Source organism: Pinus tabuliformis, chromosome 5_2 (genome assembly GCF_031772625.1).
Source record: "Pinus tabuliformis cultivar Carrire ecotype Pingquan chromosome 5_2, CPIR1, whole genome shotgun sequence".
NCBI lineage: Eukaryota > Viridiplantae > Streptophyta > Pinopsida > Pinales > Pinaceae > Pinus > Pinus tabuliformis.
The window spans coordinates 46,219,156-46,291,244 of NC_142306.1; positions in this window are offsets into that span (position 1 = coordinate 46,219,156).

Here is a 72,089-nt window from a genome sequence, read left to right on the forward strand (position 1 = left end):
TAGCCTCCTAAGAGAGATTAGAAATGGTGCAAAAGCTGGATTCATCTTTATTGATCAAAAGAAATGTTACATTCCAAAAATTGTCCACAAGGAAAATCTTGAAAATGTGCTGAAATGCAGAGCTAATCTACTGCCTAAAAAATGACTAAAAGAATGACTAAAATTGAACTAAAAACTAGCTAAATTCTACCTACAAAGTGACTAACTGAAATGAGGCCCCTTAACCTTCTTATTTATACAAATTGAGGACCCCAACAGTCCTCCTAAACTTTAGGAACTCGGCTGCCAAAACTTGTAGTTAACAACACTTTTACTAGCCCTTGCTCGACTGCCCTTGTGATAATTGACTTGGTGGCCCTTGAACTCCGAGATGATGGTGGAGAATTCGAGGTAAGGGCCCATAAATGAAGGGGACACCTTCCTACAAATCCTCTCCACGAATTTGGCTGCCAAGTGCTCATTTAAACCTTTGATTTTGTCTCCAAATTGACCAAAAAGACTGCATAAAGCACACATTAGACTTGTTGGCATAATGACTAACCCAATTCACTCTATTAGCATAAATATAATAAAAAACATGCAATAAACTAATGAGAATGGTGGATTAAGTCGAATTAGGAGGCTGAATGAGCCCATATAATTATCCATTTTTGGGGCTCATCAATGCTTATCTCTATATAGAGAATCTGGACATATGTAGTCACTCAAAAATATATTGCTCTAGGTTTGTTGGAAGATTAAATAAGGAGGATTGACAAAACTCAATCAAATATATCTATTATCTCGAGAGTTATTCTAAATTCTTTCAGTTTCATCAAATATGAGTTGGTTTGGAAGGTTGAAAGTGGTACCAGAGTGAGGATAGGACTTGATCCACACCTAATAGTGCCCAAAACCATGTTCTACCCCAACCACTCATTGAATCTTTGTGTGATAGGGTTTTTTCTAAACTTGCACACATTGTCAATCCAACCAAAACCACTATTTAAAGACAAGGATGGATTATTGCTGAGGAATTCGAATTAGAAGCAATTTTTCATGAACCTTGGAATGTTCATATAAATGCTCTAAATGCAGGTCATATCACACTATCTAACAGAGATGATGAACGTATATGGAGCTTATTCCATTTTGGTGTATATGCCCTCAAGCTTGGATACATTACATTGATTATAGATCATATACCGACTAAGTTAAAGTGGCGGTGGAAAACACTTTGGAAATATAAGTTGTCGACAAAGGATAAACTTCTTATGTGGTGCTTAATAGAGAGAAATATCCCAACTTTGGATGTGCTTCAAAGAAGGTATGTTATTGGGCCAAGATGCTACCCTTTTTTCAAAAACAGTGAGGAAACGATCCTTCACATATTCTAGGAATTCCCTTTCATGAAACCAATCTAGCCAATATTTTAAGCAACTGTTGGATAGCTTGAACAATGGGTATGAATCATTATGGAAGATTCTTGGAGGAGGTGAGTTTCAAATCCTTGCTCACATTCTTATAAAGCTCTCTCTTTGATCATTTGTTGGGGGGTATGGCTAGCACAAACAAGTTATTTTCTAGGGAATCCCTTCATATCCAGATCATGTAGTGGCATAGGCCCTTACCATCCATATTAATTTTCTTTAGGAGAAAGGTTCATCTCCTACAAGAATTATTGGAGAAGAATCTCCTTATCATTCCCGACCATGGAATTATTTTGATAGAGTTTCATGCGATTTGGGTCAAAGGAGTGGATGTGGTTTCATTCTTTTCTTATATGATTTTCATTCTTTCCATGTCAAAATTGGGTTTGGTGTGAGGACGAACAACCAAGTGAAACTTCTTGCATGCAAATGCTTATTGCTCTTTTCTATGGGAAAAGGATGTTCTTAATAATAGTTTTATAGGGATTCTATGTTGATTATAAATTGGATTAATAGAACTCAAGTGTTCACAAATCTAATTCTCTCTTCTCTCGTTGATGACACATTAAGAATTAAAGACAACTTCACTTACACCTCATTTTATCACATATACATGGAACACAACCAGACTATGGACCACTTATCAAAAGAAGGTATAAATTTTGAAAAATATTTGTGGCAGGCTCCTAGCAGTGAGAGGGAAGAAATTATGAGTATTTTCATAGGCCTTTCAAGGACCTTGTGGAAAGGAAGAATTGATTTATGTAGCTTTTGACACTATTTTTTTGTCATCATCATAGGCATTATTTATATCTAGATCCATCTTATGATATCATGTCTTGAATGGTTCCTCTGACAGGCAATGTTTTTTTGAAATTTCAAATAAGTATTTTTTATTAGAATCTTTAAAGCTTACAGGTTAGATGCTCAAACCAACAAGAATACACCTTGTGTGTATCTACAAAATGTAATTTTGGATCATTTTCTTAATGAATGAATTTTACGGTTTTTTTCATGACGAAAAAAATGTATTCTTACACTACTAACCCTTATTTGGTTCACCCCATAATTACAAACCATTTCATTCTTTTAGTCCCCTACCTAATTTCTTTACTCTCCATTCTAGTAAAACACGCCTCATGTCAATGGGGAGAGATGAAAACAATGTGATGAAGTAGTAAAGGTTCAAAAGGTTTTCCAATGGATATAAGGTTAATATTTATTTACTACACTCCCCCACAAGGATTCCACTTCAAACTATATTATTTAGTGTGTGTTTTGTTCATTTTAGCCATTTTTCTTACATTCATGTTGATTGTGCAATACAATGTGTTATATTTGGCACATTTGTGGTGGTTATAATGAAATGGATGGGCATAGTAAAATATTGGGTCTAGTAATCTTGCAAAGAATCTTGAGTACTTATAAGTAATCTACTCGAGGTAAGTAATTCTTTACCATCATGCTTGAGTGCTTGAGCCACATTTTGTCTTCATAATTTTGATGTAGTCATATAAGGTATATACAAAGTTATTGCATATTCTACCTTATCTCAAAGCTATCATACAAGGTAAATACACAACTATTTTATATTCTATCTTGCTATTATGGCACTGTTTCTCATGACACACATTGTAGTGACCTCCTCTTGGCACTATTTTAGAGGTGCTTGATATTTTAAAAAGTTTGTTTCTTGGATCAAGTGATAGAAAAATTGTTAATGTTAATAATGTAAACATGGTAAAGTAGGATGGAAGTTCGATATGGAATTTATAAACATTACATGTATCCAATTCTATTCATGTAAATTTCATTTGCAATTACTTTATTGTCACAACCTAATAAAGAGTGAATAATACAATCCATGAATGGGTGTTTGATATTCATGCATGATGGAAGGTTTTAGTTACTTTCGAAAAGTCTCGTGGTTGTTATTTGACTCACATTCATAGAATGAGAAATAATATGGAAGCCTTTTTCATCTATTTTTTTCCTTTTTATACGCATGAAATAATAGAAGAGAAGATGAAAAATATTTTAAACATAGATATTTAGTTAAATTGGTTTATTTAAAAAATTACATATTAAATGTATTTATTCAATTATATATATTAGATTGCATATTCCATTGTCTTTTTTATGTGCATGAAATTGTAGGTGAGAAGATAGACGATATTTTAAGCATGGTCATTTAGTTAAATTTGTTTTCACTTAAAAAGTGTACATATTAAATCTATTTATTTAATTATATATACTAGATTGCATAATCCAAGTATAGTAAGGGTTCTTTTACCATAAATCAATTGTAATAAGGGTTTCAAAAACTAGTCAATCCATCTATATAATTATTTTAAGCACAATAAGTATGACCTTCTATCATATGGAAATTTTATATATTTTGAATTCTATAACTCCTATTGAACTCTTTTAAAGAATTAATTGTTGAGAATGGCATTACCATCATTTTAATTATGGGTTTGATTTCCTCAAGTTTCTTGTATACAAATTTGTTGATTTTATGGAATTCTAACTTTAGGATGAAGTTAGAATATGAAATCAAAAAGTATTTATTCAATATCTAATTACTTTTAACTTTTTATCATATAGGTATTACATTAAAAAAGGTCTCAAAGAAAAAAAACCAACCTTTTATCAAATTTTTTTTTTAATGGTCTATTACATCATGTAGAAATTTTGAATAATAAACACTTATTCACAGAGATTATCCCGATTATACACTATTGCGGAATACATGCATAATGCATAACCTCCTCTACGTTGATCATCAATTTAGCAGCATCAAAAACAATGAAACATCAATCACATGCACACATTAACACAGTATGTAACACAGGGAAAGCATACAGCTGAAAACCCCACACTATCTGTATATTATATTGATTGAGAACATGTAACAATACATAGTACAATACTCCTCACAAGTACTCAGTACTATCTCCAACTGTTACACACAAAACTAGCTTAGATCCGAACAAGTCAAAGGTTCAAATATTCTCCACTGCTTTGCATGCCTCCACTGCACAATGCTTTGTAAAAATCATCCACACTGAAAATCACGTGAGCACAGGCTATAATTCCTTGGCATTGGCCCACACTGCGCAATCCTCATTGGCATAACTCAATCCCACTGATTGTGCAAGATCTCATGCACAACTATAGTCACAACTGATAGCAATCTCAACCTCTAACACCTGTCTCCATTGAATTGTACATGCACTGACATGCAACTGAGTTAACTGATGTATTCTTTAGTTGCTTTATGAGTTAATAATTAGTGAATTAATTAATAATTAATTCACACAACTCATCACTAGTCTATTTGCAGTTAGACTAAGTACAACTAGTTTAACCAAGTCAAACTGAACACAACTCCATCAACTCCACATCCAACTCCACCAAACTCAACTGCTTGAGTTCTAACTAAAATCCTGCATGCAATAGCTCAACTGACCCACAAAGAAAGCATATTTCCTTCTGACAGCTGCATGTGCCACATCTGTAGCTCAGACTGAAGTGCTCCAAGAGGATAAGATAATGTTTATAGTCTAAATATTATTATGAGACAATAATATTTGACTTTTCTATTTTTAGCCTGGAAGTCTAAAAATAGACTTTGATCACTCCACTGTGAACCAAAAATAGAAGTCCATCTATTTTTCCCAACATGACCAATCATCCATAAACAGCATCCTGCAACTCATAGATCATGATCCATATGTCTAAAAATAGACTTTGCGCCAAAAATACCCTATGGGCCCACTTAGTGAAGGCGACTCCTTTCCACTAAGCTCCATCATCTTGTTGCATTCTCAACACTCCCTATCAACAAGATATGGATTATCAACAACCCCTATCCTGCCTCGGTGGTATTCAAATTTGCTCTTGGTGAGCGCCTTCGTCAAGATATCAGCATCCTGATCCTCCGTTGGAATGTATGAAAGTAACATGATTCTCCGCTACACAAAATCTCTGATATGATGGTACCTGATGTCAATGTGCTTAGATCTATCATGAAATACAAGATTAGCCAAGAGTTTAATGCAACTCTGCTTATCACAGTGAATCATAGTAGGCTCCAAGTAAGAACCGAACAAACCGACCAGGATATTCCTCATCCATATAGCCTCGCATGCAGCCAAACTTGTTGCCATATACTCGGCCTCTGCTGAACTGAGTGCCACGGATCTCTGCTTCGTGCTGTACCAAGAAACTGCTATCGACCCGATACTGAAGACCCCTCCTGATGTGCTCTTTCTGTCCGTTGGGCTCCCTACCCAATCTGCATCCGTGAAGCCACATAGCTTCACCTCATCCTCCTGTATGTACCACAATCCATATCCCGATGTGCCTCTCAAATAACACAATACATGCTTGCCTGCCTTCCAGAAGAGCTTGGTTAGCTTAACCATAGCTTGTGAAAGCTGGTTAACAGCATAGCATATAACGGGTCGTGTATTGACCAGATACATAAGCGACCCCACCAACTGCCGATAAACAGTGGCATCCACTTCTTCTGCTAAAGTGGCATCCTCCTTCCTCTAACCTCCAGGAAGAGGAGTATCAACAGGCTTGCAACCATGCATGTTGAACTTCTCCAGTATCTCCCGAGCATACTTACCCTGAGAAACAAATAGTCCATCACTGCGTTGCCAAATTTCCAATCCCAGGAAATAATGAAGGAGGCCCAAGTCCTTCATCTCAAAATCCTTAGCAAGATCATCCTTGCATGAAAGTATCAATAGCTCATCACCCGTTAGAATCAAATCATCTACATAAAGTACAATGATAAGCAACTTACCCTCCACCACAATCTGGTATAGGTTAGGATCCGCCTCACTCTTGGAGAATCCAAGTCCGGTGAAATAACTGTCTATCTGTGTGTACCAAGCACGTGGTGCTTGTTTCAACCCATACAATGCTCTCTTGAGCCTGCACACATGTGACTTGCTGCTGAAGATCTCAAAACCTTCAGGCTGCTCAATGTACACCTCCTCCTCAATGACTCCATTGAGGAACGCAGTCATCACATCCATCTGATGAATGTGCCATCCCATCTGCGCTGAGAGAGCAAGAATCGTTCATATGGAAGAATACCTTACGACAGGTGCAAAGGTCTCCTCATAATCGATCCCCTCTATCTGTGAAAAGCCTCAGGCAACAAATATTGCCTTGTACTTCTCCACACTCCCGTCAGCTACCTGCTTAACTTTGTAGATCCATCTCGAACCCACCATTGATTTCACTTCCAGTCTTGGGACAATCTCCCATGCACTGTTTCTGACAATCAAATCATACTCCTCCACCATGGCGTCTACCCATGCGGGATCCTCCACAGCTTCCTCGAAAGAGGATGGCTTAGTCACAACACATTTGCTCACAAGAGCCATGTATCCAATGTACCGATCAGGTGACTGTCTCTGTCTACGTTGGGCTGTAGGTGGTCCTACAACTTTCTCTGCATCTTGAGCCAGTCGCTCAGCTTCTGTCAAGCACTTTCGCCCTCTGATGGTTGGGGCTGCTTGAGTGGTCTCTTCCACTCCATGAACTCCGTCCTGTGGCTGACCCACGTCCTGAAGCTCATCCTTAGGAACTAATAGCTCCTCATCTGTATGCAAGTGTCGCTCCCTCTCAAGCGAACACTTCATGGCTTTCTCCTCCTGAAATTTTATATCCCGTTGCGCAACAGTCTTACCACTGTCTGGCAAATACACACGATAGTTGTGGGGCGTATCAGTGTACCCACAAATATCCCAACCTTTGTGGTCAGCTCCAACTTCTTCCTGGCATTCTTCTTCACATGCATGTAAACGTTAGCACCAAAAATCCTCAAATGAGAAAGATCAGGCTTCTTACCAGAATAAGCCTCCTTGGGTGTACTCATGTCAAGTATCCTGTGAGGACAACGGTTCTGCACATATACTATAGTATTGCATGCTTTCGCCCACAAGTGAAGGGGTAGGCCCTGATCATGCAACATCGCCTGTGCAACACCCATGATCGTTCTGTTCTTCCACTCAGCAACGCCGTTTTGTTGTGGGTTATAGGGAGCTATGAGCTCTCTTCGAATCCCTTCTGCACTGCAAAAGTCCTTGAACTTGCCAGAGATGTATTCACCACCATTATCGCTCCTAAGAGCCTTCACCTTCTTTCCCGACTCCTTCTCGACCAGTGCTTTGAACTCACAGAACTTTGAGTATGTCTCGCTCTTCTTCTGCATGAAGAAGATTCAGCACTTACGAGAGAAATCATCAACAAAAATCACATAATACCTGTGCTTTGTTGTCGAAGCTACTGAGAAAGGTCCACACATGTCTGTGTGAATTCTCTCAAGGATCGTCGTGGCGTGCCTATCCTTCTCGTGAAAGGTGGCTTTCACAAACTTTCCCAAAGTACACCCCTTTCACTGATCTGACTGTGCAAGAGTGCCTTTAGGAAGCCCTGTAGTGATCTGTTGCAGTATCTTCAAGGCTCCATGGTTAAGGTGACCCAATCTCCTGTGCCACAGCTCGCCATCATCCCGGCTCACCAATCCTTCTGCCTTGCATGCAATTGCTGCGCAGCTATATACATGCAACTGATAAAGGTTCCTCACTCGAACCCCTATCTTCCGGGTTTCTCCAGTTGTCTTACTGCGCAGGAAAGCCTTTCCCTCGCTGAAAACAACATCATATCCCTTGTCTTCTAACATCGACACAGAGATAAGATTCTTCTTCAATCCTGGAACATGCATCACTTCCTTCAATACGAAGGGTTTACCAGACTCCCTCTCAAAGAAATGGTACTGATACCGGTCGCACTATATCTACCATCATTGCCCATCTCGATGTGCACTCCAAGATCTTTGTCCTCCAGATCAGAAAACAAATCTTGATCTCCTGTCATGTGAAAAGATGCACCACTGTCCAAGAACCACACCGATCCCATCACACTTGAAACCAAGCATGCGATCAATGAAACATCAAGCTCAAACTGTGAAGCTAGAGCCTCTCCTGCTACAGATCCATCAGCTTGCTTGTTCTTCTTCTTCTGTGGACAATTAGTGGCATAGTGTCCGTGCTGGTGACAGTGAAAGCACTTCACCTTGGACATGTCCTGCTTCTTGCCTTTCGCACTAGAATGAGAAGCTTTCTTGTTCTTCCCCTTCTTTGCTTTGGTAGTCAAAGCACAATTTTCTTCATCAGTTCCCTTTGATGAAGATCCGTCCCTGGTATTCCGCATGATCTCCTCTTGCATAAGATCTGACCAAAGTCTCTCCCATCCTGGCAATTTCTCCCAACCATTGACAGAGTCCTCATAGGAATTCCAACTCTTCGGAAGACCAAGGAGAGCCAAGCTCACCAAGCCCTCATCATCGACAGTCACCCCCACACTTCCCAGCTCATCCCGACACTGAGTGAACTTCATGAGATACTTGGGCATACTGTCTCCCTTCTCACATTTGATGTTTCTGAGTTTATCCTTGAGCACCAGCTTCCTCTGATCGCTCTTGCTTTGGAATAGATCTGTCAACTCTTTCCACATCAAGTATGGAGAAGCCTTTCCATGCAGGCTGGACACAATGTGATCCTACACGCCCTCCAACAGAATCCTTCGACACTTTTTGTCTTCTTTTGCCAAGCATCAACCTGCACAGTATCAGTAGGCTTTGGGACCTCAGCCTCTATGAACTCCTTCAACCCATTATCATCTAACATTGCCTCCATCCTGTCCTTCCATGCAATATAGTTCGAGCTACCCTCAAGAGCATACTCCAGTCGCAATCTGTTGAAAGACATTGCCACGTTGATACCAAGAAAACACTGCTGCAAATTCGAATTCCACTAGCTCCAAACTCAACCGCCTGTGATCTAGAATTCGTGAGAACAAAGTATTTCTCGTACAGAGATTGAATATATGGGCTTTTACCGGATATCTCACCTTCCAAAGGAAGGATGAATCCAGAGGCTACCTGGCCCGATTACAGACTCTGCCTGAAGAAATAAGATGTAAACACTTTCTGAATAATAGATCTGATGATCAACAGCTCTGATACCATGTAGAAATTTTGAATAATAAACACTTATTCACAAAGATTATCCCGATTATACACTATTGCGGAATACATGCATAATACATAACCTCCTCTATGTTGATCATCAATTTAGCAGCATAAAAAACAATGAAACATCAATCGCATGCACACATTAACACAGTATGTAACCCGGGGAAAGCATATAGCTGAAAACCCCACACTATCTGTATATTATAATGATTGAGAACATGTAACAATACATAGTACAATACTCCTCACAAGTACTCAGTACTATCTCCACCTGTTACATAGAAAGCTAGCTCAAATCCGAACAAGTCACAGGTTCAAATCTTCTCCACATTGAAAATCACGTGAGCACAGGCTATAATTCCTTGGTATTGGTCCACACTGTGCAATCCTCATTGGCATAACTCAATCCCACTGATTGTGCAATATCTCATGCACAACTATAGTCATAATTGATAGCAATCTCAACCTCTAACACCTGTCTCCACTGAACTGTACATGCACTGACATGCAACTGAGTTAACTGATGTATTCTTTAGTTGATTTATGAGTTAATAATTAGTGAATTAATTAATAATTAATTCACACAACTCATCACTAGTCTATTTGCAGTTAGACTAAGTACAACTAGTTTAACCAAGTCAAACTGAACACAACTCCATCAACTCCACATCCAACTCCACCAAACTCAACTGCTTGAGTTCTAACTGAAGCCCTGCATGCAATAGCTCAACTGACTCACAAAGAAAGCATATTTCCTTCTGACAGCTGCATGTGCCACATCTGTAGCTCAAACTGAAGTGCTCCAAGAGGATAAGATAATGTTTATAGTCTAAAAATTATTATGAGACAATAATATTTGAATTTTTTATTTTTAGCATGCAGTCTAAAAATAGACACTGATCACTTCGCTGTGAACCAGAAATAGAAGTCCATCTATTTTTCCCAACATGACCAATCATCCATAAAAAACATCCTGCAACTCATAGACCATGATCCATATGTCTAAAAATAGACATAGTCTAAAAATAGACTTTGCGCCAAAAATACCCTGTTGGCCCACTTAGTGAAGGCGACTCCTTTCCACTAAGCTCCATCATCTTGTTGCATCATCAACACATCACAAGTTTCATCACCATATAAAGGGGAACATAATTATGTTTTGAATGAAGACATAGATATATTGAATTACAATGAAGAATGTGTTGGAAATATTGAAAGGGGGTGTGAATCAATATGTGTAATGGCCCTGGTGAAAATTCCATGTAATAAATGTTAATAAAAGAAAAATAATAACCATGGTTGATGGGACACTTATTCCAAGCTGAATGTTGGGCAAAATCCTAGTGATGGGGATCACTTGGGATTGATTAAGGGCTAAGGAAATTGGCAAAGGAAATGGATAAGGCTTTGAAAAAGCAAAATGACATTTTTGGCACATTTATTTATTAAAATAATGGAAATTAGGGGAAAAGGGAGGTGAAAGGTCACAAGTTGTATGCGAGGAGGAAATTGAAGGAAAATAATGGAAGATGAAGAAAATAGACGCCTCATTCATAAAAAGGCTTTTAAGGATCAATTGGTAACCTTTTGTCAGTTCAGTTTTGGAGCTCTCTCATTATTCTTTATCTCTCTCATACTCTTGGAGACTTAGAGTTTATTAGATCACTCTTGGAGGGTGTGGCATACTTGGATTCTTGGAGCAATAAAGTAAAGGAAGAGCAGGAAAGCACAAGAGGACATTGGGATCAACAACTACATCAGATTTTTCTTGAAGGTACTGAGTTGCATGTATGTTTTCCTCACTAGTTTTTGCATGCATGGTATATGCATGTGGTTTGTTGACTGTGATGGAGGATGTTCAGGATTGGTAGTGGATTGCCTAGCCTTGTCATTTCCTGGATATCCAAGGAGATTGTGGGTTTATTTTCATTATTTTGTTTTAATTGGTTCTCATTTTTCCTTAGCTTGGGTTGAGTTATTAGTCCTGGAGCCTTGGTTCACCCTGGAGCCCAATAACAACTTGGGTTGAGTTACTAGTCTCGTAGCCTTGGTTGGAAAAACACTCTGGAGCCCTTGGTGGGTTGAGTTACTATTCCTGGAGCCTTGGTTGGAAAAATGCTCTAGAGCTCGGTAAAAGTTGTGGGTTTATTTACTAGTCCTGGAGCCTTGGTTTGACAAACACTCTAGAGCCCCGGAAGGCTTGGATAGAGACCAATCTCATGATGGTTTTGTGATGTCCAACCATGAGGTCAAATCAGTGTTTGATGAGTTGAGGTGGTTGGCCTTTGGAAGCCCTGGATGGTTTTGGATTGATGTGTTTTATGAGATCCCACATTCATGCTTGGAATATGCCTCAGGGGTGAATGGATGAAGAGAGATTTGGCTGACCCATTCTATGGTCGGGTAGAACATGGAAGTCCCATCCTGGGTTTGGATTTTTCATCATCAATATGAGGTTATTTCTCCTTGTATTTATATGAGTGTTATACTAGATTATATGTGGTTTATATGGTTTTGATTTCATTGGTATTTATGTTTCTATTATGTTGGTTATACATGTGTTTTATGAAAATAGTTATGTATGGCTCTCATCATGTTTTTACTGGTAAATGAATGAACAATGTATCTATTACCTAATGGATGAAATGGTAGTTGATGTGTTGAGGCATCAATGCTACTTAGAGATTCTCAACTAAGTATGAGACCCCTATGCTAATATTTGTTATTTACACCTGTAGATTACATATTCATGATATGTTTGAAGAAATGTTTGTAATGGCTAGTAGGGGTCCAATCAAGGTCTCATTCAAGTGATTACATTTATATTGTCATTTCCTTGTTATTTTACTATTCTAAAGATGTGATTCAATTCTGGGCAGTGACCTGGGCTCTAGGCCTGAAAAAGTGGCTCAAATCTTGGGGACGTTGGCACAACACTGACAAAAAGAGTCCCTGGATGCTAACTTGTAGGCCTGTGAGAGCATACAGAGGTCCCTAGACACTGGCATGCCCATAACATGAGAGCGTCCGAAGGTCAAGTAGTCCAAAAGTTCAGTGGGACCTAAGGGCTAGCTGCCTGAAAGGTTGGATTGGTTCCTGAGGGTTCTAATGCTGATGTTGAATTTTTGTATGGTGTGTTTCGGTCAGTTCCACTTCCTTAACGCGACTTAGGAGGTTGAATCATATCATAGTGGCCTCTCGTCGCATGTTTACCTTGGCTGGACGGTTTCTTGGGTTGATGTGGGAGGAGGGTGTTATAGAGTGGTATCAGAGCCATGGTTCACCCCTCAAACTGGATGGGTTGTGTTGGTCATGCATGCATGCTAGTTGCATGTGTGTATCTTACACTTGTATTCCACGTGCTTGTTGTGTTTGCATAATGTGTATCATGGTTGTAGTGATGTCGTCATGAGGAACTTGATGTTGTTATTGTGGAGTGCATCCTCATGAGTGCATGACTAGTTACATGTTGTTATATGTCACTTACATGTTGCTATATGTCGCTTGGTTACATTCTTGTACACTTGGTTGCATTCTTGTATGTTTGGTTACATGTATCATTCTTGTAGGTTTGGTTACAAGTATTGTTGTTTATACTTGATTACATGTGTTTATGTATGTGTATGGTTGGGTATGCATTGCTTATGCATGTTAACGTTGCATGTGGTCAAGTGTACAATGATGTAGTGGTTGTTGTCATGCATGAGGTCATGGTATGAGTTGTTAAGGTCATGAATTGATGACTAGACCCTAGCTAGAATGATGGTTGCATGGTCATATGCTTATGTGTTATGTTTCTATATGTTGTCATGATTATGTTATACGCTTATCACGTTGATTGGTTGATCTTGTAGACAAGGTATCCTCCCCGAGCTATACTAAGGTATGTTGGTTTATTGTGATTTGGTTTATGTTGACATGATATACCTTTTTTAATAAATTCTTTCGAATTAATCACATCATGAATTTTTGGTCGACGTTTCGAACCTTTGTCCTGATGATGAACCACATTAGATGGTTCGAAACGTCGACCAAAACTCATGATGTGATTAATCTAAAAGAATTTATCAAGATCAGTATGGATCACAAAAGTCTAAAATCAAGCATGATATACCTTGCAGGAAGAAATATCAAATGGCTAGCAAGATGGTAGACTACAAAGACTCTCCCTATGAATCAGAAGAGTAGTATGGTGTTGGGAACTCTTCCGATTTGGTAGATACACTGAGAAGATTAAAGGAAGAAATAAGGAGTTGTAAGGTAGATAATGACAGAATCATACAGGCACAAGAGAAGCTAGCAGAGGTAAATGCAGTGATACTTCAGAGTTTGTCAGATTTGCAGTGACAGGGACCACTTCGGATCAACCATGAGCAGGAGGACAAAACTAATGGGGCATATGGTAGTAGGTCGCATGGTGGTCACAGGTCAGATGGTGGTGACATGGTCAAAGATGACAGATTTTGGGACACTAAGGATAGGAGGAGAGATAGACAAAGGTACCATTACAGTTCTGGTTCTGACAGGAATGATGATTGGTATCATTATCATCCTTACAGGAGTAGTGATAGGGGATACTTTCCAAGTGCGTTTAAGAAAGAAAAGACACCTACTTTTGATGGAGAGATGAAGAAATCATAGGATGCAAAGGCATGATTACTTGGTATGAAGAAGTTCTTCAGGTTGCATGATTATTCGGAGAACATGAAAGCCGGAGTAGCTACATTCAGTATCAAAGGTAACATAGACATTTGGTGGGAAGACGTGAAGAATTTCAGAGGTATACATGAGGAAGATTTGACTTGGAGTGAGTTTGAGCGGCTATTCAAGAAGAGGTATTTTTCAGAGAGACACTTTGATGACAAAGAAAAATAATTCTATGAGCTAAAAAAGGGATCTATGATAGAGGATGAGTACATTGACAAGTTCTTGGAGCTGCTGAGGTATGTGCCTTACCTCAAGGAGGAGAATGCCAAGGTTCAAAGATTCACTAGTGGGTTACCAATGGAATTCAAAGATCAGATTGAGTTCGATGAGCCTAGCTCATTGGAGGAGGCAATCCGAAAACTAAAGCATTGCTATGAACAATCAAAGTGCAAGACTGCACCTAAACTAGATTGGAAAGGTAATGCCAAGAACAAAGGAAAATGGGACAAGAAGTGAGTAAGACCACAAGATTCAGGTAATAAAGAGAATGTTGCACCACCTAAGAGGTTCAATGCATCAGATAGAGGATAGGGACATCAATCTGAGGAGAAGAATAAGGAGCCTGTACGGTGTTGGACTTGTGGAGGAGATCATTGCAGGAGGGATTGTCCACAGTATCAGGGTGGTAGGCCTCAAATATATAGTGCACAGGATGCATAGATTGTTGGAGATGTTGGTTAGATCGTTCCTTGTATTTATGCATGATTGGATAACAAACATGCATACCATCAAGAATCTATCATTGAGGTGGAAGGTAAGCTTTGTGATCAAGTTATTTCTATTTTGATTGACCTTGGATCTAATTATAGCTATGTTAGTCTTGACTTGGTGGATAAGTGTGGTTTGAGTAAGGAATTGCATGCAGAATCTTCGTTACTGCAGTTGGCTACAGGTACAAAGAAGTGAGTGCATCATTGGATAAGAGATTGTGGATTTGATTTGAATGGTGTGCCTATCACAACACATTTGAATGTATTACCGTTGGGATCATATAGTATGTTTTGGGCATGGATTGGTTGTACCTTCATACAACCAAGGTGGATTGCTATGAAAAATCTATTGAGTGCTTGGATGAAAATGGGGAACCAAGAGTCTTGCAAGGAAAGAAGAAAGGCACATCAGTTAGGATGGTGACATTTATGCAAGCAAAATGTCGCCGTAGGAAAGGGTGTAAGTTATTTGCAATGCACATTTCTAGCAATAAAGGTAAGGAAGTTGAGGATGCGGATGTGTTGAGAAAGTACATAGTTTTACAACCATTCAAGGATGTATTTCCTGAGGATATTACAAAGTTTCCACAGCGAGGTATAATTTTCTATTGAGTTAGTGCCGAGGGAAACTCTAGCATCAAAATCACCTTACCGGATGAGCACACCTGAGTTGGTTGAGTTGAAGCTATAGTTGAAGGAAATCTTGGACAAGGGGTACATTAGGCCAAGTGTATCACCCTGGGGCACACCAATATCATTTGTGAAGAAAAGAGATGGTACTCTTAAATTATGAATTGACTACAGGTAGTTGAACAAAGTGACCATCAAGAACATGTATCCGTTACCGAGGATTGATGACATGTTCGATCAGTGGATGGGAGCAGCAGTGTTCTCGAAGATTGATCTCAGATCCGGACATCATTGGGTACGAATTAAAGAGGAGGACATTTACAAGACAAATTTTAGAACCAAGTATGGGTATTATGAGTTTTTTGTAGTTCCTTTTGGCTTAACTAATGCTCTAGCTACATTTATGTGCTTGATGAATAGTGTGTTGTGTCTGTATTTGGGTAAGTTTGTTATTGTGTTGATTGATGACATATTGATATATTCTAAAAATGAGGAAGAGCACATCGAACATTTAGCGGCAATGTTGAGGTTGTTGAGAGAGAATCAATTGTATGTTAAGCTCAGAAAGTGTAGTTTCTTTTACACTAAGGTACACTACTTAGGGCATGTTGTCTCTAAGGAGGGCATTGTAGTAGATCCAGAAAATATAAGGGCCGTCATGGAGTGGGTAGCTCCTAAGAATGTGGATGAGGTGAGATCTGTTATGGGATTGGTTGGTTATTATTGGAGGTTCATTAGGAACTTCTCACAGATTTCTTATCCTATCACATCATTGCAGAGGAAAGGTAAGAAGTTTGAATGGACAGAGGAGTGTGAGGCTAGTTTTGAGTAGCTTAAATAGTTGTTAACACATGCACCAATGTTAAAGATTGTAGATCCAGACAAAGAATTTGTGGTATGCACAAATGCTTGCAAGAAAGGACTCGGTGGAGTCCTTATGTAGGATGGACAGGTGGTATTCTATGAGTCGTAGAAACTGAATGAGCACGAGCAAAAATATCCCACACATGATCTTGAACTAGAAGCGATTATACATCCATTGAATATGTGGAGACACTATCTTCTGGGAAGGAGGTTTACATTGATGAGTGATCACAATGGTTTATGGTATCTATTTGACCAACCGAATCTGAATGGTAGGCAGGCTCGGTGGTTGGCTACGATAAGTGAGTTCGATTTTGAGATAAAATATATCAAAGGTAAAGAGAACAGGGTGGCAGATGCTCTTAGTAGGTGGATACATGTAAATCACTTAGCAACTATGAGCTCCTATGGGACAGACTTATAGGATAGGATCTTGCAGGTAGGTTAGCAAGATGTTAGGTATATGGAGATTGTGCACAGGTTGTAGTGGAGTATTGGTATAGGTACATGTGATAGTACAGGTACATGTACAGGAAATAGTATAGGTACAAGTACATGTAGTCTTACAAGTACATGTACAGGTGCAGGTACACTGGATGTAGACTATTGCCTTACAACAGATGGATTGGTGAGATTCATAGACAGGATATATGTGTCAGACATTAGTGAGCTCAAGAAGGTGATGTATGTTGAGAGATTTTCATGTGAAACCATATTCGTGTCACCTAGGTTACCAGAAGACACTCACAACAGTGAAGATATTTTACTATTGGCCAAATCTGAAGAGTGATGTAGTAGAGTTTATGGTTAGTTGTTTCAACTGTCAGCCTATGAAGGCAGAGTGTAAACATCCAGTTAGACTGCTACAATTAATTGTGATGCCAGAGTGGAAATGGGAGGTCATTTCCATGGAATTCATCACAGGGTTTCCGAGCACAGTGAGACAACATGATTCCATCATGGTTGTTGTGGATAGGCTGACAAAGGTAGCACATTTCATTCTAATGAAGTCTACACTCTCAGCTAGCGATGTAGCATAGGTATTCATCAGAGATATGGTAAGATTTAATGGTGTTCTAAAGAATATTGTGTCAGACAGGGATGCAAAGTTCACTTCCAAGTTTGCAAAGGAGTTATTTGCAAGTTTGGGCACAGATTTGGCCTTCAATACAACTTATCATCCACAGATAGATGGACAAACATAGAGGGTCAACATGATATTGAAGGACATGTTGAGGATGTATGAGATGCATTAGCAGCGAAAGTGGGAAGAGTACCTTCCACTGGTAGAGTTCGCTTACAACAATGGGTATCAATAATCTTTAAAGATGATTCCATTTGAGGCATTGTATTGGCGGAGTTGCAATACTCCCATCAATTAGAGTGATCCAGTTAATAGGGTATTGATTGGACTAGACATGTCGGCGGACATGGAACAAGAGATGCAGGATATAAAGAAGAATATAAAGGAAGCACATGATAGGCAGAACAACTATGAATATCGTAACAGGTTGTTCAAGGAGTTCCAAGTTGGGGAACAAGTGTACTTACACATCAAACCGAAGAAGAGTTCCTTACGGATTGGATCATGTGCCAAGCTGGCACCATGGTTTTGTGGACCCTTCAGCATTATTGAGAGGATTGGGACAGTAGCCTATCGACTTGCGCTACCTCCAATAGTGAAAGTACATGATGTTTTCCATGTGTCATTTCTTAAGAAGTATGTTAGAGATGTTGATCATGTGATTGACTGGTCTGAATTGCAGGTGGAACTAGATGGTGAATTCCAGCTGGAGCCTTAGTGTATATTGTAGAAAAAGGTGCTCATGCTCCGAAACCGAGAAATCAAGCAAGTTCAAGTGCAGTGGACACACTTTGGGCTTGATGAAGCTACATGGGAGATGGAAAATCATATGCGGACTATGTATCCTTCTTTATTTTTCGGTTGAGGCAAAGTAGTTTTGGCATGGTGTTTTGGTATGGTGTTTTGGTATATGTCTTGGTATATGCCTTGGTATATGTTTTGGTGATGTTGGTTTATGTACATATGTATATGGATATAAATACCACCATAGGCTATTTTATAAAGCTCCAATAAGCAGTAAGGGTGCCATGTCATTATGATGTTACGTTTGTTATGTTTCCATGTTGGAACAATGTAAACTTTGATTTGGGAACTGATACGATTACCCGTTTTGTAGAGGTAGCAAAAAAGTGACCCAATTTTGAAAAGTGGTGATGCAGAATACACTTTTCTTTTCGAAGCATATTTTTGACACTTTAAATTTTCTTATGTATAAACTATAAATATTTGTTTTTAAATGTTAGTGATTTTCATGCTCATTTTGAAACGTGTTGACGTAGCATCAACCTTTTTTTAGAGGGTTTATTTTTCATACTTTAAAATTTATTATGTCCAATTTTTTTTGAAATCATGATTATTTAACAAATTTTCAAGTTGTTTTATTTTTCTTTTTTTTTTAAATGTTAATTACTTAAAAAAGGAAAATATAAAATTATATATAAAAAGAAAAAAACACACACACACACACACACACACACACACACACACACATATATATATATATATATATCGTGTAAACCATAAAAGAATTTGGAAAAAAAAAACCAAAATTTAAAAAAAAAAGAAAAAAAAAGAAGAGAAAAAGTAAATAAAAAATAAAAAACAAACTAGATTAAAAAAAAAAAAAAAATTAACCAAAAAAAATTAAAAACTACTAAAATTAAGATTAAAAACATTAAAAAAAAAACTATAATATACTCAAATTAAAAAATAAAAATAAAAAAACAAAAAAAATGAATATATATATATATATATATATATATATATATAACATTTAAATTTTTCATTAAACCCTATATTATTATTTAAAAAAATATGCGCATATTTTTTATTTTTTTATTCTAAATAAACATTGATTTTTTTTAAACATTTGTTTTTAAAACAAGTTTTTTATTTAAAACTATATATATATATATATATATATATATATATATAGTGCATCTACCCTTCACTACCCGGTCGGCCATGGGACGTGGCCCAGAGTGGAGGAGCTTCATGCAACCCCTCCGCCAAGGGTTGCACCCCACGGGCGACCAGGGAACGCAGGGCAGGCACACACACACTATATATATATATATATTAAAAAAAAAAAAATTATATTTAAAAAATAAAATTAAAAGTTTATTTAAAAAGATACTTATAATTTATTTTTTTGTTTTTTAATTTGAGTATATTTTTGTTTTTTTAGGTTTTTATTTTTATTTTTATTTTTTAAATTTCATTTTTATTTTTTTATTTTTGTTAATGTTTTTTTAATTTTCTATTTTTACTTACTCATTTTTATAGTTTTTTTTGTTTTGTTTTGTTTTTGTTTTCCAAATTTTTTTATGGTTTACAAGATAATTTTTTATTTTTTTACATTTTTTTTTGAAAATATGTTTTTCATACATATATATATATATATATATATATATATATATATAGTTTTTAAATTCTTAACTCTTATAGGTTAATTTTGTTTTTTTTAAACAATTTTTTTATGATTGATTATTTTTTTAATATATATTTTTAGTTACGTTTTGTTATTATTATTATTATTCTGTTTTTTTTTTCATTTTGTTTTCTTCTTCTTCTTCTTTTATTATTATTATTATTATTATTGTTTATTCTTTTGAAATTTTAATGTTTTTTGGAGTCATGATAAAATCTTATATGCCATTATTTCAAAATGTTGAAAATTTGCCCTTGAAAAAAAAAAGTGTTATTCCAACATCAACACTTTTCGTTTTGAGGGTGTTTTTTGCATAAAATTTACCCTTGAAAAAAAAGTGTTATTTCAGCATCAACACTTTTTGTTTTGAGAGTGTTGTTTGCACAATTTTTGAACAAAAAATTGTTTTCACCACCATTTTTAAAACATGTTGAAAATTTACCCTAGAAAAAAAAAGTGTTATTCGAGCAACAACACTTCTCGTTTTTAGCATTGTTTTTCATGTTTTTTTGGGGGTTTTTGGCTAGAGTTCCCGTTTTGAGTTTATAGTTCCTGTTTCAAAGTTTACATTGTTTTGGTTTGCTTCTCAGCAAGTTGATCATTGTAAATGATGCATCGAGCTAAGTTATAAAACTCCATCAACAATATATTTTGCTTACAACAGTTTTGTGGTTATAGGTGTTGTTGAACACTGAGTACGGTGTTCCCCACGGGGGAGGGTTTTGTAACAACCCTGGTGAAAATTCCATGTAATAAAAGTTAATAAAGGAAAAATAATAACCACGGTTGATGTGACACTTATTCCAAGCTGAATGTTGGAAAAAATCCTAGTGATGGGGATCACTTGAGATTGATTAATGGCTAAGGAAATTGGCAAAGACAATGACTAAGGCTTTGGAAAGGAAAAATGGCATTTTTCGCACATTTATTTATTAAAATAATGGAAATTAGTAGAAAAGGGAGGTGATAGGTCATAGGTTGCATGTGAGGAGGAAATTGAAGGAAAATAATGGAAAATGAAGAAAATAGAAGCCTCATTCATAAAAAAGTCTTCTGAGGGTCACTAGGTAACCCTTTTTCAGTTCAATTTTGGAGTTCTCTCATTATTCTTTCTCTCTCTTAGACTCTTTGAGACTTCGAGTTTTCTTGGAGCACTCTTGGATGGTGTGGCATACTTGGATTCTTAGAGCGAGAAGAAAAATGAAGAGCAGGAAAGTGCAAGAGGACATTAGGATCAACAACTATGTCAGATTTTTCTTGTAGGTAACGAGTTGCATGTATGTTTTCCTCGCTAGTTTGGGGATGCATGGCATATGCATGTGGTTTGTTGATTATGATCTACCATGGGCATGGAGGATGGCCGAGATTGACAGTGGATTTCCTAGCCTTTCCATTTCTTGGATATCCATGGAGATTGTGGGTTTATTTTCATTGTTTTGTTTTGGTTGGTTCTCATGTTTCCTTAACTTGGGTTGAGTTATTAGTCCTGTAGCTTTGGTTGGACAAACACTTTGGAGCCATGGAAGGCTTGGATAGAGACCAATCTGATGATGGTTTTGTGATGTCTGACCGTAAGGTGGAATCATTGTTTGATGAGTTGAGATGGTTTGAATATGGAAGCCCTAGATAGTTTTGGATTGATGTGTTTTATGAGATCCCACATTCATGCTTGGAATATGGCATGGGGGTGAATGGCTGAAGAGAGATTTGGCTCAACCATTCTACGGTCGGGTGGAACGTGGAAGTCCCACCCAAGGTTTGGATTTTGCATCATCAATATGAGGTTATTTTTCCTTGTATTTCTATGAGTATTATACTAGATTATATGCGGTTTATATGGATGTGATTTCATTAGTATTTTTGTTACTACTAGACTAGTAATACATGTGTTTTATGACAATAGTTATGTATGGATCTTATCATGTTTTTACTAGTAAATGAATAAATAATGTATCTATGACCTAATGGATGAAGTGGTAGTTGATGTGTTAAGGCATCAATGCTACTTAGAAACTCTCAACTAAGTATGAGACCCTTATGCTCAGATCTATTATTTACACCTGTAGATTACATATTCATGATATGTTTGACGAAATTCATGTCATGTCTAGTAGGGTTCCAGTCAAGGTCTCTTTCAAGTGATTGCATTTATACTATCGTTTCCTTGTTATTTTATTATTTTTAAGATGTGATTTAGTTTTGGGCAGTGACCTAGGCTATGGGCCTAAAAAATTGGTTCAAATCCCGGGTAAGCTGGCACAACAATGAAAAAATAGTCCCTAGATGTTGGATTGTAGCCCTGTGAGAGCGTCTCGAGGTACCTGGACACTGGCATTCCCATAGCATGAGAGAGTCTAGAGGTCAAGTAGTCCAAAAGTTTAGTGGGACCCAGGTGATAGTTGCCTGAAAGGTTGGATTGGTTCCTGAGGGTTCTAATGTTGATGTTGAATGTTTGTATGGTGTGTTTTCGTCGGTTCCACTTCCTTAATGTGACTTATGAGGTCGAATCATATTGTAATGGCCTTTCGTCGCATGTTTACCCCAACTCGCCTTTTGCTTAGGTAGATGTGGGAGGAGAGTGTTACAATATTTCACTTTATTACAATTTAGTATCAAAAGCATTAATCAATAACAACAAATCAAAGGAATGAAAGACACACACACATACACATGATTTATTTATATTACAAGGGAAGCTACGACTTTTGGTTTACCAACTACGACTAGAAGGGTTGCAACCCCATATTTACTAGCTCCCACTGGAAGTAAGAGAAAACCTCCTGAAGGAAGCTATAAATTCCTTCCCTAGCACCACCCTCCACCTTATATAATAAAAGATAAAATCAAAACCCTTGGGCTCCCATGCCAGGGAAAATGACCTAATTACAATGACTCACAAACATTGTTGCCTCTGTTATATCCAACTTCAGTTTGCTCCTTGAACATTGATATGTTTGTTATTATAACTCTGACTTGTAATAATCTAACAAAAAGAATCATAAACCATACCTTAAATCAATTGCTTCAAGACTTCTACAAGGGTGACATTTAGGTCTGCTTCAAACTTCTAGCATCAATATCTACTCCAAAAGTGGCTGCCATAGGGTCTTAGGCTATCTCAGACTTGACTTCTTTAGAAATTTGGATCCACCTTAGACTTGTTTACAAACTTAGAGCCCATATCTTCATTTTAGATGAATTTCTACCTTATGAATAGACTTGAATAAATATCTAAAAAGGATCTCTCATTTTACCTTAGATATGCCTCATTAAAAGCCTAAATGTGCCCGAGAAAGGGCCTTCAATTCTGCTTCAAATATCCTTCTAGAAACTCAGATCAGTCTAGCAAATGTGTAAATGCATCAAGTTCATATCTCCCTCATAAATTCTCATATTTAGATGCCTTAAAATCAGTCTCAAAACAACCCGTGATTTAGTCTTAGTGCACCTTGAAATTCAGTATTAAAACTTGGTCAGATTCTCCCATAGGATTGACTGAGAATTTTCCTTCGGAGGGGGAAAAAATATGGCTCAGAAAAGGTCTTTGAACATATTCACACTTGCCCTTTAATAGGTCAAACATTTCCAAGGAGGCCTCATATCATGTGAAATATGCCTAAGGAAGAACTCATATCTACCTTAGAAGAGGTTCTTTGTTTAGCGAGTAACAAACAAGCCCAACACCCTTACAGGAATGCTTTCACAGACCTTAAACATGGATAGAAATTAGTCTTCTGAAAGGGGATTTGTTTTGGAGAATTTTGTATCTATGGATAAATACTAATTCCCTAGATAAGTAGCCATATCTAGAACAACAGTTTAAAGTGTTTTAGTCTTTTCCTATAAGCAATAGATAAGATGAGAAGATGAGAAGACCTACTTGTAGTTCCGCTTTCCTCTCGTCTCCCTATTGCTTATAGGATAATACTAAAATACTTTAAACTATTGTTCTAGATATGGCTACTTATGTAGGGAATTAGTATTTATCCGTAGATAACAAATTCTCCAAAACAAATTGATGACTCCGTTGGGGAGGAGGCATTCAAAGGGGTGACTTTTTTAGGGAATTCAACCTGACCTGAACCGATAGTTGCCATTTGTAGCAACTTTAGAATTACTAGATTTAAATCGGCTCACTAATAATCTAATCTTATATGCACCTTGGTGGCCGGTGATTCCGCATAAGTTACCTTCTGACATTCCGAAATTCAATGGAAATCCCGAAGAAGACCCATAAAATCATGTCATGACCTTTCATTTGTGGTGTTCATCAAACTCCTTAAATGATGATTTAGTTAGATTCCATCTTTTCTAAAGAACACTTACCGGTTCAGCTGCTAAATGGTACATTGAGTTACCAAGAGCTTCTTTCAACAATTTTATGACTTTAGCCACCACATTTCTGACCCACTTCCAGTTACCTATCAGATACGAGAGTGGAACAGAACTCCTAACCAACTTTAAACATACTACTGCTACCCATATATCAAATCATATTCATGAGTGGCGGCATTGTCGTCAAATGGTTAAGACATATGTTCCCGATCAGCTTTTGGCTGAGTGGTTCATAAAATCCTTATTGCCATCAATCACCGAGGATGTGGCAAAAGGTGGAGTTGGCACAAAAGAGAAAGTAATTGCTCGTGCCCAATACTTGGATTTGATTTACACACAATCCGGCATGCTTTATGACAAAATTCCCGCTGCGACCTAACCAGCCTCCTCCACCATCGAGTAAGGACTCTTATGTCGACAATGGTGTGATTGGTTCTTCGAGTGCACAAACGACATGAAGACCATTTGGTCAAACTCTTGCCATTACCAATCAAACTACCAATGCATTAGAGAACACTCTTGCTTCCGAAGTTAATGTCGTGTCATTTGACAAAGGCAAAAATCAAAAGCAAGCAGGAGACAAGAAGAAGGGGAAAAATAAGAAGAAACAAGATAATTCCCCTCAAGAGAAATCATCTAATTCCTCTACTTTAGCAAGGAAACCTTGTTATCCATGTCTAATCTGTAATGAAGAGCATTTTACAAGATATTGTCCTCACCGCTCACAAGTCTCTAAACTTTTAAAGACTTCTAACACATCTGCAGTGTTGACCAATCCATTTCCAAACCCGGAGACACATTTGGTTGAGACAGACCATGCTTCTACATCCCAAGTACTCATGTTATCCATCACAAAGCCACAAAACAAAGTTTTGGTGTCAAGAAGAAATAAATATTACGGAAATCCATTGTCATTGTCGAATAACCAGGACACTGATCAACCTAATCCTTCGAATTTGAATTCATCTAAAAATATTCCACCACCTATTGCGCCAGAATTGACAATAAAACCACCAAAGGGAGTTGTGCATAAATCGACATTTAACCCTCGGGCTCGAGCAGCTCATAACTATAACATAGTGGAAGATCTTGCTCAATCACCTTCTGCTATGTCGACACTTGAGGTGTTACAAAACTGTCCCTCCCAGAAGCAGGCTTTACTGTCAACAATTAGTGGAATAGACCCTATGGATTCTAATCTTGTGGTTTTTAACCATGTGGGATATACACCACAGTTACCGGTGCAGTTAGCTTTCCTAATTCAAGTAAAAGCTATCAATAAGAATGTTCACCGAACTATTATTGATGGGGGCAATCTACTTGCATTATGTCAATGAGCTGCTGGAAAACACTTGGTTCACTGTCGTTGTCACGATCACCAACTATGTTAAAAGATTTTGACTGACAAACATATACTCCTTGTGGCATTTTGAGTAACCTGCAAATCGAACTAGGGGGAAAAACAGTTACTGTTGAAGTTGAGGTAGTTGACAGACCCCTCGTTTACAACATTTTATTGGGAAGGCCATAGGTATATGATATGGCTGTCATACTTTCGTTTCGTACTTTCATACTATTTCATTCCCTCATAAGGGTGGAATCACAGTCATCGATCAACTTGCCTTCTTTGCTAATAGTTCACAGGCTACAGGAAGCATTCTGTTGGTACACGGACCCCCGCTGTCGCTTCAAAGTGTTGGAGTAGGTCTCTTTAAAGATCCTTCCCTAATGGGTACTTTTATACTACCATCACCATCTGATTTGGCGGAAGTAGCCAGAGTAGAGACTTGCAACATGATTTCCTCCACCTCATCTGATTTAAGGAAGATTACCAACAATTTTGAAGTTGATAGTAATATTGAGGTCATGCCGCTAAGCCCCATTGAACTAGCATAGAAATCAATTTTTCAGGCTTGTGCGGAAAACCCAAATCCGCATTCACTAATTGTATGGGTAGATCATTTGTTAGAATATGGAACTTCTTTGGATCCTTTCTCACGTATAAATTCTACGGATGAAGGAATCATCCAATCAATGATGATAGGAGAAGAAACTTGGGAAGATTATCATTATTGTTCCCATCTTCCAGATGACATCGAAGATTATTCAAACGAACTAAACCACCCTTCAGTTGTTTATTTCCTTTCGAATTTAGTTTTCATAGACACAGTAGAATCTGAGGGAAACCTGTCAAATATTGAAGAAACGATTTCTATCAATATTTCGACCAAGCCTAATGTTATAGAACATTCTTGTCAGCAAATCTTGTTCTCCATCAAAACTCGATAGTTACCATACTCGCTTTTGTGAATTTAGAGATATATTTGCATGGTCTTACGAGGAGATGCCAAGCATTGACTCTAGTATTGTTGAACATGAAATCATAATGTACCCTGATGTCAACCCAGTTCAATAGCAGCTTCGACCTGTTCATCCAAAGAAAGCCGCTACAATTAAAGCAAAATTTTAAAAAAAATTGCGTGCTAGTTTCATTTACCCTGTACCTCTTACTAACTGGGTTTCCAACATTGTTCCTATCATGAAGAAACAAGGGACAATTCGAGTGTGCGTTGTAGAAATTTTGAATAATTTAACACATATTCAATGGAGATTATCCTGATCATGTACTAATGCGGAAAACATACACAATACATAAGCTCCTCTACGTTGATCAAGAATATAGCAGCATCAATAACAATAAAACATCAAGAGCATTCACACATTAACACAGTATGTATCACGGGGAAAGCATCTCGCTAAAAACCCCACACTATCTGTATATTAATGATTGAGTCATGTAACATTACACAGCATAATACTTCTCACAAGTATCTCCACCTCTGTTACACACAATACAGCTCAGATCTGATCTACAAATCTCTTCCACTGCTTGCTTGCCTCCACTGCTCAATACCTGCTCAAGAACTGATGAGAATTGCTTCCCAAACTCGATTTTCACCTGCAAAATAGTCACTCACTCTTTGTGGACGTGAGCAAAGGCTAAAATGCGGGCCAAATACGTGAGCAAACTCATTGGCATACTCAATCCTTTGATTGTGCAAGATCTGGTGCACAACTATAGTCACAACTGATAGCAATTTGATTCTCTACCACCTGTCCCTGTTGAACTGAACATGCACTGACATGCAACTGAGTTAACTGATGTATTCTTTAGTTGTATTATGAGTTAATAATTAGTTTAAAAACTCATCATTAGTCTATCTGCAGTTAGACTAACTACAACCAGTTTAACTAAGTTAAACTGAACACAACTCCATCAACTGTACCTCCAGTCCACTAAACTCAACTCACTTGAGTTCTAACTGAAGTCATGCATGCAACAACTCAACTGACTCATAAGAAAAACGAATTTCCTTCTGACAGCTGCATGTGCCACTTCCGTAGCTCAAACTGAAGTGCTCCAAGAGAATAAGATTAAGTTTATAGTCCAAATATTATTGTGAGATAATAATATTTGACTTTTCTATTTTTGACAGCCAGTCTAAAAATAGACTTGATCACTCACACTGTGATCACTCACACTTTCATCAAAAATAGAAGTCCATCTATTTTCCCAACTTGATCAATCATCCATAAACATAGACATGATCCATATGTCTAAAAATAGACATAGTCTAAAAATAGACTTGCGCCAAAAATAGCCTGCGGGCCCACTTAGTGAAGGCGACTCTTTTCACTAAGCTCCATCATCTTGTTGCAATCTCAACACTCCCTCTCGACAAGATATGGATTATCAGCAACCCCTATCCTGCCTCGGTGGTACTCGAATTTGCTCCTGGTGAGAGCCTTCGTCAGAATATCAGCATCTTGATCCTCCGTTGGAATGTACGAAAGTAACATGATCCTCCGCTGCACACAATCTCTGATATGATGGTACCTGATGTGCTTGGACCCAAAAAACCCGACCAAGATCATCCTCATCCACACAGATCTCTGCTTCCTGCTGTACCAAGAAACTACTGTCGATCCGATACTGAAGACCCCTCCTGATGTGCTCTTTCTGTCCGTTGGGCTCCCTACCCACTCTGCATCCTCCTGCCTGTACCAAGATCCATATCCCAATGTGCCTCTCAAGTGGCTCAATACATGCTTGCCCGCCTTCCAGAAGAGCTTGGTAGGCTTAACCATAGCTTGTGAAAGTTGGTTAACTGCATAGCATATATCAGGTCGTGTATTGACCAAATACATCAGCGACCCCACCAACTGTCGATAAACAGTGGCATCCACTTCTTCTCCCGAAGTGGCATCCTCCTTCCTCCAACCTCCAGGAAGAGGAGTATCAACAGGCTTGCAGCCATGCATGTTGAACTTCTCCAGTATCTCCCGAGCATACTTGCCCTGAGAAACAAACAATCCACCACTGCGCTGCCATATTTCCAATCCTAGGAAATAGTGAAGGAGGCCCAAATCCTTCATCTCAAACTCTGTAGCAAGATCCTTCTTGCATGACAGTATCAACAGCTCATCACCCGTTAGAATCAAATCATCAACATACAGTACAATGATAAGCAACTTACCCTCCACCACAATCTGGTATAGGTTCGGATCCGCCTCGCTCTTGGAGAATCCAAGTCCTGTGAAATAGCTATCTATCCGTGTGTACCAAGCACGTGGTGCTTGCTTCAACCCATACAGCGCTCTCTTGAGCCTGCACACATGCGACTCGCTGCTGAAGACTTCAAAGCCTTCGGGTTGCTCAATGTACACCTCCTCCTCAATGACTCCGTTGAGGAACGCAGTCTTCACATCCATCTGATGAATGTGCCATCCCATCTGCGCTGAGAGAGAAAGAATCGTCCGTATGGAAGAATACCTTGCGACAGGTGCAAAGGTCTCCTCATAATCGATCCCCTCAATCTGTGAAAAGCCTCGGGCAACAAATCTTGCCTTGTACTTCTCCACACTCCCGTCAGCTGCCTGCTTAACTTTGTAGATCCATCTTGAACCTACCACTGATTTCCCTTTCGGTCTAGGAACAATCTCCCATGCACTGTTTCTGACAATAGAATCATACTCTTCCACCATGGTGTCTACCCATGCGGGATCCTCCACAGCTTCCTCGAAAGAGGATGGCTCAGTCACAACACACTTGCTCATAAGAGCCATGTATCCAGTGTACCGATCAGGTGACTGTCTCTGCCTGCGTTGGGCTGTAGGTGGTCCTACAACTTTCTCTGCATCTTGAGCCAGTCGCTCAGCTTCTGTCAAGCGCTTTCGCCCTCTGATGGTTGGCGCTGCATGAGTGGTCTCTTCCACTCCATGAACCTCGTCCTGTGGCTGATCCACGTCCTGAAGCTCATCCTTAGGAACTAATAGCTCCTCATCTGCATGCAAGTGTAGCTCCCTCTCAAGCGAACACTTCATGGCTTTCTCCTCCTGAAATTTTATATCCCGTCGCACAACAGTTTTACCACTATCTGGCAAATACACACGATAGTTGTGGGGCGTATCAGTGTACCCCACAAATATCCCAACCTCTGCAGTCGGTTCCAACTTCTTTCAGGCATCCTTCGTCACATGCATGTAAACGTTAGCACCAAAAATCCTCAAATGAGAAAGATCAGGCTTCTTACCAGAATAAGCCTCCTCGGGTGTACTCATGCCAAGTATCCTATGAGGACAACGGTTTTGCACATAAACTGCTGTATTGCATGCTTCCGCCCACAAGTGAAGGGGTAGGCCCTGATCATGCAACATTGCCCGTGCAGCACCCACAATCGTTCTGTTCTTCCGCTCAGCTACCCCGTTCTGCTGTGGGTTATGGGGAGCTATGAGCTCTCTACGAATCCCTTCTGCCTTGCAGAAATCCTTGAACTCGTCTGAGATGTATTCACCACCATTATCGCTCCTAAGAGCCTTCACCTTCTTCCCCGACTCCTTCTCGACCAGTGCTTTGAATTCACAGAACTTTGAATATGTCTCGCTCTTCTTCTGCATGAAGAAGATCCAGCACTTATGAGATAAATCATCAACAAAAATCACATAATACCTGTGTTTTGCTGTCGAAGCAACTGAGAAAGGTCCACACACGTCTGTGTGAATTCTCTCAAGGATCGTCGTGGCGCGACTATCCTTCTCGTGAAAGGTGGCTTTCACAAACTTCCCCAAAGTACACCCCTTGCACTGATCTGACTGCACAAGTGTGCCTTTAGGAAGCCCTGTAGTGATCTGCTGCAGTATCTTCAAGGCTCCATGGTGAAGGTGACCCAATCTCCTGTGCCACAACTCGCCATCATCCCGGCTCACCAATCCTTCTGCCTTGCCTGCCATTGCTGCGCATCCATCTACATGCAACTGATAAAGGTTCCTCACTCGAACCCCTATCTTCCGGGTCTCACCAGTTGTCTTGCTGCGCAGGAAGGCCTTTCCCTCGCTGAAAACAACATCATACCCCTTGTCTTCTAACATCGCCACTGAGATGAGATTCTTCTTCAATCCTGGAACATGCATGACTTCCTTCAATACAAAGGGTTTACCAGACTCCCTCTCAAAGGAAATGGTACCGATACCGGTCGCACTGTATCTACCATCATCGCCCATCTCGATGTGCACTCCAAGATCTTTGTCCTCCAGATCAGAGAACAAATATCTATCTCCCGTCATGTGAAAAGACGCACCACTGTCCAGAAACCACACTGATCCCATCACACTTGAAACCAAGCATGCGATCAATGAAAAATCAAGCTCAAATTGAGAAGCTAAGGCCTCTCCCCCTACAGATCCAGCAGCTTGCTTGTTCTTCTTCTTCTGCGGACAATTTGTGGCATAGTGTCCATGCTGGTGACAGTGAAAACACTTCACCTTGGACATATCCTGCTTCTTGCCTTTCGCACCGGAATGAGAAGCTTTCTTGTTCTTCCCCTTCTTTGCTTTGGCAGCCAAAGCACAATTCTCTTCATCAGATACCTTTGATGAAGATCCATTCTCACCTTTATTGTTATTGAGTTTATCCTTGAGCGCCAGGTCGCTCTTGCTTTGGAATAACATTCGCAATCTGTTGAAAGACATTTCAACAACAATGTTGCAAATTCGAATTCCACCAGCAACCAACTCAACTGCTTCCGATCTAGAATTCGTGAGTAAACACTTCCTGAATAGTAGATCTGATGATCAACCCTCGCTTGATATCCTGTAAAAATCTCTTCTACAAATCAAGCTGCTCCGATACCATGTAGAAACTTTTTTCTACAATTATCTAGCTCTGATACCATGTAGAAATTTTGAATAATTTAACACATATTCAATGGAGATTATCCTGATCATGTACTAATGCGGAAAACATACACAATACATAAGCTCCTCTACGTTGATCAAGAATATAGCAGCATCAATAACAATAAAACATCAAGAGCATTCACACATTAACACAGTATGTATCACGGGGAAAGCATCTCGCTAAAAACCCCACACTATCTGTATATTAATGATTGAGTCATGTAACATTACACAGCATAATACTTCTCACAAGTATCTCCACCTCTGTTACACACAATACAGCTCAGATCTGATCTACAAATCTCTTCCACTGCTTGCTTGCCTCCACTGCTCAATACCTGCTCAAGAACTGATGAGAATTGCTTCCCAAACTCGATTTTCACCTGCAAAATAGTCACTCACTCTTTGTGGACGTGAGCAAAGGCTAAAATGTGGGCCAAATACGTGAGAAAACTCATTGGCATACTCAATCCTTTGATTGTGCAAGATCTGGTGCACAACTATAGTCACAACTGATAGCAATTTGATTCTCTACCACCTGTCCCTGTTGAACTGAACATGCACTGACATGCAACTGAGTTAACTGATGTATTCTTTAGTTGTATTATGAGTTAATAATTAGTTTAACAACTCATCATTAGTCTATCTGCAATTAGACTAACTACAACCAGTTTAACTAAGTTAAACTGAACACAACTCCATCAACTGTACCTCCAGTTCACTAAACTCAACTCACTTGAGTTCTAACTGAAGTCATGCATGCAACAACTCAACTGACTCATAAGAAAAACGAATTTCCTTCTGACAGCTGCATGTGCCACTTCCGTAGCTCAAACTGAAGTGCTCCAAGAGAATAAGATTAAGTTTATAGTCCAAATATTATTGTGAGATAATAATATTTGACTTTTCTATTTTTGACAGCCAGTCTAAAAATAGACTTGATCACTCACACTGTGATCACTCACACTTTCATCAAAAATAGAAGTCCATCTATTTTCCCAACTTGATCAATCATCCATAAACATAGACATGATCCATATGTCTAAAAATAGACATAGTCTAAAAATAGACTTGCGCCAAAAATAGCCTGCGGGCCCACTTAGTGAAGGCGACTCTTTTCACTAAGCTCCATCATCTTGTTGCAATCTCAACATGCGTCGATTATAGGGATGTAAATCAGGCATGTATAAAGGACAATTATCCTACTTCTTTTATTGACCAGATTATTGACGAATGTGCTGGATGCGAAATATTCTTATTTATGGATGGTTTTTCCGACTAAAATAAAATCAATATCCAACCATAGGACCAATCTAAAACAACTTTTATTTGTCCATGGGGCACATTCGCATATAGGAAACTCCCATTCGGTTTGAAGAATGCAGGGGCCACATTTCAGAGGGCAATGAACTATGCCTTCCATGACATCAAGCACATTGTTCAACCTTACCTTGACGATTTACCTGCTCATTCACGAAAGCAGACTGATCACCTGCAACATTTGAGAGCGATATTTTTACGGTGCCGACACTACAAGATATGACTCAATCCACACAAATGTGTGTTTTGTGTTGGTTCTGGTCGATTGCTTGGATTTGTAGTGTCTAGAGAGGGGATTCGACTTGATCCATTAAAGGTTCAGGAAATTCTTGATTTTCCTCCACCTTCAAATATTTTATAGTTACAGAGACTCCAAGGGAAGGCAAACTTTCTGAGGAGGTTCATTCCTAATTACATTGAGATGGCTAAAGGTTTTACGCGTCTTTTGAAAAAGGAGATACCCTTCCATTGGGATCAAGTTGTGCAAGCTTCCTTTGATGCTCTTAAAGATACCTTGATTAGAGCTTCATTAATGTATTCTCCAAATTATCAAAACGACTATTACTTGTATCTCGTCGCTGAAGATACAACCATTGGCATGGTTTTAGTCTAGGAAGAAAATGGGATTGAACATCTAATTTATTATTTGATCTGTAATCTCAATGATACAGAAAGTAAGCACTCTTATGTCGAGAAACTAGCTTTGGAAGCTATGCAAGTTGTTCAAATATTTCACCACTACATCCTGCTCCAGAAAACAACTGTCATTTCAGACTGCAACCATATGACATACATTTTGTCACGTCAATTTCTGGGGGGCAAATACTCAAAATGGATAGTCATTTTGCAGGAGTTTGATATGGAATTAATCAAGTCCAAGTCAAAGAAATCTCTAGTTTTCGTAGAGTTGTGACTTTCCCTCGACCTCCATTGATTCAACATTTGAACCATCAATTTGGATGAGTCTCTGTTTCTGATATCATCATCTGACGCATGGTATGGAGATACACTGATCTATCTCCAAACCCAAAATTTCCGACCTGATACCTCTTGCTCGCAACAACAACATATTCGATACCAAGCCAAAGATTATCTGATCATTGGTGACACTATTTACCGTCGTGGTATCGATACGATTTTATGGAGGTGACTCACACATGAGGAAGCCAAGAAATCATTGAATTATTGCCATTTAGGTGCCTGTGGTGGACACTTATTTGGATATGCAACCGCATAGAGAATTCTCAGAGCTGGTTACTTCTGGCCAACTATATTTAAGATTGTATTGTTGCTGTTAGAAGCTGTCACACATGCTAGATATATGACTGAAAAGCTAGATTACCGCCTACACCATTGCATCCAGTCATTGCTGGTGGACCATTTTCCAAATGGGGCATTTACTTCATGACATGTAACCCCACCTCGGCTGGGGGGCATGGGTATATTATAGTCGTCGTTGACTATTTTACCAAATGGGTTGAGGTGATGCCAACATTAAACAACGGTGGCAAAACAAATTCTCTTTTCTTTTTTAACCATGTGGTTGCCCAGTTTGGTGTACCACATGCCATAGTTACAGATCATGGGTCACATTTTCACAATAACATGATGGCTGAGTTGATTGCTAAGTTAGGACTATCACATGATAGTTCTACCCCTTATTACCCGTAAGCGAATGGACAAGTTGAGGCCATCAACAAAGTCCTGAAGTGGATTTTGCAGAGAATGATAGGGGTTCATAAGAAAAATTGGCACTTAATCCTGTGTTATTTCCTAAATCTACCTTAGGCTGAAGGAAGGTAGGTCTAGGGTAACATCAAACCATGCTTAACCTGGTGGCTAGCCCTACCAGGTTGGGAGAGGGCTCTCTCCTTGTTAATCTCAAAGAAAATATGGCAAGTAATGCTTGAGATGACTGATATGAGAACTAATTTTAGGCTTGGTATATGCTCAGATGAATTTGATTGATTTTAATGGTTGGTTGCTGGATCAGATGAGGAAGGTAGCTTTGGGTCCAAGAAATCAACACAGAGTTGCAGAGGTTTCTGTGGGGCAAGGTAGGCAAGTGTTTTAGCACTTTGAAATGAATGTAATGGTGAGTCTAAATATTGGTGAGGAGTTGGAGAGGGCATGAAAATGTCATGATTCCTCTTCAAACAATAGAAAACATTTAAAATTAAATAAAACCCAAGGCGGAGCACTGAAACACTAATGGATTCCACCTTTTAAACTTGATTCATTTAGTTATGCAGAAAGAGAGAGATGATGGCACACATAAACATGAGATAAACTGAATAAAAGAGAAGAAAATAATGCTAATTCACACTACCACAAGAATCCCACAAGATGCTGCAAAACCTTGGTTTATTTCCTTGCCAAACTGCAGAAGTGATGTACAATAGTGCTCAATGCATCCACAAGTGTCCAACCTTTACAAATGACTAAGAAATTACATGATATAGGCATCAAACCACCTATGCTAGCCATCAAGGGTCGAATCCATGAGCCAATGAGCTGTTTCAACAACATCTAAACTAGGAACTAGAAAATAGGTAGTGGAACAGCTTGCCTCTAAAACTATGGAAACTGATTCATTCAACCTCAAACCACCTCTAACTGATGTATCTACCCCCTCAAGTAATTTTTCATCATATTTACATCATATTACATCATTAATTTACCAAGGAGAAAAGAAAAAGTCAACTGATAGTCAAACTGGGTGAAATTCTGAGTTTTTAGGCAAAATTGGCAAAAATTTGCCTGATGTGCAACGCCCTGAGCCTGATGCGCAGTGCCACTTCAAGGCTGATTTTGGAGGCCTTCCACTTCACCAAATCAGGCCCAAGATAGCTTGTTGGAAAGCTCTGCCTATCTAGTTTCTGGAACACTTTGAATTTCTGATTTGGAGGTCATTTTCCCCCTCAAAAATGGATTCTCCCAAGACTGGTTCCCGTGTGTCCAAAAAGTGGCAGAGAGGGCACTTTTTGAGTGTTTTTTGGCCTTTAGATGACCCAGATCTCCTCCAAATTTTATAAAAATTTCTGGGTTTCATTGTTTTTTGATGATGAATCCAAATATATAAGCCATTTGTCAAGAGGATGCACCAATTCAATGCGCAGCGCTGGTGGCGCTACGCATCAACTGAAATTTCCTGTGTTTCCTAATTCAAAATTTGGAAAATGACAAAATTGTCTCAAAATTTGCCCAATTTTGGCTCAAATGTACTTCATGGGTTACTTTGTTGGGAAAGTGTAACATTAGCCAAGATCTCAAGTTTGTCACCCCTCTTTATGCTTCTTAAGGCTCTCCTTAATCTTGCCTTAAGGTGCTTAATTCTCATGTTACCTATCCTATTCTGGGTCAAGTAATGGTAGCTCATATGCCTAAGCATATTTTTGTCTCTATTGGCTTTCTTTAGAAGACCCTCAATGTGGATATGTACCCTCTCAAGCCATATTTCTCTCTCATTAACCACTTCTTGTTCAACTAGAGTCAAGGGAATCAGATGCTTCTCTACCATTTCACAAAAATCAAAACATGACTGATGTTTGAAACATGTGATGGCTAATGGGCAAGCAAGAAGTTCACTCGTGCTGATAGGTTCCTCCCTGAAATTTTTCCACCTTTGTGAGGCTTCCTTTCTTGCAAGTTTCTTTCTCTTGAGCTGTCACTTAGTGTTTCTTCTTCATAGCTTCACTCACTTTTTCTTGCCATGGTGCTTGGTGCTTGTCTTAGGGAAGTGATGTGATGATAATATGGTGGAAAATGGTAATGAGGGAGGACAAGGGAGATGAGTATGAAGAGATTTTACTAATGGGAAATGGAGTTTGGGAAATGAAGGGATAGGTTTTGGGAAACTAGGGTTTTGTGAGGGATTTAGGGTTTGATGAAGGGAATGAGTTGTCTTAGGGGAGTGGGATATGGAAAATGGGATTAATGGATTGATTTAGGGCAATGTAAGATAGAAAATGGAAAAATGCTGTTAGTTGTAGTTATGGAGTGAAAGTTGTACAATGAAATGGAAAATAATGAAGACAAGCTAGGGTTTGCTTTTCAAAATGAAAAACTCATGAAGAACACATGCAGAAGATCAAATTCAACTCAAATGCAATGAGGACTTACTTGTAGAAGAGAAATTCAGCGTTTTTGAGGGTTATTGATTAATTTGGAATGTTTTGGCAACTTCTGGACTGATGCGCAGCGCACTAGGCCCAATGCGTAGCACCCTTCTGATGTGTAGCGCCCGTGCAATTTAACACTGGCAGAAAGTCACTGATACGCAGCGCACTGCCTCTGATGCGCAGCGCCAAGCAAGTTTACTTGAAAAACATGGTTTTTGACCTCCAAAGCTCAATCTTCCTCCAAATCGCGATTTTTTGCTCTCCAAGGGTATTTTGCATAATAAAATGATAAATGGAACCCATTTCACTTTATATATGGATGAATTTAAATTTTTTACTTATTCAAACCCACTTTTCTAATGTCCAAGTCACTTTTGGTCATTAGCTTTGTTTTTTCATTTAAATTGACTTTTGTTGGTCACTTGGTACACTAATGCATTGATGCTTTTGCTTTTGTTTGCAGTGGCTGGAGTTGGCAAGGTGAGCAAGGGCAGTAGCTGGAACTTATTACATATAGAAAACATTTCAAATTACATAAATTTTGTACATAAAAATAAAAAACTCTGTTTTCACCTCAAAACAGAGTTTTGATGTAAAAATCACTTATGAGCATATCATCATTGAATTTTTTTTCTTGTGAACTAATTAAACCTCCTCATGTGCCTGCTAGCCTTTTATTAGGTTTTTGATGACCATGGTGACAAACCCTAGACCTAGTGAGACTTAAAACCCTAAAAATGATTTTGGTAAATGGAATGAAATAAAATAACAGTAAATGACCTGAACATGTGAAAACAGGCCAGCAGGTAAATTCCATGAGGGAAAATGACAATGAACCACTACCATTAGTTGATCCATGACCTAATGGAATGCAGCTGATCGGATGGGACACCTAATATGCATGAAAAAAGAGAAATTTGATCATTGATGGAGGGATGAAGATACCGACACTAACATCCTGTACTCTACCTTGTGGGCATATTGAACCTCGGTGAGAAATGCAACTGGATTCACACCCTTTCAGTTGGTGTATGGTTTGGAAGTGATCTTACCGATACAGTGCAAAATTTCATCTCTCAAACTCATGATTGACCTGTTACCTAACACTTCTGACAAAGAAGCACATTTCTTGGAATTAATCCATTTGGATGAAACCCGTCATGATGCCACATTGGCTAACGAAGCACATAAGAAACAATTAAGGTGCAATATGATAGAAAAGTCAAGCCTTGTATCTTCTCAGAAGGAGACCTGGTCTTGCTTTACGATCATGAAGCTGATAAAATTGGAGTAGGGAAATTCGAACCAATTTGGATGGGTCCTTATATTGTCAAGCATGTTATGGCAAAAGGTTCCTATGAGTTATTAGATTATGATGGGATTCCATTATCGCATCCCCGAAACGGGTTGTACCTCAAATGTTACTATGTTTGATCAAGTGTAGTAAAACTCACTATATATATGCTTTCATTGCATGTGTGTGTGTATTTTAGAGTTTTTATCTGGTTAGTAATCTTCTTTTCATTTTTTGTAGATGTCGGAGTCTTCAGAACCTTTTGTTGGTTACGCCGATGGTGCTAGTCATAGTACGCAGAACTTGTCTTCTGCGGCATGGGCTATTTTCGCTGCAAGTGGCGAGTTAGTGAGTTTTCAAGGGATTAATATCAGTCGATCGACGAACAACATCGATGAGTATAACACGTCGATTGAACTTCTCTCTGATGCCATTTCACTTGGCATTCGCCGAATCATCGTTAGGATGGACTCGTAACTCACTGTACTACAACTAACGAACATTTATATTGTTCGAAATCCAACAATTTTTCGTATGTTCCTTAGAGTTCATATTTTGGAAAGACATTTTTGAACACATTCAATATCAACATATTTCTAGAAATCTTAACACATTAACTGATTCTATAGCAAATTATGTGTTAAATATACATTTGATACACATGTAAAAGTAATATTTTCTATTCACATCATCAGTTGAATAGGATTGCATATAACCATAGAAAACTCTGAAAGTAAAATAGATAGGTGTTTTAAAAGCTTTTACAAAATTTGTGTCCAAGACACATTTGGTCATCTAACCCAAAAAACTCAAAATGCATGAAAAACATCCTAAGTAGATCTTGTGGTGCTCATGATAACAGGTCACACACTGTGCTATCATACGCAAAAGCCTCGCCCAGTGGGTAAGAACACCAATAGTGTGGCATTGCAGCCTCATAGGTAACTCCTTGATCCAGACATTTGAAATAACAAGGGTTAATTCCTCTATGTGATCCTACAACTCTGCAAGGTCTTGACCAAATCTAAGTTCTGGAGAACTGCTCTCCCAATTTTTCTCTGCGCTGGCCCACCTGCAACCTGTTGGTGCCCCACAGATCAAACAATACCCACATCTGCATGCATAAGAATGATTTTAGTTTAGTCTTGGAAACATTAAAAACACAAAAAAACATGTAGAAACTTGAAAAAATAAAAAAACACTTTTGGTCAAAAAGTTTACCCATAGCACCCCATTGTGCTCCAACTGGTAGAATCAAATCTGGATCTCCACAGATATCCATTCCTGAGTATGGATGCTCCTCAATGAAAAGGTGTAGTCACTCGAGCCAACTGAAAAATGCAGTGGCAAAAATGATTGTTGATTGACCCGCATGTCGAGCCACCAATTCGACCCACCTCTACATACGTGGATCTCTAGGACCAGCTACATCCAGTGATACATGTTGTGGTTGCATAAATGGGATTCTCTCTAAGGTAAAAGTGACTAAGATCGAACCATAGAAGAAATTCTTCATCTTACCACTTTTTACCTTGGTCAATTTTTCTTTCAGTGAAGAAAGCACAACCTCGCACCAGTTGAAAACTTTTGGCTCTAGACGCTCCAGTGCATACTGCATATAAGATCTATTCGTCAGATGTAGTGTCACACTGCTAGCCAATTTTGCGGTTGTGAAGAGGATCGTTCTCAAAGGAAAATCACCCACATCCCTGATGTTTGTTTTCCCATCCTTGCTAGGCTATGTACCTGGCTGACAAAACTGTCTAATATAATCTCTCATCGATTCACCTCCACGGGAAAATCTAGAAAGTGAGATGGCGGTACCTCACCTCGAAAGTCCAATAAGAAAGTAAATATCATCAATGGTAATAAGGACCATCTTGTCCCTAATGTGAATTGTCTAATCTGTCGGATCCCATGCATGAACAAGTAACTGCAGTAGTTCTATTTGTTGCCTCATTCTGGACAACTTGAAGTATTTGAGTAACCCACAGTTTTTGAGGGCATCAACTGTACCCGGATTGTTTAGGGCAACCATGTCTTGCTCTTCATGCTCTCTTTCTCGCCATGTAATCAACATTATGATTCGATAAAAGCCTGAAACACAATCATAAGCTTAGTTAGGATCCTTTCCATGCAAAAAACAGGACAAATTTTGGAGCAAACAACTAAATCAAACTTGGGAAACTCGCCCAGCGCAGCCCATGCATAGAGACATTGCATTGCAGAGCATGCAACCTTCTATGTGGGTGCTCTTCAATGCAGTTTTCAATGTGAAAACTTGCGCTAATCCCAGGGCGAAAAAATGAAACTCCAAGGACCCCAAAAAACCCTAAAACTTGCATGAAATGACAAAAGAATGACCTGAAAAGAAAGAGGAGAGGTTTAATTCCTACCTAGTTCGAACGGCTTGAGAAATGGTCCACAGAATCTCTCATAATCAGCTGATGAAGTTCAAGGTAAAAAACTGGCTCAGAGCACAAAACTGAATGGTAAGTTCCAAATGGTAAAAATGTCATGGTAAAAACTTGTTTTATGTTTATTTCATGTTCATTAATCGAGTAAACATTAGTATATGCATATTTTTGCCTATGAAACAGGTATTTTTAATCTATTTGGCGGTGTTTTGAGCAGGTTTTGCAACTAACTTACAGAATTTGACATGCTCGATTGTAAATTGTACCTTTGACCACAAAGCACACTTTTATCTCTTTTTCAAGCTCTGTTAAAAACGAAAAAAGAACCCCCTTGGAGTCCTCTTTAAGCTCTTTTCAGACTCTCTAAACATGAAAAGATTGTCGAGCACTTGTCCTTTCCAGCTCGTTAACAGATTGGAAACGACATCTCTCTTGTATTATTTTACACTTTTTCAGGCTTGAGAGATTAATTTATGAAAAATAACTTGTGGAGTTTTCTTTTTGTCCCTTTTCAAACTCTCTAAACATGAAAAGGACCAAGCTATCTTTGTCATTAAACTCGTTAAAACATAAAATAGTGACAAACTTGTCCATATAGACAAGACCGAGTTTCACCTTTGCTAGACCCATTAAAACATCACATAGCATATACAACAAGCATATGTTATCCTCCTCAAGCTTGATAAAAATAAAGAGGTACTGGTCAGCAATGACTGGGGAAAATGGGAAAAAGGGGAAACCACTTTGTGGTAGCAGGTCGCTCTTGAACATGACACTTTCACTCCATCACCGTGACTATTTGGGTTGGGTTATTAGCTTGATGGTTATCATACCATTGGTCTATCATACCATCCATCACTTTTTTTTGGGTTAATGCTACCAATTCACTTTAGTGTTGCCGACATGTTCAAGAGAAGTCATTTAGTCAAAATTTATCCTTTGCAATACCATAAACCTTCATTTTCATGACCACCATTCCTGAACCTTGTGTCGTCAGTCAACTTCGATCTCCAAAATCACTATAATCATTTTGTGTCGTTGATGTGGGATACATCAAGGCCCTCCCGCGATGAGTCGTTTCTTGTCGACATCAGCACACTATCCAAGAAGTTGACTTAGAAACACCCTTCCAGTACCTTGAGGCTTGCATGCATCAATGGCAGGTTTCTCACTTCTGGAAATAGGTTGACATCAATGGCCTTCAACTGAAAGACTTTGTATGGTGTTCGACATCAAATCATCCATTCACACCATGCAGAATGTACTGCAGTACCTTGAGGATCATTATCATTATCGGTGATTTCTCCCGCGTCTGTTAACAACTTACATCATTGGCTGGTAATCAGATGGTGTCTTCCCATGTTTGACTTCAAATCACACATTCACATGGTTAGACTCGTACTTGAGCGGACAATTGAATGAGATAGAAGACCCTGGATCTAGTTTCATCCATCCGGCCTACGATTTTAGGAGTACTAAATCATATGTATAATGGCTTTACATTGATAGTCATTCGAATCATGGGTCTATATCTGTAGATGACTGTTTATGTACATGTAATGAAATTTTATAAGTTGAGCATGGGTATACCTTCCCTCGACAATTCATGTAAAATCAAATATCATGATATATGTATTGTAATTGATGCAGGTCACCTTCCACTTCGATACCTCCTCATCACATCGTAAAGCATTTCATTCAACATTGGCATTTTTCCGACTTCATGATTTAGGGGAAAGTTGCTACAGATCCATTTGGGCACATCAATGCCATCATTCAGATTAATGTTTAAGGGCTCATCAAACCCTAATTTTAGTTGCTACATGCCCTAAACAAGTCACCCCTTTGAATGCCTCCTTCCCAGATAGCTTCATGACTTGAAGACATCCAGAAATAGCCTCTATAGGGACCAATGCAGGTAGGCCCATGAAAGGGTGCACTGCAGAGCAGTTAAGTCCATTCCACAGTGCTCTGTAGAGAACTTAGGCTTCCTTTCACCTGCACTAGGCAAGATTGAGCAAAATTCACGTAGGGTTTGGGGAATATTCTTATCTTTTGGAGTCATCTAGAAGGTTCCCTCACTTACCAACTCCAGTGAGCTCGAAAATGGATGAGGAATGAGTTAAGATGCATCCTATCCTCTCATCCCTTCCTTCATGGAACTAATTCTAAGTATGGAAGGCCATTCAATGCCACCATTTATGATAAAACCTCCTTCATCTCCTATAATTGACCACTCATCTAAGTGATGAGGGGCTGGATTATGTTGAATTGTAAGGAGATAATGTTGCTATGAGATTTCGCTTTGAAGCAAGTATTGTAATGCTACAAGTTTCTCATGCTATTGATGCGATGTGGATGGGATCCAAGCTAGAGGAATGGATTTGAATCAGACACCAATGGTTGTAATTCCTTCTTCTATTCAATAAAGTGTTTGAACCTTTCTCCCATATGTTTGTATCATTTTATAATGCTTATATGTGTGAAATGTATCTAATTCTATTCACTTATATTCAATAGATCTTTTGCTTTAATCGATTCTTTGTTTTCTGTTTTGTTTACAGGTACTTCTCAAGCGTATTAAGTACGGGAAGTAGTGATAAGATCGATACAAGGGAGACGAGAGGAAAGTGGAACTACAAGTAGGTCTTCTCATCTTATCTATTGCTTATATGAAAAGACTAAAACACTTTAAACTATTGTTCTAGATATGGCTACTTATCTAGGGAATTAGTATTTATCCGTAGATACCAAATTCTCCAAAACAGGACTAAAGTTGAGCCTCAAGGAGGTATAAAAGTAGCCTCAGAGTTATACTTTAGGAGTTCAACTTGATCACAAAAGTGATGTCAAATTTAGTAGACAATCACCTTCAAAAAGCACAATAAAAACCTTAAGAATCCATCCTTATTACTTATATAAGTGTGTATCCTAGGCCCATGTTTAAACAAAAGATAATAATATGCCACAAAATTGTCCTTTGGATCTCCATAACTAGGAATATAAATAGAGTTTGGAGGAGGGTTAAATTTAGAGCCGATCTGATCCTATGATATGTCTTAATGTTTAAGTGGACCAAATTTCATATAATCACTTTCAAAAATCAATTTCTATTCAAACATGAGGAGTTAGAGGGTGAGAAATAGCTTGTTGGAAATGTCTCAATGAGCATAAAAAGATGATGTAATCCATTCTTGTGTTTGCCTTGATTTAATCCACCAAAAACTTGATCTACTTTAGGGGCTTCTCATGGCCCTTCGAAATCAATGACAACTTTCTTCCAGTAGTCTCTGCCTTTGTCATTCATGTCAACACTCATGCTCCCCCTGTCATCTTGCTCCACTAATCATCATGCTCCCCCTATCTGTTAATATTTCCACGACACTCAATAATTTTGTTTGAGTCTAAAATCACGATCAGAAACATGCTCAAATGCCACAATACTTCTACTTTTCACAACGAAAAATACACAACAGTGGATCAACTAGTACTTAAGACAATATTTTTAACCCAACAGTTGTTATATTACAAATATTTAATACAATAATCTTAGGCCTCCCATACCATGGATCATGGTTGTTTCAATCAACCATGATACAAGACAACAAATAGTGCTTGGTATCAACAACTATGATGGCCAATCTACCCTGAACAAGGTACACTTGACCTACGTCTTCATGTAGCACTCCATATCCAATTTAATCCATGTACCTTGAACACGTTTGGTGGTTCCTTTGCCTTCTAATCTACTGATCACTGTAACTACAGCTTCAACTCCACAATCTGCCACTTTCAATGTTCACAATTCCTTTTCTGTCATTGAACTGTGGCCCAACACAATCTTCCCTCTAGATGTTCTTTCTTCCATTAAAAATACTAACACATAAGGTCTTCAACATTTCCCACTATTTGCTTCTCTACTACTCCAAATATGGCCATACTTAGGACTTGGAGGTTCCCCTCTTATCACTAAAGTTTACCCAATTTTGATCATTGAATTAGGGCACAAATGATACCCCTCTTATCACCAAACCTTCCCACTTGAGGTCAATGATCTAGGGCTAAAACCACCTACCCACCAACAATATTTTTGTACTTTACAAGGGATTGTACTTACAACACATCAAGTAGCTCTATAAAAACCCTCCACCATTGTAAACAAGCTAATTCTATCTATTGTTCAACACAAAACAAACAACCCTCTACATCACCTAGGATACATCAACTTGGAAAGAAAACATACTTCTGTTTAGGACATCATCATCTACCTCAATAATCAGCCTTATGAATGCTTCAGTTCTTAGGTTTCTATACCCTGGTTAGGGCACCTGTGTAACCTACATCTTGGCCTCAAAACCTTATTAAAGCATGTGTTGTTCCTCTACTCCAAGACCCTTCCTCCTGCGTTGTCCTTAAAGGTAACTCAACCTTACTTCTATGGTTGTTCCAAGGCTCAATCTGCCTTAGATATGTATCCAACTAAGTCTCATCCTTCTTGCTACAAACACAAAATATTTCGACATTGTTCTCAAGAGAAATGCACCATACCACACATAAAAATTTTCCCACAAATTTGGCCAGCGGACTGCCTAAACTTGGCCTTTTCCAAACACAAGAGAGATGATAAACTGTGACCTATTTTTCACTTGGAGAAGGCTCCTATAGGCCACTGACTACATTATATTTCTTTCCCTTATGATGAGATTCTCTTGGATGTGTGTCAAATGAGTTCACCTCCTCTCTTATTTATATGTCTCTAGGTGCAATGCCTAGCCATCCAAAGGGAACTTCTCAAGCCAAGACGACTTGAACAACTTGTCAATTATCTCACTACATATAAATAAATAAATAAATTCTCTCATTTTATCAATGACTCCATGGTTTCCTTAGGACCCCTTTGTTCCTCTAAGGGTGCTCCACATACAACAATGGTTAAATCATCAAAACTCCTCTTAGTTTCGCGCCCACAACTTTGGATGAAAAACCCATTGGTTGGGTACTTTGCCCACAAAGCCCTTTTTGTGGTTAAAACTCACAAAAAAAATACCTAGGGTTGTGGAGTACCTCCCAAGCTATAGAAATCAACATTGTCTCCATGATTCACTTCCTTTGTCTCCATTTTGCACTTCCTTCTCTTTCCCCCTTTGACATCAGTGACAAAGGGTGACTTATTTCTTTGGGGTTGCTCCCCCTAAACATACCACACTCAATAAGACTTATGTATTCTTATCCTTCCCTTTTTTGTTATCCTTATGGTTACTTTGCTCGGCTGCAATTTTCTTTTGCTCTACTTGATTTAGAACGTATATGTTGTTTGGTCTTCTTATGGCTTTTGCAACCAATCTTCCTGAGTCTTCTTCTTTGATTTCACACTTCCAAGAGTCAAACAAGATAGTGTACCCTTAATCATACATTTTTTTGACACTAAGAGGATTGTGCTTCAAATCATTAACCAACAAAACATTTTGTTCTTTCATATGTTCACTTCCAAGACTTACTACACCTTTTCCAAGTATCTTGACAAAGGAGTTATCTCCAAATGCAACATTTCCACTTTTCCCATTTAGGTTTACAAACTTGTTTTGATCTCCTGTCATATGTGTCGAGCATTAATTGTTTATGTACCATTCATCTTCTTTATCTTCGCCAATCAATGCTAGATTGCAATGTTCCTTCTTTTTCCTTTCCCACTTCATAGTTGGTTCTCAGTCTTTATGGTTGGAGCATTTTAAAGCTCGCAATCCTGTGCCTTGTGACCAATATTATTGCAAATGTATCATACAATATTCAGATTCATTAGTGGTTCAAATGGATTGTAATTTCTATTGGTAGATCCATGAATAGTTCCTGATCTATGGTCACTAATTTCAAATATGTATCATTCATGTGTCATACATACTTATATTTTGTATTGATTTTATAATGGATTTCTTTATGTCCAAATTTTTTGCAATCGTAATATTGACCAATAAAAAATTTCTTGCACCTGGGAGAGTAGGATGATCTTTTGAAGTTGTTTTGTCGTGGAGGAGTTTCAATCCATTGTTGATTAGAAAAAATTCTTGAATTAGTAGCATTTCTAAACTCCCTCTGAGTTTCTTCCTTTGGATGATAGGAGCTTATGTCTTCCTTGCTTGAGGATGCACCTTTACAGCCAAGACCATTTTTATTGCTCGATGGTCTTTAACAACTAAGAATATCCAACACTGGTGAGTTGTTCAAGTTCTTATTTAGCTTATCAACTTCGACTCTCAATGACACAACTTCTTCAAGCTTATACAATCTTCTTCTTTCTTTTTCATCTATTCTTCATTACTTAATTACTTTTGCTTATTTAAGTTGGACCTCTAAGGATATATTTTCATTATGATACATTTCAAGTAGACTTTTGAATTCCCTATTTTTGTTTCTGAGCTTTGCATTTCCCTTTCATTATTCTTCATTTTGTCCTTAATATATTCATCTTCTTGTTCAACCTTTGAATCATTTCTAATTCCCCTAAAAGGATCTATTTCTCATTTTGGTTCTTTTTCATCCTCTTCATCATCATGATCATTATTTATATTTTCTTGGGTTATGAAGGGAACTTCTCTTGCATCCCTTTCTTTTGTATCACTTTCATCTGAAGAACTACTATCTTATTTAGAATAAATATTTTTCTTATGGGATCTTTTCTTTTCCACAAAAGGAATCTCTTAGTAAAATGACATATTCTGCCGCAATTGAAACATTTAAAAGGTAACTTACCTCTATTTTTTTTAGTTCCTCTTTTGAGCTCCCTGGTGAAATTTGTTTCTTCTACATCTAATTCATCACCTTCTGTGTCTTCTAGCTTGAGTTCTTTGTTTCTTATCTTTTTTTGTGGCTTTAAAGGTTGCTTCTCTACTTGATTGTCCATCTTCTATATATATTCTCATTTCGCATGTTGTAAGAATGCTATGTAATTCTTATATTGTCAATTTCATCAACTCCTTGGATTCCTCTATGGAAGATACCTTAGCATCGTATCTCAAGGGAAGTGATCTCAGTACCTTTTGTACTGTTGAGGGATCTCTAATTTATTCTTCTAAAGAATTAACCAATAACAACAAATCAAAGGAACACAAGATATATATATATATATATATATATATATATATATATATAGATAGAGAGAGAGAGAGAGAGAGAGAGAGAGAGAGAGAGAGAGAGAGAGCTACAATTAACAATTTACCAACTAGAAATAGAAGGGTTGGAACCCCAGATTTGAAAATTCCTACTAGAAGGAGGCGACAACCTCGAAAGGAAGCTACAACTTCCTTCCCTAGAACCATCTTGCCACCATATAGAGTAAAATATAAAACAAAAACCATTTGGCTCCCATACCAGGGAAAATGACCCAATTACAATGACTCACAAACATCATTACATTTGCTATCCAACTTCATCTTTGCTCCTTGAACATTGATAAGTTTGTTGTTGTAACTCCGACTTGTATCAATCTAACAAAAAGAATCATAAACCATACTTTCAATCAATTCTTCGAGACTTCTAAAAGGATGACATTTAGACCCGCTTCAAACTTCTGCCATCAAGATATACTCCAAAATTTGCTACCACAATGTCTCAGATTATCTCAAACTTAGTTACTTATGAAATCTCAATTTGTCTTAGACTCCTTAACAGACTCAGATCCTAGATATTCATTTTAGATGAATTTTTACCTTATGAATAAACTTGAATAAAGTTGTGAAAGGGATCTCTAATTTTTCTTTAGATAAGCTTCATAACAGTATGTTGTGGTGAAATCACAACCCCCCCATTTTTAACTTATTATCTTCAGAATAATAATGGGGACCCTTTACAAAATTTTGGCTAAATCACTTTTAATATTTTCTTTTGGTTAAGTGTGCGACATTTTTGTTTTCTTTGGATTTCCATTCTAATTGCTTCATTATGTTCGATTTCTTGCTAGCTTTCCATCGGTTCTCATTTCATCTCATTTGGATTCACGATTTGCAAACGACACTCATCTAAAATTCGGTGATTTTTATGTGGCTTCATAAAATAGAGATTCAAATGCCGCCATAATGACATATATAATTCAATGTAGACCGATTCACTTACTCGATCTATCTCTCTTTAGCCAGCCTACGTTGCGGCAGTTTTCCAGAGGCATGCATCGAGAGTGGAATATCGTCTGAAAGGATGCGTAAGCAGGCTCCACTGATAAGGACCTTTAGGTGCTCGACCAAAAGGGAGAGGAGAGGGCATTTGCGTGCGTTTTACGGCGACTTTACACACCCAAGCAGGTTACCCTATGTAGGCTAAATATAACCCTACTAAAATATGTAAAAAAAGTATTTTATTTTAATTTTTTTGTAAATTAATTAATTTTATGTAAATACTAATTTTAATTAATTATTATTTTATTTTACTAGTTATTCTTATTCTACAAAACCACTGGAACTGATAACTAATATATATAGCATAATTAAAATATATATATATATATATATATATATATATATTATTTTGGAAATCTCGAAAGTTTATTTCAATTGCAATTTTAAAAAATTACGAAATTTAAGATCCCGAGACTCATTAACAGTGGCTGTAGTTTTATTATGTGGTCAAAACTTATTATATTACTGGTTGTAGTTTATAGAGAGAGTAACCACCCCATGTGGTCCTCCTCTCCTCCTTCCTCACCTCACCTCACCTCAGAACTCAAATTTCTTGTAACTCCAAGATCCTTATTCCTCTCAGACCCACTTTCCCTCCTCTTTTCCACCCTATGCCTCTAATTACTAAATGCCCCCCTTTCCCTCCTCTTTTCCACCCTATGCCTCTAATTACTAAATCCCGTCTCCATGGTAATAAAAGACCAATCCACTATGACACGCTTTTAATATTTTATTAAATTAAATTAATTTTTTTTAAGATAATTAATTTATATTTTTAATTAGTTTAATTAATTTAATTAATAATTTGTAATTATATTTAATTTAATAATTATTTAATTTTATTTTTACAGTTAATTAAAATTAAGATTTTTAATTAAAATGCCTAATTTTGGCCAAGGCATGCATTTTCCGAAATTTTAGCAGTTTTGAAAATTTAATTTTGGAGGTTCATAAGTTGAGTTTTACTTGGCCAAATGAGGCTTAAGACGGCTCGTTAGAAAGATGAAATCATGGAAAATATTTTTGGAGTGGTTTCCTGACCATATTTGGACATTAAATGTGCCTAAAAAATAATAGAAAACTAAGATACGAATTTGCAATCAAAACTATTTTTTTGAGCTTTGTTTTTGCATTTTCATTTGCCCAGAGCTTATGTTGTTGCAGATCCATTGGATTATGTTCTATTTGACCAAAACTATATTTAAAGGGATCAATTGGAAGCTCAAATCTCTTTTATTTTATTTATTTATTTGGGTTTTGATTGGAGAGTTGGTTTTTGCCAATTTTGTAATTTTGATTTTAATGTGCAATTTAATTTAATTTTTGATTGGCTTGTAGCAGGAGATCAGTTGGAGAAGTTGAAACTAAGACAGTTTGGAGCAATGAGAAGGGACCAACAAGAAACAAGATGGAGAAATGGCAACAACAACTTCAACAATTCTTCATTTTTAGTCTTCATTTTTTGTAATTAAATAACAATCCTAAGAATGAGCAAAGGGTTCCTCTTCTTTGCAACTAGAGGATTCTGAAGCACTATTGTAAGGGGTTATTAGCTATAAGGTGAGGGGAATACTTCAAATCTGAGGTATTTAGGGGAAATTCTGTGATTTTTTTTGCTATGCATTTGCACTTTTGTAGTGTACTGTAAATTGAATTATGGAGAGACAGAGAATTTTGAGCTCTGAAAGAGAAGATTGTTTTGCACTACTGTGAACAATTTTTCCAAGGAGCTGAAGTTGCTCATGGATTGAAAAATTTATAATGAGGTTCTGGTATAATTTTAATAAATTTTCATTTTAATGCATTATTGTTTGGATTTTAAGTTAATATGCTATTGTCATAATTTGTCCAACTGATTTTAATTTCTGTTCTGAACAATGTATTGCATTATGATATTGAGCAATATTGTCGTATCAATTATTTTATGCTATTGAAGTTTTGTAGGAGTTAGCTTTGAGGAACATAACAAAATTAGAATTAATACGAATTCATTGAAATAGGAATGAACTGAGCAGTAACTATTTATTGTTTAAATATATTCCCATTTTGTTTTCTCTTTCATTAATTAAATAAACTACTTCTTTAATTAATGAAAAATATATAATGAATTCAATCATTATATAAACATTCTTCTTACTCTGATTAGTTAGTTCATGTGCTCTCGAATTGATAAAAGGCTATCATTTTCCAATTCAAGATAGGATTAGCTTTTTTCTTGCATCTTAGAATAGAGCTGCATTTTAGAAGTCCCCTTACGCAGCGACAAACCTTAGTTGTGGCTTAATCGAGCCATAAAGTCATCTTAAGGATTTGATTGCTTGCATGTGCACAACAAGAGGGAAAATCTGATTTCTATCTTTCTATTGGTAAATAATAGATATATTATAAGCTAGCAAGGAGAGAGAGGGCTTAACTAGACCCAATTGAACTAGTTAGAACCACTACATTAAACGGATAAGGGATTAGATGGGGATCTGACTGTGATCAACACAGGCCTAAATGTGCTTGAGAAAAGGCCTCAAATTCTGCCTCAGATATCCTTCTAGAAACTTGGATCAATTAGAAAATGTGTGCCTACATGAAATTAAGATCTGCCTTAAAAATTCTTAGGTTTAGATGCCTTAAACTCAATCTCAGAACAACCTATGATTTAGTCTTAGTGCAACTTGAAATTTGGCCTTAAAATAGGCTTGGATTTTCCCATAGGATTGGACAATAATTTGTCTCAGAAGCGGGGGGGGGCGCAAAAATATGGCCCAGAAAAGGTCTATGAACATATTTTCACTTTCCCTTAGACATGCCTGAGATAGGTCAAAAATTTCCACAGAGGAAGCCTCAGATCATGTGAAATATGACTCAAGAAAAACTTGGATCTACCTCAAAAGAGGTTCTTCGTTCAACGAGTAACAAATAATCCCAACACCCTTACCTGAATGTTGCCATGAACCTTAAACAAGTCTAGAATTAGTCTTCTAAAAGGGGACTGAAGTTGAGCCTCATGGAGGCAAAAATTTATTTCAAAGAAAGGTCGAAAAGTACGTTCAAAATTAGACTTTAGGTTTTCATATTGATCAAAGAAGTGCCATCAAATTTAGTCCAACAAATCACCTTCAAAAATCACAAGAAAAACCTTAAGAATCCAACTTTCATCCTTATAATATAAGCATGTAGCCTAGACCCATTTTTAAATAGAAATTAGAACATGTCACAAACTTTTCCTTTAGATATCCATGACTACGGTATAAATACAATTTGTATGAGGGTTAAATTAAGAGCAAATCTGATCCTAATATATGTCTTAATGTTTAAGTTGTCCTAGTCACTTTCAAAAAATAATTTCTCCTCAATCGTGAGGAGTTATAGGGCAATACATAGCTTATTGGAAAGGTATCGACGAAAAAAACAAGATGGTGTAATCGATTCTTGTATTTTCCTTGATTAAATCCATTAAAAGCTTGATTTACTTTAGGGGATACTTATGGACCTTTGACATCAATGACAACTTTCTTCCAACAAAATGTGTTAAGAATTTGAAGGGGTAGAATCTTGCACTTAAAAGAAAAGAAAAAGAAAGTAAATGAGAGTTTTATGAAGAATGAAAAGCTAAGTGGTTTAGAAAGATGAACCATGATAGTCTTGAAATGCATATTTTGTAAAACACATAAGGTAACCAGACCATGCAAAATTTCCATTGTTTTCTTTATTGTGCAACATGATTTAGTACTTGTTCATGCCAACTCAAGCATCCTTCAACCTTCACAAGCATGTACAAATAACAAAGCTATAATTATTTGCATTAGATACCTTGATGTGAGTTTCACTAATAGGGATTCACGCAAGAATCACTAGTTTGGAAAGATGCTAAGCAAAAAAGAATTTTAAATATTTTTATTTTTTTTGTTTATGTTTGTAATGTTGTTGTATTCGTTATGAGGTAGGACACATCTAATATTTTATATAGACTTTCGTACTTTTATGGTTTTAAGTTAAATGAATTTCATAATAATGCTATGATTTTCTAAGACTATGATAGTGTTTACCAAAATAAAGTGTGGCATATGAAAATTTTACATAAAATCTCCACTTAATATTATGGTTCTACATCAATATAAAACTTATAGAAAGATCAACCCCTATAAGTAATTGGTTTGGTTGGAATTTGATCTTTAATTGAGGGACTCATAAATCCTCACAATTCATCAACATGGATAATTTCTGAATCAAAATTGAGTTACGTGCAAACAAACTTATTAATCAACTAATGCAATATATCACAATGTGCTAATTATATAAACATTTTTTTCGATTGCAGGGAAGACTTAATAAGGAAACAAGGGAGGCTGCATCGCAGCTAGTCCCTGCCTTGAGCATGGACAACCATAGCACATTTATAGTCCTTTCTCAACCCTGGTTGATAGTATAGTTATGAGGCTCCGAGTCCTTTCGGAATTTACACACAAGTATAGTAGACACTGGTTTTCATTTCTTCAAAGGATTCTGTGTGTGTGTTTGGGCATATAATATACTTGTGGTCGCAACCTGCTCTTGCCATCCGGGAGAAACTTCAGGGAGCTCAGAGCGCTGTACTTCGCCTTTTATGACAAAAGAAAGGTTAGATTTCAGAGAGCCAAAGCTTTTCTGCAGAGGAAAAAAGACGCAAAGGACCACTATGTGCAGAAGTGGAACGAGCGTTAGCAATTTGAACCGGACCACAAGAAAGAGCAAGTGGACTTCGCAGAAGTAGAATATGCATAAAACTTCGTCCTCCCGTATGGGTATTAATGTAATAAACCTTCCTCCCGTATGGGTATTAATGTAATAAACCTTCAGGATGTAAGCACTGAACGTATCCGGAACCTTTCTCATTAAAGCTAAAATGGTTATGCACAATGAAGCTTACTCCCTTAAGTTATAATATAAATAATAATAAAAAGGCTTACCTTTTGCCATTTGTAAATAATAATAAAAATGTTTAACTTTTGCCATCTGTAAATAAATAAAGGAATGTTATTAAAATACATGCCCATATCAGGTGGGATAAAGTAAATGTATAACATACGTAATGGCATTGTATTTCTAATAATATAAGTTATAAAAAAATACCTTTTGTCATTAGTAAATGGAGGAATGCTATTAAAATATCCAGCGAATGGAGGAATGTTATTAAAATGGATACCCAGATCAAAAAGTATATATAGCTTTTGTCATTATTAAATGGAGCAATGCTATTAAAATGAATACCCATATCCAGCGAATGAAGGAATTTTATTAAAATGGATACCCATATCAAGGGAGATAAAGTAAATGTATAACATGCGTAATGGCGTTGTATTTCTAATAAAATAAAATAAGTTATAAAAAAAATATACCTTTTATCATTAGTAAATGGAGGGATGTTATTAAAATGAATACCCATATCCCGCCGCATAAAGTAAATGTATAACATGTGTAATGTAGTTGTATAATCTCCAGGATAATTAGTAGCCATAACCACGTGACAAAGTGGTGATTATGCCTTCAACAAATGTCATATATGGCTTAGACACGTAGTCAATATGCATTCAAAGGCCCATGCAGGAGGAAAATAATGCTTTGGCACCTGCAGTTAACATTTTCTTTGGCACCAGCAATTTGACCATCACCGAGGAGGAAGCTGTTGTCTGTGGCAGACTCTAATGCAACGGTCAAGGCTGGAAGGGCTTCGGAAAAGGTATAAGCACCACTAGCAGTCGTTTAAGCATCAAAGCCAGCACCTCGATCATTTCCAGACACAGATTGAGATGGAGATTGAATTCCAGGCAAGACATGGACTACTAATTAACATATCGCTCTCCATAATCGTTCAAGACTGCGCTGCCAGACACAGATGCGGATGAAGTTAGAGATAAAGATCCAGAGGCAGCCGTTCACAAATGCTGAATGAATTCTCACCGGTTTCTGCCGCTAAAACGTATGAATTGAACAAATATAGAAGCTGGGTATCATCTCCTCTGAGAATCCTAAACCCAAGGAATACAATTGTAAGGGCCAAAGGCATCCAGCCATCTTCCAGAAGAGTAACGCTTCCTCCAATCCATGTGAGCACCAATCCACTGGACGTCAATGTACATAAGCTTGCAGCCCTTCTGAGAGCCACCCAGCAGAATTGTGATCAATTCCCTGAGATTATGGATGATGGTTCTGTCAAGCCAGTTGATCCCAAAAAACTTGAAGTTGCATTGATGAATAGCACTGTAGTTGTATCAGTTCACACCAGAGGAGGAGAAGAACCTCATGCATGGTTTGATAGCTTATTTTCTGGAGTGACGACTCAGAAATCCTTAGTAGGCTTTGGCAGGGCTACTTCTGACTCCAGCTTAACTGCATCAATTTATGACATTGCGGTGAGTATTGTAATTGTGATTCAACCAGTTATACACAGTAGGAAATATTAACATCAATAATCGGTCTGTTCTATAGGTCGCTCCCTCATTTCAAAGGTTGCGTATTGGCAGAAAGATTTTACGAAGAATAATTAGGTAAATTCAATTGCCCATGTGCTCTGTGTACACAGGGCACCACCGGCAAAATGTAGAGAAGTGCACATGGTTTCCCAAGAAGTTTTACTTGAGAAAAATATTAAAAATAAAATTTTAATCAAATTAGAAACAATTTGCTTTCGGAAACCGTATGTTAAACTGCCTCTGCCATTTGCAGTGTCATATCCGAGTCCTGCGAGGGACTAGAAAGAGTTTTGAATAAGTGGAAAACCTCAAATAAAATCATTTTAAGACTATTCTGAATTTCGAAAAAATAATTTCAGATTATTTCAGATTTGCTAGGAAAAATTATTAAAATATGTAGAGAGATAACTAGCGTTGAAACTATCATTGAGATTGGCACATACAGAACTGTTGAATTTATTATTTTACAGTCAGAATCGTAAGGATAATAGGGATTTTAAGAAAGAACCTGCGCAAGTCATGTAAGTAATGGCTGCCATGGCGCCCCGCTTGGTCATAGCAAATGCGTAATAGATCACCGTAGTCTTTTGTCTGCTTTTATTTATTTATTTTCAATAGTAAGCTCATGTATGCACAAACAGGGCTTTTTTTACAGAAAAAAGAGCCACAACGGTGGCAGCATAAGCACTAGCAAAAGGCAATTCATGGCATTAAAGTCTGCGAAATTGCCTCAGGTCAGCTAAGTACAAAATATATCGTGTATCCTTAGCAAATTAACTGTCTGAAATTCATATGCCATAAGGGCCGCATGATCATGATAAAGAACCAAAAAAGAATGCAGAGTGTTGCGAATATAACACCAAAAAAGAACGTGGACGAGAATTACCTGAGCTTGGATATTGACTGAGTTCTGGTAGGTAACCTGCCACAAAATAGGAGAGATGTGCCTGCAACGATCGTTGCCTGGAGAGTGAGGAAAGTTAAATAACCTGCAGATGCACAAAATGGTGGTGTGGCGAAAATACGCAACCTAAAAACCAGAAGGTTCATCACCTAAACAGAGAAACTGTAGCGTTTTCGTCGAACCTTAACCGAGCGAGCTCAGAGAGCTCTAAGCGAAAATCAGCCAGAATAACAAACATCATACAAAACAAGGTTACAAGCATAGATGGAATGAGCTTACGACCAACTTCAGCAGAAAGGACAGCCAGAATAAGAAAATGGTGAGCAACGCAATACTAGAAGGCACAATGAGCAAAATACCTGTTACATGCCCACAAAAAGCATAGATGTGGTGGCAGGCGTACATGTAACGGTGGCGCATGAGCTTGCAGGTGTACGGTGCTACATGAGGTGGCAAGCATACAGCGTGCTGTAGCAGGGTACATATGCTATTGTATTATAGCAGTGGTATTAATCTCTAACATTAAACGCTAGAAAATTAATGCTAGTGCAAACATAGCATTACTTCATGCACGAGTGAACAACTTGTTGTAATTACCTGTACTCCTCCGATCTTTTTCCTAAGTTTTGAGCTGTATGCCTCGATTTGAGGCCAAATAAGATGGCGAAAGCATGAACTTTGGTTTATTAGAATAGTAAAATTACATGACCGTAAGAACTTTGGTTTAAAAGTGGCAGGGAACCGGTAAACTAATGCTAAGTCCGCGCCTAACGATTACTATAGTCCCTGCCGGATGCCAGATGGCAGGGACTAATAATGTCAAAAACCTAAAGCAATGGGTGAATTTTGGGGTCAACCTCCAGTCTATTTTAGGTTCACTACCAATGATGAAGATTAAATCCGAAGATTCAAGATGATATATAAAATTTCCAAATTGATGTAGGTTTTATAATTAATTATTTAGTGAAAACCTTCAAGTGCATAGCTATGTATTCAATTAGAAATCAGGAAACAATGAATTGTGGGTTACAAATTCCAATGTACGTGTTGTTCTTCTATTAACAACAACAAATAATAAAAAACACATATAATACAAACATTTAATTGATGGGACAAAATAAATATCAAACATCACATCAAGGGTAGTTTTAAAAAGAAAACCTTCATAAAAATTTCCTTGATGGGTCGCATTGTCCATTAAATTTAACCCATTGTTGCAATGATTAAGTGTTCTTTTCAAATAATAAGAAGCAAAGGGAGACTTTAGGTGGGAAGATACATTTATGATCTATAGGGAAATAAAACTCACCCTTATGAATGCAGATTGAATATAGATTTGAATAATTATGTGGAGGATTTCTTATTTTGTTATTTGAAGGGTTTGGATATTTTTATGGATTATATATTATTGTTTTAATGAATAATTGAGTGGTGGACTTAGGCTTGTAAATGGATTAGAAAATCATTAGGCTTGTAGGCTTGTAGATGCTTCTTTGGGGCTTTAGGAGACCTTTGATTCAAGTCAAAATTCTAGCAAATAGACTCCTTGTGCTATTTGGATGATTTTCAGCAAGATAGTTGTATCCCAATGTAGTATAAGGACCTAAATTCACTGAAAGGTATAAATTCCAAGTAAAAAATGATGAGGCATTGATGAATACGTAGAGTAATTAGAATAATACAATTGTGAAGGTCTGAATGGAAAAATAAATGATTGATTGAGTGGTTCCTTTCAAATAATTTATGAAGTAAAGGGAGGGTGGAGAAGGGGAGACTTATTTGTTACTGAAGGGAAGTAAATATCTATCTTATGAATCGAGTTTCGTTAATCATTATGTTGATAAATACATCTAGTATGGATGTTATCAACCAATTACATGGGCATTATATGACTTAAATAAACTAACGATAAGGTCATCATCATGGAAATTTTGAAGCATAAATTTAGAGCTAACTAATTTGTGCTTGATCACATAGTCTCACTCCTTGCTTCAGGGAATATTTTAACCACACAATATTTATCCATGTTAATCACAATTGGAGAAAAATAGAATTCATATAGTGCGAACTACATATCAAAGCATACAAAATTTAAAGTTTTCTCACGCTAAACAATAGCACTCACTTTCATGTGCATGACCTTTATTGTATTCTTAGTGTATTTGTATTGTAGATTCCTTCAAGTTTTCCATCATTGTAAAAATATCTTTTAAACTAGTAAAAAGGGTTGAATATAAAACAATGTCTCCAAGAAGGAATGTATGGGTATCAAGAAACAAAGATACATTTGGAACTTCTCAAATCGGTTTCCTCTCTAATCCTCTATTGGATTGCCTTTATTTTACTTGTTATCTAATAATTGTTAACCAATCAAAGTTAAGCTATACGAATGAAATGAAAGATTAAATACAAAGGAAATAAATGATATATTGAGGTTTAACACATAAAAAAGGTATTAAGTATATCATAAATCCCAATAGGCATATCTATACATCAAAGGTTTTTTCTGAAGATAGACACATTACTTCACAATAATTTTTTCTTGAAAATAAATCTCAACCAAACACTCATGATAGAACAAATCTAGTTGGAGAGAATACTTTATCCAACTAAGATCCAATAATATTCAGTCATTAATAAAATATGATTGCTCACATAGATAACTAGTCATTGCAAACTAGAGACTCACTTTAGATGATTAAAATGAAAATGATATGACAATATTAGCTCATATGAATTAACACTATAATCACATAATTTCTAACATTCCCGCTTGAGGGTAGAGATAGATACATGCAAACCAAGTATTTTCCTACATGCTTCAAAATTTGACTTTGACAAGGATTTAGTGAGTATATCGACCACATTGTCTTTGGTCAAACAATACCCCATGTACACCTCGTTGTTGATTAACCCTTGAATGAAATATTGTACATTATTTTTATGTGTTTAATCCTTTCATGAAACATTTTATCATCTGCAATATTAACACAAGATTGGTTATCAAAATTAAGAAGAGTATAACTCTTGTTGGAAACAGGATCCCCCAAGGACAATTTTGGGATTGAAAGCCCATGTTTTGGATCGAATTTTGTAATAAAGTTGTAAAGTCTCCGCATTTTGTGGTCGCGGAGAGCGAAGGTGTCATGAGTCATAAAGGGTTGTCTGCCCTTATTTTTTAAAATGTAAAGATGACTGTAAAGATCTACCCATGGTTTGAGGACCATGGGATTGTATAAAAAAGAGCTAAGTAAGTAAGCTCTAAGAAGTCATAGGTTGTAGAAGAAGTCTTGAGCGATAAGGAGATAAGTCTAAGTTTCAGGTCTTAATGTAGGTGAAGGCTCTGCAGCTGAGTGAGAAGATGCCTGGGGTGGAAGTCTACAACTAAGTGCGTAGACCCCTGCAACTGTGTGCGCAGGGCAAATAGAGTATGTAATCATTTGAAGATATCAATAAAGAGAAACATTCTGCAAATTTTGTGTCTTTGTTTCTTGTTAATGCATCTTGTCATATTGTGTATGAGTTTCATTTATATTGCTTATGTGATGTGCGAATGTATGTAATTACGTTGGATAATTGAAGGAAAATAAGGATATCTGTTTACGCGGTGCTAATTGTGATTGTTTAATAAGATAAGTAAGACACTTAAGCTAGTTTGGGAATCTGCACGATACGTTGCCCTAACAGCGCGAAAGTACCTGAACCGCAAGTTAGGGCCATGCGAAGGTCAATTGTACCCCTTCACGGAGGTACTAGAGGGCGGAATAAAGGGCTAGTCTGACAAAGCCCTAGAACTTAAGTGCCCTGCACGAAAGCAGAAATAGAAGGAATAAACCGAAATCACGACCATTTGAGGGTGCAGAAACTTGGTTCGAACATCCCCCCATACTGCTTCGAGTGAGACTTCGGTCCGCGCTCTGCGAGATGATGATGAAAGGGCTAGTAGTGTAGGTATTTTTTTAGCTAACTAACGCTGAATCGAGGTCAGGCCCCACTAAGCCAACAAATGGTTCCACTGGCGGGACCAAAATCTGCATAAGAGATGTGTGATGTAATATCACTGGAATTGAATTAAGAAAGAGATCGGAGACTGGTTGGATAGGAAGATCCACGAATTCGTGGCGCAGGAGAACAAAAATCTGCGACTAACAAAGGAATAATGGCTGGACAGGTACCTACATACAGAAATACATGAGATCTTTTTATGTTCCTTTTCGGTTGAGCTATACGAGTGAATCACGAAGCTAGCAGATAGCCAAGGAAGGTAGAGACTTGACGCTCCTATTGTTTGGACCCCAGAGTTAGTACAGAGACTGGAAGCCTCTGAGGATAAGATCGCTCGCGCTGTCGATCATTGGCTTGATCACATCATAGGAGGATTTGTGATTGAATTTGCGGTTGATACCTTAGTCAGCTATAGCGAGGCGAAGCGACACTTTTTCAAAGGTCCGCGAGGTAAGTACTTGAAGTCTTTAAATAGCTGGATTAAGATGTTATTCTGCGAAAAGCGGGTTATGCAACTAGCTTGATGTTCGGAAATATACGAAGCAGAAAATCTTACAGGAATGAAGGAAGAAAGGGTCCTGAATATAGTCCATTGATTTCACCTCCATTGGGTGACAAAGAGGGAGTAGCACAGGCTTCTCTGCGAAGTGTTATTCAGTTAATAAGACAAGGATTCCCGTGACTGCCACCTCCACCTACACCACCTCCAACTTCGCCACCATCACCTGTGACTTAACCCATACCGCCTCCACCTCCACAACAGTTCAGTATGGACAATTCAGTAAAGCTGCCTTTGTTCAAAGGCTTGGGAAATAAGGACTCAGACCAGTTCTGGTTCGTCGTAAAAGTTGTTTGGGAACCTCAGGGTGTTACAAATGAGCACATGAAGAAGGAAACACTGGTTAGTGCTCTGCAGGATCGTGCGCTAACCTGTTACATTAAATACTCTAATGATAACCCAAATGCTGTAGTGGAAGACATCCAAACCATGCTAAATAAAGAATTCAGTAGGCCTAAATCTGAAGCACAATCAATTGTGGGGTTCAAGGAATCATGATGAAACCAGGCGAGACACCTTGGGAATTAGATCATAGATTGAAGGGTAAAATCCATGAAGCTAACATGAACTTAACAGACAGACAACAAAGCGAGTGGTTCGTGGCTTCGCTCCTGCCACACCTAAGGGTTGCGCTGTCACAACAGAAGATAACAACTCAGGCAGAGGCCTTAGATATTGCAATGAGACTACATGAAAATCCGATGTAAGATCCGAATCCGGGGGTTTAGCAGATCCATGCACAGTTGCAAAATCTTTGCCACGAACTTCATTAATTTCTTAGCACTTAGAATCGAAGACTACACTGCCTTATACTCACCTACCTGCTTCAAACTTATATTATCTATGCCACAAAGTTTGAAGCAGGACAAAACAGTTCGACCAAAGGTTGGTGAAGAAGTATGGTGCCTGAAATGCAAGGGTCAGGGCATGAAAAAGACCATTGCCTAGTATTTGCGAGCTACATTATAGGAGGGGGACCGATGCCTTTAAGGCTGGAAGTTCAAGTAGGACCAAGTGTGGGGCCTGCATTGTGGTGCGCTATATGCCAGGTAGTAGGAAAACAAGCCACAGATAACTGCAATTTGCTGCAGAAGTTTGTACAGACACCACAACAACTGTTTTGCAACTTATGTAGGTTAGTAGGGCATGATGAGTGCAATTGCATAAGCTATGAATTGATGATGGATAGAACACCCGCCTATAGGGTTCATGCATAAATGTGTCCACCTAACCAGAGTACAGGGATGGCACGAATAGGCTTTTAGGGGTGTGGACAAGGCAGAGGCAGAGGAGGACCTGGCAGAGGTCGAGGACAGCTAATCTATTACAATTGTGGCGGACCAGGACACTATTCCCGTGATTGCGCTAACCCCAAACATCCGATGTGAAAATATTGCACTCTGTTTGATCATGAAATGGAGGACTGTCCTATGCTGATAGCGAGGATACGCGAAAAAGGGGCGATACCACCTTAGCCGACTCAGAAACTGCAGATGATGAGGTCTGCGCCTTGCAAAGAGGATTCAAATGTGAATATAACTCTCCAAAGTGGAATCTAAATAGGAGATGATAAGGGGAAATAGCCCGAAGATAGCACATGGGTTCGCAAAGCTCTGGCGAAGGAGGTTGAATTCAATTTGGAGCGTGCGAGCGAAACATTCATGGAAGCAAAGAAGAGCTTCACTAAGGTCTCCACCTCAAGAAGCAAGGATAATTTTGATCAGGAGATGGACCCTTATATGCTTACAACCATCCTAGAGACTTGCATGAAGTTGTTGCACGATAGCAAGGTTGTGAAGTGATTACAAGAGCTTATAAATAGATGTGCCGAAAATACTCCTAGTGAACTACGCTTGGTACGAAATATTTGTAAGAATAAAACAAGGATGTGACGAGAGATGAGGCTAACCATGAAGATAGGAGAATATGAAATGGATCAGGTTATTTTGGATCTAGGGTCAGACGTGAATGTCCTACCAAAGTAGACTTGGGAACATATGGGAAGACCCGCGCTGCAGTGGTGTCTGATTCAGTTAAGGATGGAAAATCAATAGAAGATCATCCCCATGGGGCGGCTACAAGGGGTGACTGTAGATATTGAAGGTGCAAGTGCATTGGGTGACTTTGAGGTAATAGAAATTATGGATGACAACAACCCCTATCTTATGCTCCTTGGAATTGATTGGGCTATTGATATGAACGGGGTAATCAACCTAAAGAAGTGAAAGATGATATTTGAGAAGAAATCGCTCCATGTAATAGTACCCCTAGATCTTACTGAAGGATCGCTCTATACTGGACCAGTCCGCGATTATGAGAGAGATGACGATCTGGAGTATATCTATAAGATAATAGTGCAAGACTAAGATTGGGTGAATCCAACAGCGGATGGATGAATTAGATGGGATCGCGAGAGTTCCTGCACCTCGGACTTTGATGAAGAATTAGAGCACTGGCAGAATTAGTTACATGAAGTAACCGCACTGAGTTATAATATGATGACCTAGTCATTGCGCTATGTGTCATTAGAAGTCAGAAATCTGCCCGCTTATGATGGTTTGAATGATGTAGATATATTTAGGGATGCATTTGAGAGGGAGGTACCAGAGAAGCAGCGCTTCTAGGCTTTAGACTAGGCACTACGCACTACGCCCGCAAGATGGTGGGATACGTACAAGGGTAGCTTTGATGATTGGCACGAGTGTATAAGAGTGATGAGAACACGCTTTGGGAAGTTGAAGGTATGAATCACAGAAAAGTAGGACGGGAAGGATGATCCGCGCTCACACCTGGCCAAATGGGCCGAGGCATATGGAGAGAGGCCCCAACCTGAATGGGTGCACTTGTTCTGTCACACCCTAGATGTAATCCCGATGAACTGGTACTTGGAAACAGAGATCCACCATGGTATAGGTGAATGGGATATTTTGTGCGAAGGATTCATAATGACATTCAGCTTTGAAGACGACTTTGACTGTATTGACGAAGTGCTACAAGAAGTAAAAGCAACAATCTTTAGGATACCACAGGATCCTTTGGACCTGATTCAACCCGATTGGACTACTCAGCTGAGTCACACACTAGAATGATATAACATAACCACTGAAGAAGAACATGAGGATCCGCGAAAGATTGACATCCCTGAAACAGAAGGTCACTGCGAGGTTGAAGGACCGCGGATTGAGAATTTCGATATAACTGCGCCACTGAAAATGAAAAAGGTGAATATTGGTATGGAGGAACAACCCAAATTCACGAAGATTGGAGATTACTAAGATGACGCCATGGTGGATAAATTTGCTGAGTTGCTCCACGAATACTAGGATTTATTCCGTACCAAGTTTATGGATCTAAAAGGGATAATAGGAGACCTGGGTGTTATGAAGATCATGTTGAAGCCCGACACAAAGCCAGTTAAGCAGAGACCTTACCATCTCAATCTGTTGTATAAGGAGAAGGTTCGCTCAGAGCTAGACAAGATGATGATGGCTGACATCATTGAGCCCGTGGAAGAATCTGATTGGGTAAGCCTAATGGTGGTACAGAAAAAGAAGCAAAAGGATTAAATAAGGATATGTGTAGATCTTAGGAAGTTTAATGATGCTTGTGTACATGATCCTTTCTTGACTCCATTCACTGATGAAGTGTTGGACAATGTATGTGGCTAGGAAGCATATTCCCTCATTGATGGGTTCTCTGGGTACCATCATATCAAAATCGTGCTGGAGGATAGGAGCAAGAAGACCGTCACGACTAAGTGGGGGTGTTTTCAGTATACTGTAATGCCTTTCAGATTGGATAATGCGCCTTCTCGCACGTAGTCATAACTCTGTTCAAGGAATTTATTCATAAGTTCTTGGAAGTGTACTTTGATGATTGGACTGTGTTTAGGCTGGTAAAACACCATGCTGCAAGTTTGTGCCTGATGTTAGATACCTATCGAAGATACCAGATCGCGCTCATTCTGAAGAAGTGCATGTTTTGTGTTCCTTTTGGGACCCTGCTGGGTCATGTGGTTTGTAGACAGGGACTGATGGTAGATCCCATGAAGATAGCGGTGATACTTAACTTAGAACCATCAAGGAGTGTGAAACAGCGATGCGCTACACTAGAAAATACAAGATATTACAGAAAGTTTATTAAGGGCTATGCCCAGATCACCACGCCTATGGAGAAGTTGTTGAAGAAGGATGTCACATTCTGTTGGAACGAGGACTGTAAGAGAAGCCTGGATGTATTGAAAGAAAAGATGGTCACCGCGCAAATTTTTGTCTTCCCGGATTGGAAGAAGGAGTTTCATGTACATGTTGACGCGTCATGTACAACGTTGGGAGCAGTACTGACACAGGTTGGTGGAGGAGACTTGGACCATCCTATAGAGTTCACAAGCAGAAGGCTATCCAAGGCAGAGAAGAACTATTCCACCACTAAGTGCGAAGGGTTAGCCATGGTATATGCACTCCAGAAGTTTAGACACTATTTTTTCGGTGGCCATTTTAAGATGTATACAGATTATTCTGCATTGAAATACCCGGCCAATAAGCTTGTGTTTGGGGGAGAATCCACAAGTGGTTGTTATTGTTCTAGGAGTATGATTTTGAAGTTATTGTGAAACCTGGATGGTTAAACGTGGGACCAGACCATCTGTCGTGCATCGAAACAGGGGGAGAGCCCACTAATTTGGAGGAGGGATTGCATGACGCGCAACTATTTGTAGTGCGCGTTGTGGATGGTCATTTTGAAGAGATCATACACTTCCTGACGACAGGAAATGCCTCGGAAGGATACACCGTCCAGTAGAAGAAGGAGTCAATGGTGCGTGCGGCAGATTTTTCTTTCATTACTGGGCATCTGTACAAATGGGGTCTGACGAAATATTATGACGATATGTATCAGAGTTTGAAAGGAGCAGTATCCTCGCAGATGCTCATGGGAGCAACGTGAGAGGACATTATGCAGGGAGAGTGATCATGCAGAAGATTCTACACGCAGGGTTGTGGTGGCCAACCCTCCATCAGGATTCAAAAGCTTACTGCAAAGCGTGTGATGTGTGTCAAAGGATTGGCAGGCCATCGCGGAGGGATGAGCTACCTTTGGATCCATAGATGACATTATAACCCTTTGAAAAATGGGCAATATATTTTGTGGGACCCAGTTAGCCCCAAGGGAAGAATACGGGAGCGAGGTACATTATCACTACGATGGAGTATTTGACTCGATGGGTGGAGGCACAACCTATGAAGGATTGTACAGGCGCGACTGTTTCAAAGTTCCTCTTTGATTATGTACTGATGCGATTTGAGTGTCCAAAGATTTTGATGAGTGATCGCGGTACGCACTTTCTAAACGAGACGATCAGCGCGCTAACGGAGAAATTTCAGGTCTATCACCAGAAGAGCGTGCCTTATCACCCGTAGGCTAACGGGATGGTGGAAGCATTCAATAAATTGTTGGGGAACACACTAACCAAGGTTTGCAATGCTCAGCGAAGTGAATGGGACCTACGCATATCGCTAGTACTATGGGCCTATCGGACGACATGCAAGAAGTTGACCGGACAAACACCCTTTAGGCTTATTTATGGCGTTGAAGCGGTGATGCCAATGGAATACATTATGCCTAGTCTGTGCATAGCGGCACTCACAGGTATGACAAATCGTGGAGCCCTAGAAGAAAGGCTCGCGCAACTGACTGAGCTTGAGGAAGAAAGATTTCTAGCTGGATTTCACCAACAAGTCCAAAAGTAGTGCAAAAAAGCATGGCATGATTTGCATATTAAGTTGTGCACCTTTAAGGTAAATGACCTAGTTTTTTTATATGAAAACAAGTTTGATAAATTTCTAGGGAAATTCAAAATGCACTAGTTAGGGCCCTATCTCATTAAGGAGATTACCGACGAAGGAGCGGTTCAGTTGGTTAAATTGAATGGAGATACCTTCCCAGGAAAGGTGAATGGCAGTCAATTGAAGCCATATACCGGTGGTCCGACCATGTGACTATATGAAGGTAGCACAGTCTTAGAAGTCCAGGCAACTAAAAGGAGGCATGGGACTATAAACTACACTGCCCGGGTTGGGGGGCTACGCGATTGGAGGATTGTGCAAAGCAAGGGAGTGTCACGGGGTTTGTGGCAGTTGTTTAGTCAATTTAGTGTTATCTAAATTGCTAGTATTAATTGTCAACCCGGGGCTCGTAAGCTGATGAAGTGAAGGTGTACTATATGTACTTAAGCAACCTCTTAGAGTTTTTTTTCGTTGGGGGTGTTGTTTGTGGTTAATTTATCTTCCTAAGATGGAGTGGTGATTTATAAACAGATGAGTGATAGTGTGTGTGGAGTGAATCTTAAATGAGTGAGAGTGTGTGATTAGTGATCTCTAACTACTTGCTTGAAAGGAAATGCTTGAAAGAAATAAATAACTTGAAATAACTTGAAAGCAAAGAACCACTTCCAATGGCACTAGACACCATTCATGCTGCTGCAAATAAAAGAAAAGAAGGTCACTTTTAAAACCAAAGATAATGATTATCTCTCCCTAACTCCCTGCTTCAAACACATAGTGCTGTGTAAAGCACGATTAGGAAGTAGCTCAAGTTGAATTAGAAAAGTGATTAAAAATGAGAAAAATCTACTTTAAAGACTAGTGATAATGTTTTGCTCTTTCTAACTCTCTACTTCTGCCATATGTACTATGCAAAGTATGATTAGAAAGTAGTGAAAGATTAGTCTAAAAAGCACTCAAAGCCAACTGCAAGTTAGTGGTATTCTGATCCTTAAAAGATAACAATTTATGATAAAAGATCATTCATGTGTTAGCAGAACTTTGAGAAATAAGACTAAAAATCAGCTATAAAAACAAAGACAGCAACTTGAACCTGTCAACTTCAAATACCATTAGTTTGTAAAGCAAATACACAAACATAAAAACAAATCCCGGGCTAAAAACCTGCAAGGAAATAATACTGATCAGCTTGAAAGAAAAGAAATCAAATAAATCAAACTATACATGTTTAAAGAAATGCTGAATGAGAAAATAAAGAAATGTTGAACATAAAATACTTTACAGAGGCTAACATGAACAGGGGCCCTCCATTCATTCAGCCACAAGAAGACTTAAAGAACTGAAAGCTTCAAAACAGCACTGTTTCTATTGTTCCATTTGCAGAAATGTACAAAACAGAGTGCTAGAACAGCACTATAAAAACAGAGTTTACAAATGCTCTTAAAATTATCACAAGTTCAGAAAGTACAGCAGCTAAAAAGTAAAATAAGCGTACGCAGACGCAAGTATATATAGGCATCTGAAGGATGGCCTAACACGTACAGCTAATAACTGAAAAACAACTAACTGTAATGCGTATTTAAGGTTCATTGACACATCATAAGGCTGCGTGGATGAGCTGGAGGTTCTGTCGTCATGGGCAATGAATCCAGTGTTGGATCATGTCCCCTACCACTTGCAAAACGCGGACAAGTCACCGTTTGAGCTGACGTGACCTAACAGCTTACAATCACCGTTAAGCTGCCTTTATTTGACCGTAACTTGACCAGTTTTGACCGGAGGTACAGATGACGTGAATGGCTGAAAAAATGGCACAGGAACCTCGAGCACGTTGATACCTAAGTGCCCATGTGGCTCATTTGGCAAACTGACACGTGGAACCTTGAGTTTAACAAAAAGGCTGCGGGATCATCAGATGGCTGCGGAATCGCTGAATGGTTGCGGGATTGCCAGACAGCTGCGGAGTTCCTGCAAGTATGTCAAAATCTAAACAAAACAGTCACCCATTAGCAAAACTCACTTGATCATGCTTAATGACACCTAATGTAATGATCTGGGTGGTTTTACAGTGAAAATGAGGCAAAAGTGAAGAAAAGCTGAGGAAAAACTGAGGGAAATGGTAGACAAGTAGGTGTAAAGTAGAGGCTCTACATACCCCCACTACGAGGGTATTGCATGTCCTCATGCAATGAAAACACAGGTCAATCCACCTGCTGGGATGCCTCTGCTAAGACATCCAATCTCCTCTTCTTCCTCTGTGTGGAGACATTGACTTTTGGTCTCTTGAACATGCATCTGAATTTCAAATTGATTAAGGCTCTGTTTAGCCTTCTACATTTCTTCTTGAGTCTCCTGTTTTTCTTCTGCCACATGCCCATGTGAAGCATGGTGTTATCTTGGACCATTTTGTCAATATCAGCTTGCTGCTTCATTTTTTCATTTTCCTGCTTAATGTGGCGATTTAGCACCTCAAGTTCATAGATCTCTTGTTTGAGTATGTCTATTTGCTGCTCATGAGGTATGATATTACTTGGGCCAGCAGTGTTCTGCTCCAATGTTTCAAAATAGTTGTACACCTCTTGCTGAGCTGGGTCAACCATTGGTGACTTCCTTGGACTGTGTTCATGCTCAATTTCAGTTTCAAACTCCGGCTGAAATGGACTGTCCTCCCTTGGAGGGGTAGCTTCATCATGTTGTGGACTATCTTCAAAGTCTGATTTTATAGCACCCTTCTCAGGTGTGCTTAGATCAATGAAAAGTGTCCTTGTGGCTCTCCCTTTATTCTGCAATCTGCTGCTCCTTCTTACATTGGCAACACTCTGTGTTTCTTTTTGTGCCTTTTTCCTTGGTTTCTGCACTTTTACTTTCTTGGAAAGGGCAGTTTTTTCATGGAGTTTGGCCAACCTTTGTGCTAAGGGCTGACTATCTTCCTCACTAGAATTCTCTGGAGTCTGATAAGTTTCTTGAACTATGGATTTTCCCTTGTCTTGCTTTTGTTTCTTCCTATCTTCTTTTCTCTTCTGGGCAGCTTCTTGGGCAAGTTCTGAGAGGGTTTGTGTGATAATCCCTTGAGCTATTGGGTCACTGTCCACAGTAGGTTCAGGCTCAATCTCATGTTCAGAATGATGTACTTCAGTTTCCTCTTCAGTCTGTCCTTGGACAGTTCCCTCTAAGATATCAGTTTCAGGGGTATCCTCTTTTCTTTTTCTTCTACTTTTTCTAGGCACAGAGGTTTCTCCAGCTTCTTCAAAATGATTTCTCACAAGGAATTTCTCCCAGGTGTCTCGTTTTACTTTTAATTGTTCCTCCACTAACATCGTAACAAGACTATGATGACATAGATGTGCTTCAATGTTTCGTGGATTCCTTTGGGCCATGGAACACATTTTTCTAAGGCTTTGGAATAGAAAGTAGGGAAGATTTATATCATGTTCTCCTTGAAATTGCAGCATAACTTTACCATGATAAACATATAAGACCCCAAATCTCCCTTCACAAGTGAAAAATTTTTGCACTAACAACAATAAAATTTTCCATTCTTACTTAACATAAGTGACAGGAATTCCTTTTGTGAAGACACTGGTATCCATACCTGGGTTTTTTAAAATCTGCTTCCATTGTTGATCTTGAACTGACCGGTTTTTAAACCACCTTTCTTCGGTTTGTGGGAGATATGTAGCTTGTGCTATGCTGCCCTCACTGATTGCAAACGTTAAATCACCCACCTCCACTTGACTGTCTTTATCTCTGAATGACCTTGCAAAGGCCTTTGTAACCTCCTTGTGGTAGCCTTTAAATTTATTGATGCACTGTAGCCAGTTGGCTTTCTGCAATGCCTCCTTAACTTGAGGATATGCTTCTAGGAATTTTGAACCTTCTGGTTCAGCCCTTAAAAGTTTCCCCATTGACTCTACGGCTCTGTTCTAAAACACGACTTCAATGGTGGCTTTACACAGTAAATTCTCGGCTCTGTTCAGAATTTTGTGGAAAAGAGGTTGTATGGTTTCAGCAATAGCCTTAGACACAGTGAATTCACGGCTTGAACATAGTGAAATGGTGGATTAACAGCTTTAACACAGTGGAACGGTGGCTTAGTAGTCGTAATACAACCGTAACATACGTTCACTGGTTATATGTATTCACTGTTTCTCAGAATTAGCAGAGAGGAAAAAACAGAGTATGGTTTATGGAGGCAATGTAGTGAGTGGAACGGAATGAAGGAAATGAGAGAATGGAACAGCGTGAAATGGAGTGTTATGAGCGTAGGAGGGTTTCGAAATAATGAATGGAAACGGCTAGATCCTTAGATTTCGGCTGTAGGTTTACACATGGCTGCGGGATGAGGACTTAGAGAGTCGTAGTACATTAGGCTACGTCACTAGGGTACGAAAGCCTTAATGACAGAAGCAGTCGTAAGTGATTTTCAAAATCGTGGTAATCAAGGACTGATATACTTGGGAGATACGTGGATATATGGTCGCATGGTAGGGAAAATGGGTAATCATTACAATTAGTGGCAAAAAGACATAACCCAGAAAACTTTGCGTAATGAAATAACTGTAAGTTTAAGATTTAAAACATACCTCAGATCCGCGTTTGGTTTGCCTTTTGATGATTTTCCACTAACCCTTTGTCAACTTATTGCTGTTACATGACTCTTTCCTACTTGTTATTGATGATTTTTGAACTGTAAAAATTTCTCAAACAGACTGTGTTTCTTTGTGCAGGTGCAGAGGGCTGCGGAAAGGCTAAACGGCTGCAGAATTGCCAAATACCTGCGGGAACTGCAATGGTGTCCTCCAGCTGCAAAAAATAACCTTAGTTACCTAAAAAAACCTTTATTAATGAAATGAAATGGAATGAATGGATGAATGGGTGGAAAGCAGTGAGGTGAAGTGAGAATGGTTAGATGGAATGAGATGGTGAAATGGAATGGATGAAATGGCAAAATGAGATGAAAGAGAGAGAGATTTTTTTTTTTGGAAAACATGAGGTGTCAGGTGACCCTGATTTTCACCTTAGGTTTTCTGCATGAGACTGCCAATCAGAGATTGGTTTTCAGGCTCATATATTTATTCTTTTTTCTTTTTTTTTCCTTTTTTTTTTTTTTTTTTTTTTTTTTATTGAAATTGAAAGAAACAGAGATTAGGCTGATGGAGGGGAAGAATTCTTCTCCACCAGCCTCATTTCAGAATCGCCTTGGAACAACTTAACAAACTCCTCTTTTGAGAGTGGCTTGTGGTAAACTTTCAACCGGTGGCCATTCACAATAAAGGGAGTTTGAAGTTCATCAATAGTCTTCACTCTAACTGCTCCATTATTAAAGACTTCGTCAATCTCATATGGCCCAAGCCAATGAGTTTGAAATTTTCCTTTGAAGTCCTTAAATTTGGAATCAAACAAGAGTGCCCAATCACCCTTTTGAAACTTCTTTTCTTTGATATGTCGATCATGCCATTTGATTCTTTGGTGCTGAACTAGATCGGTCCTTAGAATTGCATCTTGTCTCATTTCATCTAGTTCATTTAACTGGTCCATTCTGTGCTTCTGGGCTTCTGATAAGCTCATCCCCAATTGAACTGTTGTCTTGAATGTCTTGATTTGGAACTCAAT